General features: G+C 35.5%; 1 pseudogene; it reads right to left on the bottom strand.

The window, feature by feature from the left end:
• Positions 1–32,743: 32,743 nt before the first annotated feature.
• On the bottom strand, positions 32,744–42,624 carry LOC132418136 (vigilin-like; annotated as a pseudogene).
• Positions 42,625–72,089: the final 29,465 nt, after the last annotated feature.

Below are 72,089 nucleotides of genomic sequence, written 5' to 3'. Positions count from 1 at the left end.
ACTAAATTTTCTTTTATACACAAAGTTATAAACAAAGTCAATTTGCTATTTAAATTAAGAAAACAAAACACAATATGAGGAAGTATAACATTAAAAAATCCCATTTAACATACACTAGATATATGTTTGGGAAATTAAACCAAAGAAAAAGTCACCAAGAAATGTCTATCATTTCCTAAATTAATTGATAAATGACCCAGGCAAAATAAAGAATATTTTATATACATATATTTAAATATATATATATATATATATATATATATATATATCTAACCATAGGAAAGGATAAATTTATTTTTTCCTTATTTTAAGTATATAAGTATAAATATATATATATATATCTATGTATATATATGTACATATATAGTCAAATATTTTATTTTCCGTACAGTTAAATTGAAATTAAAATAATACAGTCAAGCTAGTATAAAGGTGTTACTAAAAATAATCCAATTAAAATATCCTTATAAGATTTATTAGTGCCTAAATAAATGTTCAAATAGATTAAATAAATGTTCAACACTAGATTAAATTATATTAAATGAAAACCATATCATAGGCATCACACTTGTCAGATTTCTCTACCCTAATTGTTGTATGGATGAAAGTTTAGAGACAAAATATTGTGATGGCAAGATATCTGTATATAGGCCCGAATTCTCAAGATGTGTGGAAAACTTCACCTAATGATTTTTACCCTGTATGAGCCCAAATTATAATCACTCTTTTGAGTTACTCATCTCTGGGTCCTCTCATTTGTGCAAGAGTTATGTGCATGTTAATATCCTTCTTTTGTTAGTCTGTCTTTTGTTAGTCCACTTACAGGACACAGCTAGAGAACCTAAGAGGGTAGTAGGATAATTTTTTTTCACCTCTACAAATACATGGTTGTTTGTTGTATTGCTATTCCTTGGAGATTGCATAAACCTTGCGGAATCAATTCTTACATTGGTGACTATAAAACATGGATTTTCAAACCCTCTCATTTCTTCTGTATTTATTAGCTGGCTTTCTTCTGAAAGAGTTGTTTTCTTCCATCTTCCTCCTTTTGTTAGTGTCAATAATGGACTTATGGATTCTTTTATTATCCCATGTCTATTCACTCCATTAACACTATTCTTTTCTTAAACTTTAAAATAATTTTTAAACTATTTGGGAATAATTTAGACTTACAAAAGAGTTGCAAAGTAGTACAAAGAATATCAATATACCCTTTACCAAGGTTCTCAAAATATTGTATAGCCAACCTCAGCAATATGTGGAATAGGAGGTCCCTTGTATATATATCCCCTTCAGCAACAATACTTTGGTAGCCATGCACAGAAAAAATTGCTTTTGTGGGAGCTTTAGTATCCAAGTAGAAGATTATGAAACTTCAATAGAGTTCAAGACTTGGCTCCAGCCCTTCCCATCCACAATCCATGAGCACTCCTGCCAACACAGAATGCAACTGGGAGGCATACGCATCAGTACCCCCAGAGGCAGGCCAGCTGAACTTGGTCTGACAGCAGATCCTGAAACAACCCTGTGACTTAGCTCTAGCACCCCTCTCCCAAGCCACAGTCTATGAATAGTCTTGACAGCCCAAGGACCTATACGGAGAAAGGACTATCAGTGCCCCCAGATATAAGTCCACCATACTAAGTCTGACTGCATACCTTGGAGTCACCCTGTAACTAGGCTCTGGCCACTACTAGCTGTGGTGAGGAAGCATTCCTGCACAGTAAGGAACCTGGTCAATGACACCCTCCAGTGTCTCCAGAGTCAGGTCTGAGTACTTCAACCTCAGCTGTGGACCCTGAAACAGCACAGGGACTCTAGTTCCTCTCAGCCATGATCTGGGGCCAGTCCTGCCTGCCCATGGACCCACCTGGTGACTGGGCAGGAGTCCACCCAGGGATCTGATGGGAGCCACACCTGCCCATGCAACTAGTAACAGGCAAGCTCTCTATAGTTCCAACTGTAGACTCTGAAGCAGATGCTTGTACTCATGCCACCCTACTGAACAAGGTCCTGAAGACAGTCCCATCCACCCAGAGACCAGATAGGATCCACACCATCTCAAGTCCTTGGTAACAAGCTCATCAACTGCAGACCGCAATGTGGATCCAGCAACAACCTCATGACCTGGCTCCAACCCAGCATGACTGATTTTGGAGGTAATCCCATTAGCCCAGGGAAAGTACAGGAGAAACACGTTACCTACCAAAGCCAGTCTAGAAAGACTAGAAGAGGTGTTTTGCTACTTCAGATGCACAGACACCAGTGCAATGTTACACAAATCAAGATGAATGAGGCAAATATGATACCACCAAAGGAAACAAATAAAGCTCCAGTGACTGACCCCAAAGAAATAGAGATCTATGAAATGCCTGGCAAAAAAATTCAAAATAGTCATCCTAAAGTAACTCAATAAAATGCAAAATAGCACAAATAGACAACTAAACAAAATCAGGAAAGCAAAAATGAACAAAATGAGAAGTTTAGTAAAGAAATAGAAACCACAGAAAAGAATCAAACAGAAATTCTGGAGCTAAAACATACAATGACAAAACTAAAAAAATAAATAGAGAGCTTCAACAGCAGAATCTATCATTCAGAAGAAAAAAAAATCAGTGAACTTAAAGAGAGGTAATATGAAATTAGCCACTCAGAGGAACAAAAATTGAAAAGAATAAAAATGAGTAAAGAAAGTCTGTGTGAATTGTGGGACACAATCATGCAAACAAACATTTTCATATTGGGAGTTCCAAAAGAAGAGTAGAGAGGGAAGGGGACAGAAAGTTTAGTTAAAGACATAATAGCTGAAAACTGCCCAAATCTTGGAAGAGATATGGACATCCAGGTCTAGGGAACTCAGAGATCCCCAAGCAAGATCAATCCAAAGAAGATTACCCTGAAACACATTAAAATCATGTTAAACATCAAAGTCAAAGAGAGAAGTTTTAAAGGACTGGAATTTTCTGCAGAAAATTTGGAAACTGGAGGGAGAGAGATGATATATTCAAAGTTCTAAAAGAAGAAAAATAACTACTGATGAAGAATACTATATCTGGTAAAACTGAAATGAAGGAGATATAAAGACATTCCCAGACAAACAAAGAGAGTTCATCACCACTAGACTTATCTTACAAGAAATGCTAATGGTAGTGTTTCAAGTTGAAATGATGGGCTACTAATAGCAATTTGAAAACATTGTTTTCAAAATAAAAGTATAAAACTCACTGGTAATGGTACAGTCATCCCTCTATATCTGCTGGTTCTGCATCCACAGATTCAACCAAATGAATATCAAAAATATTTTTTAAAACTTCCAGAAAATTCCAAAAAGCAAAACGTGAATTTCTCATGCACTGGCAATTATTTACATACTACTTACATTGCATTTACAACTATTTATATAGAATTTGCATTGTATTAGGTATGATAAAATGTCTAGAGATGATTTAAAGTATACAGGAAAATGTATGTAGGTTTTATGCATACACTATGCCATTTATACCATTTTATATAAAGGGCTTGAACATCCACAGATTTTGGTATCTGCAGGGAGTCCTGGAAACTATCCCCCACAGATACTGAGGGACAACTATAAATATATTTTCAAGTTCAGCCTATGCTAATACTGTAATAATGGTGCATAAGTCACCCTTATCTCCAATGTAAAAGGTAAAAAATAGTATTCAACATAACAATAGGCAAAAGGATTTTTTTATGGATGCACAATATAAAAAGATGTGAAGTGTGATATCAATAGCATAAAATTTGGGGAGAGAAGTAAAAGTTTAGAGTTTTTACATGTGATTGAAGATAAGTTGTTTTCAGCTTAATATAGATTGTTATAACAATAAGATTTTTTATGTAAGCCTTGTAGTAACCACAAAGAGAAAACCTCTAGTTGATAAACAATAGATAAATAAAAAAGAATTAAAGGATACCCACTACAAAAAGATAAAATACAAAGGAAACATCAAAAGAGGAATAAAGGAATGAAGGAAATACAAATCATGTAGAAAACTACTAACAAAATATCAATAATAACTCCTTTTCTACCAATAATTACTTTACCTTAAATAGAATAACTTCTCCAATCAAAACACACAGAATGACTGAATGAATTTTTAAAATCCAATAATATGCCAACTCAAGGAAAGTCACTTTATCTGTAAGGACACATATAGGATGAAACTAAGGGAAGGAAAAATATACTCCATACAAATTGTAATCAAAAGAGTAAGAGGGCTCTATATCAGATAAAAATGACATCAAACAAAATCAGTTACAAGAGAGAAAGAATGTCAATATATAAAAATAAGAGGACATAACAATTGTAAAAATATATACACCCAATTGTAAAAATGTATACACTCAGTATTGGAGGATCTAAACAATTGAAGTAAATATTAGCAGAGCTAAAGGGAGAAAGAGATACCAATATATAAGAGTATTGAACTTCAATACCTCATTTTCAATATTGGATAAAACATCCTGGCAGAAAATCAATAAGGAAACAGCTGACTTAATTAACACTGTAGACCAACTGTATCTTACTGACATATACAGAACATTCCATTGAACAGAAGCAGAATATAAATTCTTCTCAAGCTCACATGGAACATTCTCTAGGATAGCTCATATATTAGGCCACAACTCAGGTTTTAAAATTTTTTAGGGAGAGGGAGAAGTCAAGATGGCAGAATAGGAAGATGCAGAATTCATATCTCCTCACAAATACATCACAGATACATCTACAAATGGAATAATTCTCACAGAGCACCTGCTGAACATTAGTGGAAGACTTTGGACACCTAAAAGGACAAGAAAAATGCCCTTGCAACTGGGTAGGATGACAGAAAGAAAAAAGAAAAGAAGAATGAGGGAAACTGAAGGTAAGGAGAGGAAATCAGCTGGATCAGAAAGGAATCTTTGGGGTATCAAAGGGGAACACAGCAGATGGTCTGTGGAAGGGAGAACAAAGTAAGAACTGTGTGCATGGTCCATGCTGCAGCCCTGTGAAACCCAGCCTCACTCATATGTTTCCTGTTGTGGAGGGGGGCTGGGTGTTGGAAAGTGGGGTTTGGAGCAGGGACCTAGAGAGGGGAGAGCTGATGGCTGTGAAAAGACACAGCCTGAAGGGACAGGAGTGAGGAGCTCCGCAACAGGGAAAGTTTGCAGAAGAAACCCGGCACACCATAGAAGCAAGGTGCCATTGTTGAAGGGTGAGCAAGGGGTGGGGACACCATTGCAAACCCCTTCCCCAACTGCTGGCTTCTGCCTCCACTGTGGGCAGTGGGAGGGGCATCCATCTAAGCAGGCTTACTCACCCCTCAAGCCAAGGCCTCCTCTGCCCACACAGGCTCTGAGGTCCTGAGCACCACCCATGACAAATCCTCCTCGGGAATCAGTGCTGGGTGTCCCAGCCTGAGAAGGATATCTGCCAATGCTGGTGGGAGCTGAGTGTTGAAGTGTGGCATTAGGAGAAGAGATCCAGAGAAATGACCACTGTTGGTTGTGTGAATACAACAGAGGGGATGGGAGTGAGGAGTTCTGCGGCTGAGAATGTTCCAAGAGGAAGCATGGTCTGCCTAGAAAATGAGGCACCATTGTTAAGTGACTCAAACAGGGTGGGACCACCACTGCCCCCACATGCCAGCACCTGCCTCTGCAGGCGTTGGGAGGGACTCCCACCAGAGCAAGCATGCCCCAGTTGTTGCAAATTCTTGCCAGTCTCTGCTGCCACAGGCACTTCATGCATAACCTAGTTGTGGCTACTGTACCCCTCCCTGGCCTGAGTAAGTATGCCCAAATCAGCTACTGCTTTCACTCCCTCTAGCCTGGGTGGGGAACAGATGCCTGAGGGTAGCCCACATGAAGAGGTGGGGCCAAAACTAAAGCTGAGCACCGGGGGTGCTGCGACTAAGGAAAAGGAATGAGAATCTCTCCTTGCAGCAGCATAAGCCATGGATTATATCCCCACAATCAGGTTGGTATACCCCATGTCTGTGTAATATCTGAATGGACAATGAATGCTCTCACAACTGAGTCTGGTCTAATTTTAGCAGCAGTGGACTTTGGGGGAGAGTACACAAGGGAGTTGGGCCAGCTCAAAGTATGAGCTACCCACACAGTGCTCACACAGATCCAGAGACCTACCTAGAGGCATTGGAGGGCCTCCTTGGGAGATGGGGGTTGGCTGTGGCGAGAGAGCAAGGACACTGAGAGCAGAGTCCCTAGTAAAATATTATTATTACTATTATTCTTTTTTGTTTGTTTCATTTGGTTCAGTTGTTGTTGTATTTATTATTTTTTATATATTTATTATTTTTTACTTTTCTTAATATATTGTTCTATTTTTACTTTCCTTTTTTGTTATTTTGTGTTTTTTCTTGCTTTTGTTCTTTTTTGATCATTTTTGTGTGTTTTATGTTTCTTGGGGTTTTTTTTAGTTTGCTTTTTGTTTTGTTTTTATTTTTATTAGTTTATTCTTTATTGTTTGTTTACATTTTTGCGTTCTTTTGCTTAGTCGTTCTCTTGTTTTTTTAATTGGTTTTTTTGTTTGTTTGTTTCTTTGTGTATTTGTTTCTGTCTGGTTTTGTTTTTATCATTTGTCCTGGGTTTTGTTTGTGTGTTTGATTTCTTTTTTTGTGTGTTGTTGCTGTTGTTACAGTTTGGTTTTGTTTTTGCTATTTGTCCTTTTTTTTTCATTTTCTTTTCTTTTTTGTTTTATTCTTTATTCTCTGGCTGAACTGACTTGTTTGCAGGCTCTTAGTTCCTCAGCCAGGGGTCAGGCCTGGGACTCTGGGGTAGGAGTGCCGAGTCCAGGATGCTGGACCATCAGAGAATTCCCAGGCCCAAGGAAAATTAATCAGTGTGTACTCTCCCAGCAGTACCCATCTTAACACCAAGACCCAGTTCCAGCCATCTACCTACAGGATCCAGTGCTTGACATCTCATGTCAACCAACCAGCAAGACAAGAACACAGCCCTATCCATCAGTAGACAGGCTACCTAAAGTCATACTAAGCTCACAGACACACTAACTGATGCAGCCCTGCCCATCAGAGGGAAAACACTCACCTCCACCCACCAGAGGGAAGCCACCAGTCTCTCTTACAAGGAAGCCTATACAAGCCATTGGACCATCCTCACCCACCTGGGGGGAGACAACAAAAGGAACAGGAACTATGACCCTGCAGCCTGTGGAACAAAGACCACAAACACAGCAATTCAGAGAAAATGAGATGACAGAGAAATATGTGGCAGAAAAAGGAGCAAGGTAAAAACCCACAAGATGAAATAAATGAACAGGAAACAGGCAATCTACCTGAAAAGGAATTCAGAGTAATGATAGTAAAGATGATCCAAGATCTCAGAAATAGAATGGAAACACAGACTGAGAAGATACAAGAAATGTTTAACAAGGACCTAGAAGAAGTAAAGAACAAACAAACAATTATGAACAACACAATAACTGAAATGAAAAATACACTAGAAGGAAAAAATAGCAGAATAAAAGAGGCAGAAAAATGGATAAGTGAACTGGAAGATAGAATGGTGGAAATAATGGCTGAGAAGCAGATTAAAGAAAAAAATGAAAAGAGGACACTCTCAGAGACCTCTAGGACAACATTAAATGCACCAATTTGAATTAAAGTGGTCCCAGAATGAGAAGAGAAAGGGAAAGGGTCTGAGAAAATATTTGAAGAGATTATAGGCTAAAACATCACTAACATGGAAAAGGAAATAGTCACCCAAGAACAGGAAGTACAGATTATCCCATATAGGATAAACCCAAGGAGAAACACACCAAGATACAAATTAATCAAACTTACAAAAATTAAATACAAAGAAATAATATTAAAAACAGCAAGGGAGAAGCAACAAATAACACAAAAGGGAATCCTCAAAGGTTATCGGGTGATTTTTCAGCAGAAACTCTGCAGGCCAGAAGGGAGTGGCAGGATAGATTTAACCTGATGAAAGGGAAAAACCTACAACCAACATTATTGTAGCCAGCAAGGATCTCATTCAGACTTGACAGAGAAATCAAAGGATTTACAGGCAAGTAAAAGCTAAGGGAATTCAGCACCACCAGACCAGCTTTGCAACAAAAGCTAAAGGAAATTCTTTAGGTCGGAAACACTACAGAAGAAAAAGACCTACATAAACAAACCCAAGATAATTAAGAAAATGGTAATAGGAGCATACATATTGATAATTACTTTAAATGTTAATGGATTAAATACTACAACCAAAAGACACTGAATGGATACAAAAACAAGACCCAAACATATGCTGTCTACAAGAGACCCACTTCAGACCTAGGGACACATACAGACTGAAATTGAAAGAAATCAGGAATAACAATACACATATCACAAAATATAGACTTGAAAATAAAGACTATTACAAGAGAAAAGGAAGGACACTACATAATGGTGAAGGGATCAGTCCAAGAAGAAGATATAACAATTGTAAATATTTATGCACCCAACATAGCAGCACCTCAATATATAAGGCAAATACTAACAGCCATAAAAGGGGAAATCAACAGTAACACAATAATAGTGGGAAATGCTAATACTCCACTTACACCAATGGAGATTATCCAGATAGAAAATTAATAACGAACCACAAGCATTAAATGACACATTAGACTAGATAGACTTAATTGATATTTATAGGATATCCTATCTGAAAGCAACAGAACACATTTTCTTCTGAAGTGCACATTGAATATTCTCCAGGATAGATAGCATCTTGGGTGACAAATCAAACCTCAGTAACTTTAAGAAAATTGAAATCATATCAAGCATCTTTTCTGACCACAACACTGTGAGATTAGAAATCAATTATAGGAAAAAAACTATAAAAAACACAAACACGTGGAGGCTAAACAACATGCACCTAAACAACCAATGGATCACTGAAGAAATCAAAGAGGAAATCAAAAAATACCTAGAGACAAATAACAATGAAAACACAAAGATCCAAAACCTATGAGATGCAGCAAAACCAGTTCAAAGAGGGAAGTTTATAGCAATATTATCCTACCTCAAAAAACAAGAAAAATCTAAAACAAACAACTTAACTTTTCACGTAAAGCAACTAGAAAAAGAAGAACAAACAAAACCCAAAGTTAGTAGAAGGAAATAAACCATAAAGGTCAGAGCAAAAATAAATGATACAGAAGAGAATAAAATGATAGCAAATATCAATGAACCTAAAAGCTGGTTCTTTGAGAAGATAAAATTAATAAACCTTTAGCTCGACTCACCAAGGAAAAAAGGGAGAGTACTCAAATCAATAAAATTTAAAATGGAAAAGGAGAAGATACAACAGTCACCACAGAAATACAAAGGATCATAAGAGATTACTATAAGCAACTATATGCCAAAAAAAATGGACAACCTGGAAGAAATGGTCAAATTCTTAGAAAAGTATAAGTTTCCAAGACTGAACCAGGAAGAAACAGAAAATATGAACAGGGCAATCACAAGAACTGAAATTGAAACTGTAATTAAGAATCTTCCAATAGAAAAAAGTCCAGGACCAGACGGCTTCAACACATCCTCCTCAACTCTTACAAAAATTTCAGAGAAAGGAAAACTCCCAAGCTCATTCTATGAGGCCACCATCACACTGACACCAAAACCAAAGATAGCACAAAAAAAGAAAATTACAGACCAATATCACTGATGAACATAGATGCAAAAATTCTCAACAAAATACTAGCAAGCAGAATCTAACAGCACATTAAACAGATCATACACCATTACCAAGTGGGGTTTATTCCAGGAATGTAAGGATTCTTCAATTTTTGCAAATCAATCAACGTGATACACCATATTAAAAAACTGAAGGAGAAAAACCATATGATCATCTCAAAAGATGCAGAGAAAGCTTTCAACAGAATTCAACACCCATTTATGATAAAAACCCTGCAGAAAGTAGGCATAGAGGGAACTTTCCTCAACATTATAAAGGTCATATATGACAAACCCACAGCCAACATCGTCCTCAATGGTGAAAAACTGAAAACATTTCCACTAAGATCAGGAACAAGACAAGGTTGCCCACTCTCACCCCTCTTATTCAACATAGTTTTGGAAGTTTTAGCCACAGCAATCAGAGAAGAAAAGGAAATAAAAGGAATCCAAATCAGAAAAGAAGTAAAGCTGTAACTGTTTGCAGATGACATGATACTATATATAGAGAATCCTAAAGATGCTACCAGAAAACTACTAGAGCTAATCAATGAATTTGGTAAAGTAGCAGGATACAAAATTAATGCACAGAAATCTCGGGCATTCTTATACACTAATGATGATAAATCTGAAAGTGAAATCAAGAAAACACTCCCATTTACCATTGCAACAAAAAGAATAAAATATATAGGAATAAACCTACCTAAGGAGACAAAAGACTTGTAGGCAGAAAATTATAAGACACTGATGAAAGAAATTAAAGGTGATCCAAATAGATGGAGAGATATACCATGTTCTTGGACTGGAAGAATCAACATTGTGAAAATGACTCTACTACCCAAAGCAATCTACAGATTCAAGGCAATCCCTATCAAACTACCACTGGCATTTTTCACAGAACTAGAACAAAAAATTTCACAATTGGTATGGAAACACAAAAGACCCCAAATAGCCAAAGCAATATTGAGAACGAAAAATGGAGCTGGAGGAATCAGGCTCCCTGACTTCAGATTATACTACAAAGCTACAGTAATCAAGACAGTATGGTACTGGCACAAAAACAGAAAGATAAATCTATGGAACAGGAGAGAAAGCTCAGCGATAAACCCACACACATATGGTCACCTTATCTTTGATAAAGGAGGCAGGAATGTACAGTGGAGACAGCACAGCCTCTTCAATTAGTGGTCCTGGGAAAACTGGACAGGTACATGTAAAGGTATGAAATTAGGACACTCCATAGCACCATACACAAAAATAAGCTCAAAATGGATTAAAGACCTAAGTGTAAGGACAGAAACTATCAAACTCTTAGAGGAAAACATAGGCAGAACTCTCTATGACGTAAATCACAGCAAGATCCTTTTTGACCCACCTCCTAGATAAATGGAAATAAAAAAAAATAAACAAATGAGACTTAATGAAACTTAAAAGTTTTTGCACAGCAAAGGAAACCATAAACAAGACTGAAAGACAACCCTCAGAATAGGAGAAAATATTTGCAAATGAAGCAACTGACAAAGAATTAATCTCCAAAATTTATAAGCAGCTTATGCAGTCCAATAACAAAAAAACGAACAACCCAATCCAAAAAAGGGCAGAAGACCTAAATAGACATTTCTCCAAAGAAGATATGCAGACTGCCAACAAACACATGAAAGAATGCTCAACATCATTAACCATTAGAGAAATGCAAATCAAAGCTATAATGAGATATCACCTCACACCAGTCAGAATGCCCATCATCAAAAAATCTAGAAACAATAAGTGTGTGGAGTAAAGGGAACACTCTTGCACTGTTGATGGGAATGTAAATTGATACAGCCACTATGGAGAACAGTATGTAGGTTCCTTAAAATTCTACAAATAGAACTATCATATGACCCAGCAATCCCACTACTGGGCATATACCCAGAGAAAACCATAATTCAAAAAGAGTCATGTACCAAAATGTTCATTGCAGCTCTATTTACAATAGCCCGGAGATGGAAACAACCTATGTGTCCATCATTGGATGAAGGGATAAAGAAGATGTGGCACATATATACAATGGAATATTACTCAGCTATAAAAAAAACAAAATTGAGCTATTCGTAACGAGGTGGATAGACCTATGGTCTGTCATACAGAGTGAAGTAAGTCAGAAAGAGAAAGACAAATACCGTATGCTAACACATATATATGGAATTTAAGGGGAAAAAATGTCATGAAGAACCTAGGGGTAAGACAGGAATAAACATACAGACCTACTAGAGAATGGACTTGAGGATATGGGGAGTAGGAAGGGTAAGCTGTGAGAAAGCGAGAGAGCGGCATGGACATATATACACTACCAATCATAAGGTAGATAGCTAGTGGGAAGCAGCCGCATAGCACAGGGAGATTAGCTTGGTGCCTTGTGACCGCCTGGAGGTGTGGGATAGGAAGGGTGGGAGGGAGGGTGACGCAAGAGGGAAGAGATATGGGAACATATGTATATGTATAACTGATTCATTTTGTTATAAAGCAGAAACTAACACACCATTGTAAAGCAATTATACTCAAATAAAGATGTAAAAAAAAACAAATTTTAAAATAGCAATCATATCAAATATCTTTCAGACCACTATGGTAGGAAACTAAAAATCAATAGCAGGAGGAAATTTTGAAAATTCACAAATATGTATAAATTGAACAGTCCACTTTTGAACAATGAATGGGTTAAAAGGAGTTAAAGTTGAAATCAGAAATTATCTTAAGAGAAAAGAAAATGGAAACGCAATATACCAAAATTTATGGGATAGGCCAAAAGTAGTTCTAACAGGGCAGTTCATAGCAGATAATGCCTACATTAAGAAAAAAGAAAGATCTCAAGTAAACAACTCAAATTACACCTAAAAGAACTAGAAAAAAGAATAAAGTACTCATAAAATTAGCAGAAGGGAAAAAATAAAGATTAGATCAAAATAAATTAGATAGTTGAAAGACAATAGATAAAACAATAATGCTTTACAGATCACCAAACATTTGAAAAACAGTAATGTCCTTCTTAAACTCAGCCAAACATTGAAGAGGAGGGTACACTTCCAAAGTGATTTTAGGAGACAAACAATACCTTGATACCAAAGCCAGCCAAGAAGATTACGAAAAGGAAAATTACAGTCAAATATTTCTAATGGACAAAGATGAAAACATTCTTAACAAAATCATAGCAACAGGAATTCAATGCTACATTTAAAGGATTATATACATGAACAAGCAGATTTATCCCTGGAATACATGATGGTTCAACAACTGCAAATCAATGAATGTGAAGCACTGCATTAACAAAATAAATCATCTGAACATCTAAATAGATGAAGAAAAATTTTTCAACAATTCAACATCCTTTCATGATAAGAACTCTCAACACATTATGTATAGAAGGAATGTACCACAGCATAATAAAGTCCATATGTGTTAAGCCCATAGCAAACTCCATAGTCAATGGTAGAAACATGAAAGCTTTTTCCTCTAAGATCAGGGATGAGACATGTTTGCCCAGTCTTGTTACTTCTATTCAACATACTATTGGAAATCCTAGCCAGAACAATTAGGCAATAAAGATAAATGAAAGGCATCCAAATTGGAAAGGAAGAAGTTAAATTATTCTTTTAAGCAGATGACATGCCTTATACATAGGAATCCCTTGAGTGTCTTCCAGTAAACTGTTAGAACAAGTAAACAGATTCAGTAAAGTTACTGGATACAAAATCAATGTACAACAATCAGTTTTGTTTCTATATACTATGAATTATCCAAAAAGAAAAAAATAAAAACAGCTGTGGTATTGTGATTTCTAGGAAATATGTATATATTTGGTTTTCATCCACAGTTCCTGTCTCACTGCTCCTCAAACTCTTGGAATTTCCTAAGTGTTGAGAGTGATAAAGATGTCTCCTGTTATATAAATGAGGCAATTTTTGGAAACACCTAAGGATGGAGACTGGTTGCTAGGAGACCCAATCATGAGATTAGAGGTTGGAAACTTTCAGTCCCACCCCTTGATTTCTTGGGAGGGGAGAGGAGCTTGAGGTTGAATCAATCGCCATTGGCCAATAATTTAGTCAATCATGACTATGTAATGAAGCCCCCATAAGAACCCTAAAAGACAGCTTTTTGGCCCTTTTTCAGAGAACTTCCATGTTGGGGAAACAGAATGCTTCCATGTGCTATCAAACTGGGCCCCAAGTTCCATAAGGACAGAAACTCCTTTGTTCAGGATTTTGTCCTATGTAGCTCTTCATCTGACTATTGATTTGTATCCTTTAATATGGTTTGTAATAAATTGGTAATTTAGTGAGTAAACAGGTTCTCCTGTGTTCTGTGAGCCATTCTAGCAAAGTAGTTTAAGCTGAGGAGGGGGTTGTGGGAACCTCTGATTTTTTGTTTGTTTGTTTGTTTTTGTTTGTTTGTTTGTTTTGTGGTACGGGGGCCTCTCACTGTTGTGGCCTCTCCCATTGCGGAGCACAGGCTCTGGACGCGCAGGTTCAGCGACCATGGATCATGGGTCCAGCTGCTCCACAGCATGTGGGATCTTCCCGGACTGGGGCAGGAACCCGTGTCCCCTGCATTGGCAGGCAGTCTCTCAATGACTGCGCCACCAGGGAAGCCCGGAACCTCTGATTTTTAATCATTTGGTCAGAAGTACAGGTAACAACCTGGACTTGCAATTGGCATCCAGAGTTGGAGGGGGTTGTTGGAACCTCCAATTTGTACCCAGTAAGTCAGAAGAGCAGGTAACAAAGTGGGATTGGTACTGGCATCCGAAGTGGAGGGCAGGTCTTTTGTGACTGAGCTCTTTATCTGTGGAATCTGATTCTATCTCCAGGTAGATAGTGTCAGAAGTTATTTGAATTCTCAGACACACTGCTGGCATCTGAGAATTGCTTGTTGGCGTGGGAAACCTACACACACAGACGTTGGATAATTCTTGTTGGTTTAGGCCAAGGTTTATTTTTTGTTTGTTCATAGATGTTTATTAGTTCCAGTGTTTTTTTTTATTGTTATTGTTGAAAGGGCTATAATTCCTCCATTAAATTCCTTTTGCAAAAGATGCAAAAAATGCAAAGCAACTTCTGTATCCTTTGTCAAAATCAGTCGGCCCTATGTGTGTGGGTCTATTGTTTGGTTCTCTATTTTGTTCCAATGATCTATGTTTCTATCCCTCTAGCAAAGCCATACTATCTTGATTATAACAACATTATAATAAGCCTTAACATTGGGTAGAGTGATTCAGCCCTTTATTATTTTCAGGATTGTTCCAACAACTCTAAGGCCAGTAGAATAGTTTACATGCCTTTCCATATACATTATAGTAAAAATTGTCTAAGTCTAGAAAAAAACTTCTCAGTGATTTTGGTATTATTTTCATGAAACCTACAGATCACTTTTCAGAAAATTTACATTTTATTGTTTTGTTTTCCATTCTGTTGGCCTGGTATGTCTCTTCATTTATTTTGGTTTCTTTGTTTTCTTTCATCAGCATTTTGCAATTTTTAGCATACAGATTCAGTGCATGTTTTGTTGCACATATATTTAACTATTTCAATTTTTGGAGCAATTGTAAATGATATGTGCTTTTAATTTCAGTTTTCACATGTAGTTGTTGGTATTATATTAAAATGAGGTTGATTTTGTGTGTTGATCTTGTGTCTTGTCACCTTGCTGATCTCCTTCATTAGTTATAGTGAATTTTTAGTAAATTCCTCAGAATTTCCTACATAGAGAATCATGTAATTTGCAAATAGGACCAACTTATTTTCTTCCTTTCACTTCTGTATATCTTTATTTCTTTTTATTACCTTGTTGCAGTGATTAGAATTTCCAGTACCATATTGAATAAGAGAGGTGAAAGCAGACATCCTCACCTTGTTCCCAATCTTAAGGGTAGCACACTCATTCTTTCATCATTAAACAAGATGGTAACTGTCTTTTTTTTGTAGAAATACTTTATCAAGTTAAAGTAATTCCCCTCTATTTCTAAATTACCAACAGTTATTTTCATGAATAAATGTATTTTTTTCAAAAATGTTTTCTACATCAATGGATATAATCACGATATTTTTAAGCTTTAGCCTGTTATAATGGATTACACTGATGTTCAAATGTTGGAACATTGTTGCAAATCTTGTATAAATCTCACTTAGTCATAGTGTATAATTCTTTTTAAGCATTGTTGGATTAGATTTGCTAATATTCTGTTGGAGACATTTTTGTGTCTGAATTGATGAGATATTGGCCTGTAGTTTTCATTTTCTATACAGTTTTTGTCAGTTTTGATATCAGGGTAATTACAAGTTGCATAAAATGTGTGGGGTAGTGTTCTTTATGCTTCCATTTTCTTGTAGAGACTATAAAACTTTTTAATTATTTTATAAATTGTTGGTGGAATTCTCCCAGTGAAACCATCTTGGCAAAGATATTTAATTTCGGAGAGTTTTTTAAACTGCAAATTAAAGTTATTTAATGGTTATAAGACTGTTCAAATTTTTTTATTTCATCTTAGTTGAGTTTTGATCATTTGTTATTGTGATGGTAATTTCATATGTCAACTTGGCTGGGCTATAGTTCCCAATTATTTAACCAAACACTAATCTAGGTATTGCTGTTAGGGTATTTTGTAGATCTGGTTAACATATAAAATACGTTAATATTAAGAAAGGACATTTCTCTCAGTGATGTAGGATGGACTTCATGCAATCAGTTGAAGGCTTAAAGAAGAAAAACTAAGATTTCCTGGAGAAGGAGAAATTCTATTTCAGGACTAGAGAATCAACTCCTGTATGAGTTTTCAAACTGCCGTACGTATTTCAGACTTAGCACCCCCCACAATCAGAAGACTATTTCTTAAAATAAGTCTCTGTCTATCTCTCTCAATCTGGGTAACCCTTGTTGATACAGATTTTGGTCTTGAGAATAGTTCTAGAAGGTCAGATACTTAAGGATCAATTTTTCAAATTGGTTCTGGTGTTTCTGGTAATGGTTCTCTAATGTAACTGCATTTAAAGGGACTAATAACTCTATTTCCAGTGGTAAAGAGGACACTGATAGTCCACGGTGTGATGTGGCAATAGAGACATGAAAAATATCACCACTGGATATTCGAATCAAATACTTATAAAGGCAAAGTTCTAAATGACTATGGATTTCATAAGTTAGAAAAATTCTTGTCAGTCTTATGAGAGGAATGAGATTTACTGCTTGCTCCTAACTGTGCTGGAAAAAATATAGAATGAAAAGAATAAGCTCAGGGCTTCAAATTCCCAGCTCAAGCTCTGCATAAATGATCTTAAATTTTCTATGTCTTCCCTGAAAGAAGTCCTTATCTCCTGCAGCCAGAGCTAAAATTTCAGAAAATTAAATACAGAATATCATCCTGCAAGCATATTAAATTACAATACAGATTAAATTCCCAACCTCCCAGAATGTCTTCTTTAAACTGATCAGGGAGGAATGGTATCCTTAAAATTGGAATAGGGACATATTGGGAGATTTTAATGAAACTGGGAATATTGAACCCCTAAATTCTGCTGTGTCTTCTTTGCCAATAGAAATAGCCCTTCTACCTCTCTCTGATGAGGTTAACCATACTTTGCTTGAAGAAAGCAGAATGACCTACTCTGAGGTGGATGCCTTGCAAGACACAACTGATTCCCCTCGAGACTTACCTCCACCACCCCTCTCTGCTTCAAGACAGATACCTAGATTCAGTCTCAGCAGGCTCTGAGAGATGAGATATAAGTTGTGACCCAGGAGGAGGAATGCTATGCTCAAAAACAACTGCGTGATTTTTTACCATGTATACAGACAGAGATATGAGGAATACACGTGGAAATGAATACTAAGAGTGTAGAATAATGGTGAAAATAACATAAAATTATATCAAATCAAATTTATTGGTATGGACCTGCTAAGCAGAGATTCTGGATTCTAGGGGTGCTCAAGGAGTTATAAAGGGCTTAAAAGTTTATTTTCTTGATTGAATGAAACATGGACCAAATGGTGGCCTAGAGTGTATGAAGTTAAAATTCCAGACCTGCCTTGCCATACTGTAAAGGAAGTCATCCAAAGGCTAGGGAGACTGAGATATTGGAGTGGATTTATTATGTAATACCTGCTCATGCACACTGGTAGGGTCAAGAGAACACATCTTTCACCATGACTGAGAGAACAAAGCATTCTTTAAGAGTACTGTGGTTGCTCTTTTCTGTAGTTCAGAAATTACAGTGGGAACTGCTGTCACTGAGCAGTCTACTGAATTTTTACCTGATCTGTATAAGTGATTGAGTTCTAAATGAATCAACAGAAGTCTAACTTGAATCACCAAAATAGAGAAGCAACTCCCATGGAGAAAGAATCCTACACACTGGCAAAAATGTACACTATTTCTCCCAGCCTTCTCCAAAATAAGTTAAAACATTTTACCACTCTGACAGTGCAGTGGAGAAAGGGAAATACTGACTTTGGATGATCACTGGACACTGGCTCTAAGTTGACACTAATTCCAGTCTGGTGGTCCACCAGTCAGAGTAGGGTCTTATGGAAATGAGCAATGGAGTTTCGGCTCAAGTCCATTTCAAAGTGGTCCAGTGACTCCATGAACCCATAATGTGTTTATTTTCCTAGTTCTGGACTGCATAATTGGAATAGACATACTTAGAAATTAGAAGAATCCCCACAATGGCTCCATGACCAGTGGAGTAAAGACTATTATGGTAGAAAAGGCCAAGAAGAAGCCCCTAGAACTGCCTGCCTTACCTAGGAAAATAGTAAAATGTAAACAATGCCTGAAGGGATTGCAGACATTAGTGCCACTAACAAGGACTTGAAGGACACAGGAGTGGTAATTCCCACCTCATCCTCTTTCAACTCATTTATTTGGCTTGTGAAGTAAACAGATGGATCTTAGATAATGAAAGTGGGTTATGGTAAAGCTAATAAGGCAGTGACTCCAACTGCTGCTGCTGTTCCAGATGTGGTTTTATGCTTGAGTAAATTAACAAATCCTCTGGTACCTGGTATGCAGCCATTGTTCTGGAATTTATTTTTATGGCCTCAATATCTGTTAGTAAAGACTACTAGAAGCAGTGTAGTTTCAGTTAGCAAGGCCAGAAAAATATCTTCATTGTCCTACCTCAAGGATTTGTCATCTCTCCCCAGTGCTATGCCATAATTTGGTCTGTTGATCTCTCTTTTTTTTTTGAAGTATAGTTGATTTACATTATTGTGTTAGCTTCAGGTGTATGGCAAAGTATTCATATATATATATATATATATATATATATATATATAAAATAAGATAATGAATATAGTTCCCTGTGTTGTACAGTAAATTCTTGTTGTTTGTCCATTTTATATAGTAGTGTATATCTGTTAATCCCATACTCCTAATTTATCCCTCCTCCACTTTGGTAAACAGAAGTTTGTTTTCTATGTCTGTGAGTCTGTTTCTGTTTTTTTTTTTTTTGCCGTACGCGGGCCTCTCACTGTTGTGGCCTCTCCCGCTGCGGAGCGCAGGCTCCAGATGTGCAGGCTCAGCGGCCACGGCTCACAGGCCCAGCCTCTCTGCGGCATGTGGGATCCTCCCAGACTGGGACACGAACCCGTGTCCCCTGCATCAGCAGGCAGACTCTCAACCACTGCGCCACCAGGGAAGCCCTCTGTTTTGTATATAGATTCATTTGTATTATTTTTTAGATTCCACGTATAAGTGATATCATATAATATTTGTCTTTCTCTGTCTGACTTACTTCACTTAGTATGATATTCTCTGTGTCCATCCATGTTGCTGAAAATGGCAATATTTCATTCTTTTTTTATGGATGAGTAATATCCCATTTTATATATATATATGTGTGTGTGTGTGTGTATACATACACACACATATATAACACATTTTCTTTATCCATTCACCTGTTGATGGACACTTTGATTTGCTTCCATGTCTTGGCCGTTATAAGTAGTGCTGCTATGAATATTGGGGCATTGGAGTGCATGTGCCTTTTCAAATTACAGTTTTTGTCTTTTCCAGATATATGCCTAGGAATGAGATTGCTGGATCATATAGTAACTTTATGTTTAGTTTTTTAAGGAGCTTCAATACTGTTTTCCATAGTGGCTCTACCAATTTACATTTCCATCAACAGTATAGGAGGGTCCCCTTTCCCCACACCCTCTCCAGCATTTATTATTTGTAGACATTTTGATGATAGCCATCCTGACTGATGTGAGGTGATATCTCATTGTAGCTTTGACTTGCAATTTTCTAATAAATAGCAATGTTGAGCATCTTTTCATGTGTCTGTTGGCCATCTGTATGTCTTCTTTGAAGAAATGTCTATTTAAGTCTTCTGTCCATTTTTGAGAGGATTGTTTGTTGTTTTGATATTGAGTTGTATGAGCTGTTTGTATATTTTGGAAATTAGCCCATTGTTGGTTGCATTGTTTGCAAATATTTTCTCCCAGTCCATAGATTGTCTTTTTGTTTTGTTTACGGTTTCCTTTGCTGTGCAAAAGCTTTTAAGTTTGATTAGGTCCTATTTTTAAATTTTTGTTTTATTTCTTTTGCCTGAGATTGGTCTAAGAAAATATTGCTATGATTTATTTCAGAAAATGTTCTCTTCTAGGGGTTTTATGGTGTCATGTCTTATATTTAGGTCTTAAACCATTTTGAATTCATTTTTGCATATGATGTTTAAGATTGTTCTAATTTCACTGATTTACATGAGGCTCTCCAGCTTTCCCAACACCACTTGCTGAAGAGACTCTCTTTTCTTCTTTGTATATTTTTGCCTGCTTTGTTAAAGATTAATTGACCATAGCTGTATGGGGTTATTTCTGGGCTTTCTATTCTGTTCCATTGATCTATATGTCTATTTTTGTGCCAGTGCCATGCTGTTTTGATTACTGTAGATCTGAGTATTGTCTGAGGTCTGGGAGGGGTCTGGTGACATCTTGATTACCTTTTCCTTCCATAAGAAATCACATTGACCTACTACATTAATGATATTAAGCTGATTGGATCTCATGGGGAAGAAATAGCAACTACCCAGGACTTACTGATAAGACATTTGCATGTCAGATGATAAGACATTAATCTGACAAAAACTCAGACCCTTCTGCATCAGTAAAATTTCTAGTGGTCTAGAAGTATGGGGCATGTTGAGATATCCCTTCTAAGGTAAAGGATAAGGTGTTGCATCTGGTTCTTGTTACAATCAAAAAAAGGTACAATGACATATGGGTCTTTCTGGATTTGGGGACAATATATTCCTAATTATGGTGTGCTTTCTGAGAAGTTATTAATTTCGAGTGGGGCCCCAAAATAAGAGAAAGCTCTGCAACTGGTACAGGATGCTGTGCAAGCTGCTGTGCCACTTGTGCCATATGATTTATGAGACTTAAAGTTGCTTGATATTTCGGTAGCAGATAGATATGCTCTTTTTAGCCTTTGGCAGGTCCCTACTGGCGTCACACAACAGGTCCTTGGGATTTTGAAGAAAAGTCCTCCAATCCTCTCCAAGTAACTACTCTACTTTTGAGAATCAGCCTTCGGTTTTCTACTGGGCCTTAGTAGAGACTAAATGCTTAACAATGGGACATCGATTTACTGTGCAATCTGAGCTTCCATCTTGTAGTAGGTGTTATCCATCTCACCAAGCCATAAATTTTGGTATGCAGAGCAATGTTTCATGCTATAGACTTAATATTTGTTCCTCCACCACCCAAATTCATATGTTGAAACCTAGTGATGGTATTAGGAGGCAAGGCCTTTGGGAGGTGCTTAGGTCATGAAGGTAGAGTTCTAATAAATGGGATTAGTAATCTTATAAAAGAAATCCCACAGAGCTCCCTATCCTTCCACCATGGGAGGTTACAGTGAGAAGATGGCCATCTATGAGGTAGCAGACCCTCATCAAATCCCAAATCTGCCAGCACCCTGATATTGGATTTCTCAGCCTTCAGAACTTTGAGAAATAAATTTCTGTTGTTTATAAGCTACCTAATTTATGGTATTTTTGTTATAGCAGCCCAAATGTATTAAAACAGAAATTGGTACCAAGAAGTATGGTACTATTGTAACAAACACCTAAAATGGGGAAGTGGCTTTGGAACTGGGTAATGGGTAGAGGCTGGAAGAATTTTGAGGTGAATGCTAGAAAAGGCCTACTTCGCTGTGAATGGCCTGTAAGGGCAATTTTGATGAGAGCTGAGAAAGTAAAGAGGAGAGCTATAGAGAAAGCCTCAAGCTTCTTTGAGAATACATGTTGTTTATTGCTCTGATATGATTTCAGATCCATTTGTTATGACTTAAGTGAAGTTGTTTTAATTTACTTGTTTATGACAAAGACAAAAAAATGGTCATTTTTAGAAGTAAAGTTGTACTGATATAAGAATGAAGTAAGTTGTGTCAGGATGTCAGCATCTCATGTCTTCTCGATAAAAACTTAGTAGCTCAGTTGCTGAGGGGCCCAGCTAGGGGCTTATTGATAAGAATATGTGAAGAAGCAATAGTTATTGCAAGGAGACATTAGAATAAATACTGAGAATTTGTTAGTAATATCTGAGAGTATTGGTCTGGGCAAAAGATACCCTTTGCTGATCTAGCTCTCTGAAGCTCTTGAGGAACTTGCTCCAGCCATGGCCAGGCTACACTTGGTTGGTAGTGGTGATAAACCATGCAGCAGTCTCAGGAAGAGAAGGAACATCTATTCCTGTCTTGGATAGGCACTCCATGCAGGCAGTGGAGAAAGCCAGGCAATGGTCCCTGGAGCGATAACCCTCAGAATAAGTGGCTTTTATTTTTGCTCTGGCAGGTAAATGTCAGCTGTCGTTGGCAAAGCTGTCTTTCCTGAGAATCTAAAGCTTGTGAAAAAGGTATACCTTGAACTTAATTTGGACCTTATTTCCGTCATCTCCTGTTGCCTGGAAAAATAGTGTAGTCAATTTGTCATTTGTTTGGAGTATGTTTATTTGTTTATTGGTTCATTAAAATACATTACCCTGTATGTTATTGGCTTGTGAAATTTCCACAGTGAACCTATGTTAAATAAACTATTGGCAAAGACAATCTCAGTGTCTGAGCATATTCGCCATCCCCAAAACAAAACAATACCTAAGTTGTTGTGAATACAATGTTGGTAAGAATATGAATGGCAAAGGCCATTCTGATGAGGTCTCAGATGGAGATAAGAAACATGTTATTGGAAACATGAGAAAACGTAATCCCTGTTTTAAAGTGGCAAAGAACTTGGCTAAACTGTGTTCATGTTTTGAAGAGCCAGGCTTTGTTTCATTAACTTTCTCTATCATTTTCCTGTTTTTATTTTCATTTATATTTATTCTTAGCATTATTTTTTAATTTATCATCTTGCTTTCATTTATCTTGCTCTTATGTTTATAGTTTCTTGATGAAGGAATTTAGATGATTGATTTCAGAACATTCCTCTTCCTAAAGCAAGTATTTTGGACTACAAATTTCCTTCTCAATACGTGTTGTCATCCTCCATATTTTGATATGTTGCATTTCCATTTCATTTCATTCTATATTCTTGTTTTTCTCCTCTGAAACATTCTCTTTGACCCATATATTGTTTAGAAGTGCACTGTTTAATTTCCAATTGTTTGTAGACTTGCTTGTTATCCTTCTGTTATTTATTTCTATATTGATTCCAATGTGGTCAGAAAATATGTGCTGTATGACATCATTTTCAAAAAAATTATTGAGCTATGTTTTCTGGCCCAAGATAAGTTAGATCTTAATGAATGTTCCATGGGCAACTGAAAAATATATTCTACTCTGATTGGGTGCGGTATTCTATGTATGCTACTTACCTCATATTGCTTGATTTTGTTCTGTTGTTTTACATTCTTGTTCATTTTCTGTCTAGGAATTCTACAAGTTACTTTTGAATTCAACAAGTATAATTGTGTATTTTTCTCTTTTTTTCTGAGGTCTACTGTATCTATTATTAACAGAGACATTTCTGATAAGTTTCAGTTAATGTTTGTATAACACATCTGTTTTCATCTTTTTACTTTCAACCTACCTATACCATTGTATTTGAAGTGAGTTTTTTGTAGACAGCTTTTTGAGGGATCATTTTTTAAATATTTATTCTGTCAATGTTTGTCTTTAATTGGTGTATTGAGACTATTACATTTAAGGTCATTATTGCTATATTATGGCTTAAATATGCCATCTTATTATTTCTTTTCTATTTCGGTCTTCCCCTTCTCTTTCCTCTGTTTCTCATTTCTTGCCTTCCTGTGGATTGCTTGTACTGTTTTTGTGATTCCATCTTGATTTATATGTAGTATTTTGATAATATGTAGTATTTGTGAGTACATCATGTTATTTATATTTTTCTTAGTGGTTGTTCTAGTTATTACAGCATCAATATATAACATCACAGTTTACTGGTATCAACATTTTATCACTTTGAACCAAATCTAAATACTTTGCTTTAATTAATTACCTTTGTTCTTACCACATTTTAAATATAATTGTCTTATTTCCTGTGTGTACATTAAGCACTACATCACATGGTGTTATTATTTTTACCTCAACCATCAAATATGATTTAATGAACTCATGAGAAGGATACTCTATTATATTGCTCCTGTTTTTAAACATCCCAGCATTCTTCTTTCCTTTCTAAAGTTCCAAGCCTTCTTAAGTTTCATTTTGTCAATACTTTTTGTTTAGATAACTTTACCTATTAGTTATTGTTGTCTTTTTTTTTCTTTTTTCTTGGCCTTGTGGTATGTGATATCTTAGCTCCCCAGCCAGGCATCAAATCCGTGCCCCCTGCAATGGAAGTGCAGAGTCCTAACCACTGGACCGCCAGGGAATTCCTTTTAGTTTTTCTTTAAGATTAAGTTTACCAGTAGTAAATTTTCTCAATTTTCCTTTGTCTGAGAATGTCCTTTATGCTTTCTGGTGAAAACGATTGTATTAGGAAATTAGAAAGCCACTACCTTTTTCTGCTGTGCTGGAGTCAGGTGATGAGGAAAATATGCTAACCTCTCTGAATCTTGGAAAACGTAAGGAGCTATTTAGGGAACAGATTTTCAATTGGTGTTCAGCTGGAGTATGATGGGTATCATTTAAAAGCTTTTATGTTCTGTTAGACCACACTTTCCCCTATCTTTTGGTTAGGGAGAGTAGGCTTTTCTCTTAGTGTTTCTTGTCTGTGGTTATTGATGGTTTGGGTTACAGATTTCTGCAGTATGCAGTCCAAGATACATGATATGTTTATATATGATATAGTTTATATGATGAAACATGAAGTATGCATAAAATAATTCTGCTGCACACTGAAGTACAATGCTTATTTCAAGGAACAGCACTTGTGTGACTGTTTTAGTTGCAACCTGAATAAGCCATTTTTTTCATGGCTACAAATTTTACTTGAAAAAATGAGTGACAAGCTACATTTATTGATACTTTGGTATGTAGTATAAAATTTCTTAAAAATTAATGAAGGGAGCCTGCCAATCAAAGAAAACAACATGCCTCATTTGTTACTAATAATAAAAGATTTCAGCTTTTAAGTAAAAATTGGAATTTTGGAAAATGTATACCTGCCAGTAGGAGCTTGACATCTCTCTATTACTAAAGTTGTTTTAATGATGAGATCAATGGTGATATCAATAAATACAATGTTAAAAATATACACTGAAATGTGTCAATAAATGGAAATCCTTCATGACTTAGAGGAATATTTTCCAAATTACTAATGAATGATGTTATGAATTCTTGCATGGTAAAAATTTTATTCAAAGTGCAAGAGGGTCCAATATACTTTAATTTGACAAAGTAAGAAGAGTTTATTGATAGTCTCACATTGCAACTAACTTTTAAGAAATGATCACTTGTTGAGTTGTGATATTGCATCTAAGATTATCCACAATTAGACAATTGAAATATTCTTCTCCGTTTCCACTATATTTCTGTATGAGGCCAAGTTTTCTTCATATCAGTGCATTGTAATAGCATATCAGAATAGATTACAGAATACAGAATCAGGTATGAAAATCCACCTGTCTTTTATTAAGCTAAATATTCAAAAGACTTACCAAAAATGTCTTAGACAAAATGTTTGTCAATCAGAAGTTTATGTTAAATAACTGTGGCAAGTACAAGTTCAGAATCAACTTCAGTTTTCAACAAAGATCATGATTTGCTTTGGGGAGATGCAACGGCAGCAAATCAAAGCTGTAAGCCTACTTTTCCAATGGCTCAGAAACTCCCAGGATAAATATCCACTTTCCCTTCTTTTTGGGGGGGAGGGTGATTTTACATCTCATGCCTGGGGATTCTTTACTTGCTTGCCTATCGAATCTACTCCCAGCTCCCACCTGTTGAAGCACCTGAGTACAGCAACAAATCACCCAAGGTGGATATCCTTTGTCCACAAGTTACCCACATATTTCCACCTACTGACATCTCCTTATTTATTTTCTACAAATAAACCACTGAAAGGCTAGGCTTGACCTTATAATTTCAAAATCTTTAGAATTCTGTGATTAAGTAGGTCTTTTGGGGGACAGATGGTCTTAGCCCATAGTCTCAAACATATTTGTGTACATACCCCAACCTCCAATTTCAAGCTGCATCCACATTTCTATCCATATCGCCTCTATAGTCAAGAAGAATTAACACCAACTACACAATCCATATTTGGGAACATAGACCCTATGAAGTGGACAAATGAACTCTGAGGTGTTGGGTAACCAGAGTATAATCTAGTATATGAAGTAGTGTGTGTGTGTTGCTGTGTGTGCGTATATGAGCAGTCTCTTTGTCTTGAAAGATCCTTGCCAAGTGAAAAGAGCTGTCTATGGATGAGTCACAAAACAGGGTCTTTAGGACAGTGCTTCTCAAATTATCTATAGTTAAGGATAAGTTTCTTTCTGTTCCCCAATATGTCACAAACCAATAATTTTGGAAAATACAATAAAACTGAATTAGTAAAAAAGCCTAAAAAGACATAGAGAGTTTACATCCATAATGAGAGCATAAGGAGCTCAGTAGACCCACTCACCAATTAAATAAGCATAACTGCTGAAAATTAGCAAAAATAAAATAAAAACAAAACAAACTAAAACAAAAGTATAAACACTTAAAGCATCTTGAAATTATTGTAAACACATACAGAAAATAAAAGAAAACATTTATTCAAGAAAATCACTTAATCTCAGTAAGATCAGGAGGAATCTATGGCACTTGAGCCACAAAACACTCCCTCCTCTTCTATCAGCTTGATGGAAGCGAACTCCAGGTTGCTGAGGCTAAGAAGATAGGGCTTCCTTTACCCTCAGCTCTCAACAAAGGTAGTTGGTATCTCACCAGGAGAAGCAGGCCACAGGCATTACTTATTCCCTCCAAATGTGAGTTGAAGCAGTTAAATTCCTGGTGAGTGCAGCCAAGAGGTTTGAGGTTCCCTCCTCCTACTCCTTTCTTACTAGCAAGATAAAAGTTATATCCCAGGAATCATGTATAACATTATTTTTTATGGCTGAATAATATACAGTTCTCAAATTTTCTTTATCCATTTATACACTGATAGGCACTTAGGTTGTTTCCATATCTTGGCTATTGTAAATAATGCTTCAATAAACTTAGTGGTACATATATCATTTCATGTTTGTGTTTTTGTTTTCTTGGGATAAATACCCATAAGTGGAATCACTGGATGATATGGTAGTTCTAATTTTAGTTTTTTGAGGAATCTCCATACTGTTTTCCATAGTAGCTGTACCAAATGGCATTCTCACCAATGGTGCACAAGTGTTCCTTTTTCTCCACATCTTTGCTAGTAAGTTCAACATCTGTGTTTCCTCAGAGTCACCTTATATTAATTACTTTATTTTCTGTGTATGGGCCATACTTTCCTATTTCTTTTCTTGTCTTATCATTTTGTAAAAACTAGATGTTTTAAGTAATAGAGTTCCAACTATGGAAATCAGATTCTATTCCTTCTGGAGTTTGTTGTTGTTACTGCTGTTGTTGTTGTTGTTGCTCTTATGAGTGGTTATTTGAAGACACAATCTTATAGAAGAAAATGAATAAAAGCTATGAGGTTATCATTTATTTTTCTGCCCATCAGTGTATAAAATAATATCCTATCTCTAAATGAAAAATAGTCAATTCCTCTGTACTATGGCATACTAGTGATATTCTAGCATTAAACTGTTAGTACTCACTTCTAGGTAGACATCTTTAGATGTACTCCCTAACCATTCTTAATTTAAGGTTAGAAGAGGATCTAAAAAATCTACTATGATCCATTTCTCTCCTGTATCAAGGAAAGGTCCAAGAAGCAAAGGAATCTAGTCATTAGAACTCACTTTTAAACATGTTGGTCAATGGATTGATACCAGTAGAGAGGCATGTCCTTATCAATGAAATGTTATTAGCAGGATGTCCTTGGTTTGAAAAACAATTAATGGTAAATAATCCCAGAATGTATGAATTTTTGAGGAATTAATCCTTGTAAAATAATATATAATCTCTCTAACTCTCTGAGTATAAAATGCAGATGGTTCATAACCTAAAATGCTCTGGGTTGTGTGAGGTCACTGATAACCTTACTTATAGTACTTTCCTTTGAACTCAGACCCAAAACACATCTGTTGTGAGAAGCAAATATCTCAGGAATTTATCTCAATGTTCCAGACTATTTTCCTCTTTTTATGGGCCTGTTGATTGCTGGGATCCTTGAAATTATTTGTAAAGCTTCATATTACATAAGTGTGCTTATTCAAGTAAGGCTGAGTTGATAATCTTATCCTGTGAGTTATTTCAAGGACCAAGAAGGGAACAAAGGGGACAAGTTTTGAATTCATTTTGCTTGTCCACTATCTCTTGGATCGAAAATAATCAAGTAATTAGAATATGAACTTCAAAGATATGTCACAATGTGGGCTTGCTGATCTTGTCTGGCTCTTGGTGAAACGTCAAAAATGTTCAAAAAATAAAGAAAAGGAAGAATTATTAGTTTTCATAAAGTCCTTTGGGGCTCAAGATACAGAAACATCATTATCTCCAGTTCAGGAAACTGTTAATTTTGATTCTCCAGATGAAACAAATTTGAAATAGGGGGAATGCTTCCTAGTGATTTCACAGACTTATGATTTTCCTTAGCACGTGGCAATGGACTAAAACATAAAACTGAAAATATCTGCTCAGAGGAGATAGTGAAGGCTATGTCACTAAGCTGAGACTATATTCCTATAGTACTGGAGTAGCAGATATGTTGGGCTCAAAAGGAACAAGAAAGTTTGTATAAGGAAACTTGTTCAAATTAGACTTGGGCTACAACCACTGCAACTATATGAACTGCACCTGAAGTAAAAAATGTCTCAAATGACAAAATCTGGGGTGTACACAATTTGCTAAGATAAATATATTTCCCAAGATATGGTGATTTTATAATGTCAAAGCTTTCCTCACACTTACTTATGGAGAGGCTACAACCAAGATTTTTCTCTCTCTACTTTCTATTACTCAAGTATTACTGAGCATTTGTTATAGAATTTGACTTTATTAACTACTAATCTTGTGAAATTATATGATTTCATCCATGCTTTCTTCTGGAAATTTCACGTTTGATTTTATGATCCACTTAAAGTTTCTACAATTGTTTGGAATGAGGAAAAGATAATTTTATTGTTTTCTATATGACTTTCCAGACATCCAAGCTGTAGTGGGTTGAATGGTGACCACCACCCCCTATAAGGCATCCTTTCATTCTCACCCTTGGAGTTTGTGAATATAACCTTATTTGGGAAAAGGATCTTTGCAGATATAACAGAGGTTCTCAAGATAAGATTATCCTCAATTACCTTGGTGTGCTTAAATCCAATGACTAGTGTCCTTATAATAAAAAAAGGGGGAAGACAGACACATACAATAGAAAAAAGATGTGAAGATGGAGTCAGAGATTGGAATGATGGGTCTAAAAGCCGAAGAACATTAAGGATTGCCAACCATTACCAAAATCTAGAAAAGGCAAGGAACAAAGTATCCCCTAGAGCATTTTGAGAGAATATAGGCCTGCCAAGACATTGATTCCAGACTTCTAGCATCTAGAACTGTGAGAGAATAAATTTATGTTATTTCAGACCACGAAGTTTGTAGTACTTTTTTTACAGAAGCCCTGGGAAAATATAAAACTACAAATAAATGAGATAATTTCCAGAAACATAAAACATCAAATTTGACCCAAGTAGGAAAAAATATCTCAATAGACCAAATGACCATGATAGAAAATACAGAACTTTCCCTTAAGAATCTATGAGGCCTAGATGGTTTCAGAGAGTTCATTCTATGAACGTCTAGAGTGTAAATAATCCAATTCTACTTAAAATATTTCAGAACATAGAAAAAGAGGGAAAACGTCCAAATTTAACTTTCAAGTATATTTAATCTTTGGAGTTTTATTTCTTTTTGGAAATTTTATGAGTAGTTTATTTTTGAATTTGTGTTTATTTCTATAATGCTGGTTTTGTTTTTTATTGTTATTGCTATTGTCTTTACATAACTTATTTAAATTTTTCCCCCTTAAAACTCACTGGCCTTTTTTTTTGAACATCTTTATTGGAGTATAATTGCTTTACAATGATGTGTTAGTTTCTGCTTTATAACAAAGTGAATCATCTATACATATACATATATCCCCATATCTCTTCCCTCTCTTAATATTCCATCTAATCTCATTGCAGATACTCTGATCGTTTTGTTGAATAACATGGCTAAACATATTTAAAAATAAAATATAGAAGAGGAAATTATTTATTTAACCTTGGGGTAAATTTAATTAATGCATCAATCTGACTCATTTCAGTGCCCAATAGTGGCAAAATCTAAAATAACATCCAGCGGTTCTAGTGAGCAATTGTTGATATTGGAGATGGAGCTCATGAGGGTAAAACATAAATATCTGGTATGTTGCTAGTAATGTTTTCCAAAGATGGATAACCATAACTCAGATTCACCTGAAGAATAATGGTTAAGTTTAATGTGTTAGGACAAAAAGCTAGGGTACATGTCTATCTATAATCATAAAAGACATTGACTCAGTGGCATAAAATCAATATTATGCTAAAATAATGTCTATCAGGTCAGGCTAGTAACACCAGTTGTTGATGAAGATGTGGACCACCAGGAACTCATATACTTCTTGTACAAAGAAAATTTGGTAAAGCTTAGTTGAATTGCATATACATATATCCTAACCTAGGTGTGTATGTCCGTTACCTTGACCCAAGCATCCTTCCTCCCCAACCTGCCATCCAGGCCCACCTTTGTAAGAAGAGCAGCTTGGCATGATGAAGCAAGTGATGGTATCAGAATTTTCACATTGTCATGTAAAGCCTTTAATTCTAAATGCCAAAGCAAAAACAAAACAAAACAAAATTAAGAGATATCAAATATTCAGTAACACTAGACATTTGCGGTGTTTTGGAAAGGCTATATGCATGTATACAGAAGCTTGAGACTATTTAAAAGAAAGTGAGCCACTCCTTAAAATTTGGTCATCATCATTAATATTAAGGTCTGTCTCCATTTCCCCTCCTTTGACAAACCCTCATATCCCATATAAGGGTGTTTTTCAGATTAATTCATCTAACTATAGCTTCATCAGACCCAGAGAGCATTTGGATATAGAAAGTTTACTGGAAAATCATCTTAGATGAACACCTGTTGGGGAATGAACAAAGCAGAATTGGGCAGAAAGTTTAATGTTGATGTAGTCCCAACAATGGAGACATCTGAGCTCACAGTGAGCGCTACACTTAAGATGGCCAAGCAGAGTTGTCCTAAAATGAGGAAACAGGGCTGGGTTGACTACTCATTGGATTGATGCTACCCCTGGGAAGGAGACATGCCTTGGGCAAGGTGACTCACTTCAGATGAGGAAAATGCTGGTGGTGAGTAGATGTAAACACTAGACATCAGCTGTTTACAGCAGCATCTGAATGAGTAGTAAGTGCTTCTATCATACAGGGAGGATCTTATTGGTGACCCACAGAATTCACTAAAATAACACTTGTTACCATTACCCTAAGGTTTTACCAGACTTAATAGATCACTGGAAAATAGATGAAAATACAGTCTCTTGGGTTTGACATTTTTTCCCAAGGAAGCCTTTTGTAAAGTATGTCTGGGGAATGAAAAAAAAAAATCATGGAAATCTTAATTTACCAAATTGCAATTAGAAACATCATCTGAAAAACCAAAGCAATTCTAAGTAACCTGATAATATTTTTTACATTCCTTGGCCTTTCATATCCCTTCTAACATCACTGCTATGTTAATTTTGATATGCAATCACTCCAACGCCACAGCCAGCACCTAATCATGATATCCAAAGTTTATTTTTCTTTCTATTCTATAAGCCACATTAAATGAACATTTTGGTTGTTGGCAAAGAATCTGTTTGCACTCTACAAAAGAGAAGATCAGGAGTAATGCAAATAAGAATACATGGAAAAAGGGTAAAAATAGCATAATCAGTGCTATTTTTTTAGCACTAATCAGTGCTAAAAACTAAAACAATCAGTTTTAGCTTTTGTGAAGTCAAACTTCATGCCTTGGGACGATGACACAGATGTAATCTCCTTGCCACATTATTGAGTTCTCATAATGAAAGTTAAGTGAACAATGACATGCTAAGCAGATCATGAAATTCAGGAAGCATGTGGTAGTTGTTTAAAATTTTAATGAAATACTTTTAAAACTTTAAAACAATGGAAAGTTTGTCCCATAAATGAAATTTCAAAGGCAGGTCCTGAGTGGAAATTAGACACTACATTGGTAATTACTGGACTCACACAGAATTGAGCACTTCACTTTCACTATAACGTATTTTGGAGGATTTTAGGAGAGATGTATTGGAGTCAAAGTATAAGAAATGTACAAATGATCCAGAAGTTGGGTCTGTTTAGAGATAATTTTTGACATCTTTCAGTAAGCTTGCTGGAAAAAAATTTCTGGGTTTTGGTCATTATTTGCATCTCCAAGGGTGAGTCTTAGAGTCCACTTGAGGATCCAAGCTTGGAAAATATTCAGAGCTGTTCATGTCAGGGATCTTTTGAATGGTGTTTGCAGTACAGGGAACATCTTTTTCTGCAAAACTCTTGGATGGAATATAGACTAAATCACACAGAGTGACCTTCTTCATATGCTCCTTCTGTAACTCATGCTTTGGAACAACAGCCAGAAAATATTCCTCAAGACTGAGGATGTGATTAATTGCTTTTGTGACTTTATTAGGGAGTCCAGTCACAGTGACGATGTTTGCATCTTGGACTCCTCTAGGAGGGAAAGAGATGCCAAACTGAAATTGATACATGATTTTATGAATGGCTTTTCCACGGGATCAAATAATGTGGCCATGAACACGATAGTTTAGTGAAATTTGCTTAGTAACTGTTTTTTCAAACTTTTGCACCATTTCCATTATTGTATCCCGAGCGGCTATGGTGTTATTTTTATATCCAATGTTTGTGATTTCGTCTTGTATCTCATTGCTCCCTTTACTTGGAAAATGGATAGTAACTTTATGCTCTAAACCAATTTGAGCAATAACTAACCCCTTCTGACCAATGATCTTGGGGTACTATTTGGGGTCTAATGTGAACTTGAGTCTGAAATTTCTTAATGATCGATCATCTATTTCAGTTTGTAAAGCTTTGACTTGTTCTTGTAATCTAGCCTTGGCTTGTTCTACATTTGCAGCAAGGCCAGTGATGGAAATGATATCAGACTCTAATTCAAATGCTGATACCTGTATATTAACTTCAAACTCATCCATTATCTTGTGTATCCTACTTCCTTTCTGACCAATGATGTAATGATGTAGATCAAAGGGCACATCTACTTCAGCAGTGACAGGAATTAAAGCCTTAAGGGCTTCCATGGCTGCTTCACACTTTTCCTTTTGGCCTGAGATAAATATGGTGTCACATTTTGTTGGGGAAATAGAAGCAGCTCCTGTAGTGCTCTCTTCCCTTTCCTTATTTTCTAGAACAGCTGGCTGTTTATTGGTAAGTGAAATCTCCTCTTTCTCTGGGAATTTGATTTGAACGCTATAATCTCTAGTGATTTGTCTGATCCAAGAACATATTGGTCCCATGAAAAACTGAGGGAACTTCTGGGGAATAACACATTCTGTTGCTACTTCATTGTCCAAATCCCCATTAACCTCTTGAATATGTTTATTGACTGCTTCTACACAGGCTCTGCTCCTTTGATTGTGACTTTGTTACTCTGTTTTCCTGAACATGAAAAGTTAATAATCACACCACCATACTCCTCAGTCATCTCCTGTAACACCTGGCCCCTTTGCATAAAAAAGTGCTGGTCATACATGGGATTTATCAGTATGTTGTCCTCTACCACATTATCTAGATTTGTAATTAAACCGTCTAGTTTCTTTTGTGCATCTTTGACAGACTTCTCTGTCCCTATAATAGTTAACAAGTCTTGATCCTTGTCCTCAGGGATAGGGAAAATGATACATGCTCTAGTCTCTTCACAGACTTTGGGAACATTGCCTCCATTTTTACTCATGAGGAATTTATGATACTCTGGCTTGAAATGGAGGACCACAGAATAACTCTTGGTTTGCTCTTCTACTAGTTGCAGCAGCTTTTTCTTGGCCACCTCCACATTTTGGTCAGGTCCCCTAATAACGACTCTTTGAAGTCCCGAGTTGTTTTTTGGAAAGTGGATATGGATACTTCCACATTCTTCCGTGACTGCACCAATCAAACCGTCTTTAGAGTCAATAAAGGATTTGTGTAGATTGGAAGGAATAGAAATTTCTAGTTCTGAAATATTGGCTATATCTTTCTGAATTGAAAGAATCAAATCACGAGCCACTTCACAGTTTGCTGGCTTTCCACTGATGACAATATTTTCTGAGTCGCTATTTGCTAATGAAAGATTAATTTTGGTGTTGCTTGCTGCACAGATTTCTTTGATGTTTGCACCTCCTTTTCCAATGATATTTTTGTGAAGCCTTTTGAAGATGAGAATAGTTATGGAATAGGTACTTTCTACAATGTCTGTCACCACATTCTCCAAATATTACGTGCATTTTTCTAATTCATTTCTTGGTCCTCTAATTTGGACAATGTCACTTTTTTTTTTGTGCTGGGTCAGGAAAAGTAATTAGAACCTCTGGAAACTTCTTACGGATGTCATGTATCCATTCACCTTTCTGCCCAATGATTGCGTGGTGAAATCTTTGCTCAATGATTAAGTCATTGTGCTCATTTTCTAAATGAGAAGCAAGTTCAAGAAGTTCTTTCTTGGCTTGTTGGGCACCATGAGATTCCCTCTCAATGCTGATCTAGTTATTCTTTGCATTTTCAGGTGAGATTAGCACAGAAACTTTATTCCTTTCTTTAATCCCATTTATGATAACACCTTTCTTCCTTGTCAGGAGTTTGTGAAACTTATAGTCAACATTAATCTCTGCATAATCCATCCTGTTAATAAGATCTTTTACTATGACCTCAATTTGTTCTTTAGCATAATTAACATCTTCTGTCAGCGCTTCTATTGTAATTTTATCTTCTCCAGTAAAATGTATGTGAACTTTTGGCATGTTCTAAGTAATTGTAGATATATTATAACCTTTCTTACCAATAACAAATCTGTGAAGCCAGGAAGGTACAGAGATAGAGGAAAGAGTGTAAACTTTGGTATTTGAGTAGGCTTCAGTAAATGCCTTCCTTAAACTTTCAGGCTTACAATGATATGTCACAGAATCTGACATGCTCTGTGAGGGTGAGATCTCTATTGAAACTCCAGTTCTTTCCAGGATCTCCTGGACGGAATTATTTTGGGGACCTATGTACATTTGTGCTGCAACTTCCTCTCCACATCTATGGATGTGGTTTTCTCTGTAGTATTGTCAAAAATCTTCTTTACACAAGCCTGATCCTGATCTAGTTGTTGCTTTTTTCCAGGAAAGCTTATTTGTATCTGATTGGCACTAGATGGTGAGATGTGGATGTGGTCCTCCATTTCCTGTAGGATTCTGTCAAAAGTTTTATTGGATGGTCCAGCAATGAAAGGATGAAATGCTTTTCCCACATCTAACCTTTCTTCAGCACACTTGTCTTGTTCAGTAGACATAAGTAAGACTTCATGTGGAGCCTTTTTCATGATCTCTTTGGTGCCAATAGTATTGATCCAGGTGCTGTGGTTAACTGGGCATAAGGTCTGAATGTTGGTTGCAGCTTTTTGTTCTAGGTCTTGCAGTTTTTCACCAGTCTTGCCTAGCAAGACTAGCAAAGCAAAGATGTTCTTTGGGAATGGAAGCTGTAGTTAAAACTTGTTTCTTAAAACATGCAAAAATCTCCTTCTGAGCTTTCGTGACAGATTCTGGCTTACCAGAGACTATAATGTAGAGGCATTGGTTTTTGACAAAAGTTATTTCTAGGTTGGCACCAGTTCTTTGCATGAAGTCTAGATAGAATTTTGCTTGTGTACCTTCCTCAAACAGATTCACATAGTGTTTCTCCTCCAGAGGCACATAAAACCTTGAGTGATGACTGATGTCATGATAAGTTGACTATTATTGTTTGAGGATGCAGCAGGCTCCTGAGCATTTTCCAACCAACTTGTTTTCTCTAGAAGTTCAGCGAATTTATCTTTGGAGTTTGGCGTGTCAAGATCCTCTTCTGAATTTAAAGCAGTAAAATCATTATCTTTTTGAATGTATCTACTTGGGTGCTGTTAAATTTTCTTTGTAATTCATAGTTGATTTTTAATTATTTAGAGGTATTGCAGCTACATGGTCAGTAGCCAGAAAATTCATCCTGTAGCTGCCTTTTTGCATATTACTGTGTGGGAAAAATAAATATTTTAAAGACATAATTCCTTTCCAAATTAATCTATAAACTCAAATCAATAAAAATTGAAATCCTAATATTTATAGAACTCATAAAAATGTCCAAGGTTCATCTATTCTACTGTTATGAGAGTACCAAGATAAGGTTCAAATTATAGGGACTGTGAGGAAACAGCCACCATTTTGTTAAAGAAGAGAAATATATCTTTTGATTATTCTTATCAGAGTCATCTCAAACCTCATTTTGCCTTACCCAGTGCCATCATTTTTTGACCTTTGGCACTATTGACTGCAAATTATTTTTGGAAAAATATAATTCTCTAGTCTTCAATAATACCATATTTACAGGGTTTCCTTATTTTCTTAATAGCTTTTTGAAGAATAATTTATATACTATAAAATTCACATAGTCTATGCATACAATTTAATGATTTTTAGTTAATTTACAGTGCTGTACAGCCATCACAACAACCCAGGCTAAGAACATTTCCATCACCCGAAAGAGCTTCCTCATGCTCATTTGCAGGTAATCCTGTTTCCACACCCAGGCAAAACTAATTTATTTATTTTTCCTCTATAAACTTGCATTTCCTGGACATTAAATAAAAATATTATCAAACAGTATAAGAGGGTCTTTTGTACCTTGTGTCTTTGCCTTTACAATCCGGTTTTTGGATTCAACCATATTATAGCATATATCAGTAGTATAATCCTTTTAATTGCTCAAAAATGCTTCAATTCTATTTACTTTTACCTTAATGACTGTTGTAACTCAATCTTCTTTCCTGGCTCCAAGACCTCCACTGGGACTCTATATACCCAAGTGTTACAGGATGCTCTTTTGGACTCCTTTCTTTGTCTATATTTTTTCCATATGTGATGTAGTTTACACTCATAACATTGAATATCATTGACAGACTGATGATCCTCAAATCTACTACTCCAACCCTGAAATGCAATGTGTATATGCATAAACCTTCTTCATATCATCACTTGAATGTCTAATAGTCCTTTCAAATGTAATATATCAAGTGAACGCTTGATTTTGTCCCCAGAATTTCTCTTCTTGGAATATTCTGAAACTCAGAAAATGTCCCCAGGGTTTTCTCCTATTTCTCAGGCCAAGTACTTGGCATCATCTTTGACTTCTCACTTTCTTTCACATAACACATGTAAAGTAAGAACATTCTTGTTAATCTAAGTCTGACCTATTCTCATCATTTCCATTCTACATTCTTAGTTTAAGCCAGCATGTCAATACTGTAACAAGTATTGAATTGCTATACCACTCCTACTCTTGGCTTCTTATGACCTATTTTCTACAAAACATTCAAATAAGAGGTGATGTCAGCATCATTGTTGTATAAAACATTCTTCCTTTTTGTCTCCCTTTTTAAACAATGAATTAAACATCCATCCACGGACAAAAACACCTTTGTGGGAGTTGTGGGATCCAGCACAGTATACCAAGGGATATGGAAGGAGTCTCACCCACCTGTGCATCTGGTAGGAGGTAGACAGATATCGGTATGGGCTGTGGAACTAGAAGAGCCAGCAAACCTGCCTCAACCCCTCTCACCACAGTCAATAAAAACAAACAAACAAACAAACCATGGAGAGTGCTGACCTGGTCAGATACCTACAGATGAGAGAGATTTTGCAAAAGTCCAGGCTTCCTGGGGTGGAAATTCCAACATGTCACTGGAGCAAAAAACAAAAAAAATCCTGTTTGGTCACAGTGGAGATGGTATCAGGAATTTTCCCAGTGTCACCATCCCCCAAGGCAACACTGCACAGGGCTGAAATATCTGGCAACTTTAACCTCTTCTGTGAGAAGAAAGGAGAGCACACATTGCTCAGCTATCCCACTAGTGCAGGATGCTGCTGGAGAAACACATTTCTTTCCAGCAGAACTCAGAGTACTAAGGCAGAAGCTCCATGGTTGGGAGGAGGAAGAAGATTGGGAAAAAGTCAGTGAATATCAAAGTGCATTAAAGTGACATAGTTCCTGCTGACTGTGCTCAGGACTTTAACAGGAGGTCCACCCAGGAGACTCTGGGAGTACCTGTCCTGAAGATCTCCTCAACAGGTTTGCAGGCATCCCTAATAGTGCAAATGCTAAACTCACACCTCTTCCCACTCTGGCCACATGCTCCCAAGTGCAATGGTGAAAGCAAGTCTGGTAAAAAGTGCTATCAGAAAAACAGACCAGGATTGTGGGCAAGGGAGAAACCACAAACTTGAGCTATAACACCACCTTCTGGGAAATAAGAGAGGTTTCTCAGGAACAAGAAAATAAAGGACACATATCATCACCGAAAGATAACAATAAATCTCCAATAACTGATCTCAATGGCAGATTTTTGCAATTTAGCTTATAAAGAATTCAAAATAGCTGTTTTGAAGAAACCTGGTAAGCTACAAGAAAACTCAGAGAAACAATTCAATGAAATCAGGAAAAAAATACATAAACAAAATATTTACTGAAGACATAGAAAATGTAATAAGAACCAAACAGAAATTGTGGAGCTGAAGAATTCAATGAATTAAATGAGAAATGTAATAGAGAGCATCTGTATCAGAGTAAAGCAAATGGAAGAAAGAATTGAAAGAATGGAAGTAAGCTAAAGGACAGGAATTTTGAAACAACCCAGTCAAAGTTGAGCAACAACAGAAATGAATGGGGAAAGAACAACAATAAAAGACTAAGTGATTTATGTGATTCCATCAAGAGACAATCATTAGAGTAATCAGGATCCCAAAAGGAGAAGAGAGGGAGAAAGGGGCAGAAACTTTATTTAAAGAAATAATAGCTGAGAACTTCCCAAACCCGGAGTGAGACTTGAAAGTCCAAGTTGACAAAGTCAATAGATAATTCTATTATCTCAGTGCAATAGTACATTCTCCAAGACACATTAGATGAAACTGTGAAAAATCAAAGATAGAGAATCCTAAAAGGAGCCAAGTGGGGGGAAATTGTAACTCTTTAAAAAGAAACCTCCATTAGACAATCAGCAGATTTCTCAGCAGAAACACTACAGGCCAGGGGAGAGTGTAATAACATATTTAAAGTGTTGAATGAAAAATTTGAAAACCAAGAATATTCTATCTAGTAAAGTTATCCTTCAGATCTGAAGGAAAAATGAAGACTTTTCTTGCCAAAAATCTGACAGCATTTATTACTACAAGACCTGCCTTTGAAGAAATGCTAAAAGGATTTCTATAAGCTTAAACAAAATGGCACTACTCAGTGACATGAAAACACTTGAAAGTATATAAAACATTGGTAAAGTTAAATATACAGTCACACTTAGAAAACTGCAACTTTTAATAGGATTGTGTGTTAACCACTTAACTATAATATAAAAGTTAAAGGAGAAGACTATTAAAAATAATTATAGCTACTATAATTTGTTAACAAATATACAATATAAAAGGAGGTAAATTGTGACATCAAAAATAAAAGACAGGGAGTGAAAGAACGAAGTTTGTGTAAGTGATCAAGATTAAGTTGCTATCACCTTGAAATTGACTGTTTTCTCTATGAAATATTTTATGTAAGCCTCATGGTAACTACAAAGCAAGATTTTAGAGTAAATGAACAAATGATAAAGAAAAGGGAAACAGAGCATACTAATATGAAAATCACCATTTTACAGAGGTGGGCAGAAACAGAAGGAAAAAGAAACAATGGATACAAAACATCCAGAAAGCAATTGATGGCATTGGTAAGTCCTTACATATCAATAATTTCTCTTAGTGTAAATGGGTATAATTTAACAATCAAAAGCCACAGAATGGCTGGCTGGATTTATTTTTTAAAGCAAGAGCACATTGTATGCTGCTTACCAGATACTCACTTTGACTCTAAAGATGCTATGTGAGACAAGTCAGACAGAGAAAGACAAATACTATATGGTCTTACTTATATGTGGAAACTTAAGCTGAACTTGTAAAAACAGAGTACAATATTTGTTACCAGAGGCTGGGGGTGGAGGAATTGGGGAGCTGTTGTTTAAGGGTACAAACTTGGAACTACTAGATAAATAAACCCTGGAGTCTAATGCACAGCATAGTGATATAGGCAATACTGTATTATAAACTCCATAGTTCCTAAGAGACTATATCTTACTTGTTCCCACCACAAAAAAATGATAATTACATGACATGTTAGAGGTGTTAGCTAACATCACTGTGGCAATTATATTGCAATATACAAATGTATCAAATCAACATGTTGATCACCCAAATGATACATAATGTTATATATCAATTATATCTCAATAAAAATGTTTAAAAAATGATAAATAACAGTCAAAAAGTTGATAAAGCATCAATAAACTCATACTCTTGTCCTTAATACTGTTGAGTGGGTTCCCACTGCAATTAGAATAAAATAAAACTATTAAGTAAAACTGTATGAAATTACCAATGCTTGATTATTTTTATCTATGAAAAGACATTTTATCTAATTCTTTTTGACCTTTTAAATCCTTTAGGACACAATCCCTTTCAACCTCAATTGTCTCATCTACCAGTCATGTTTCTATTATGTTACTGCTACATTGGTCCATCTGTTGTTTGGCCATGTCTTGTGCAATTATTCTTCAAAGCCTTACCATTTGCTAGTTCATCCATTTGCAAATCTCCTATTTCCAAGTCTCCTGTACTTTCCTCCTCTTATCATTCACTTCAAACATCATCTTAACTCAAATATCTCCTAAAAGATGACTTCTCTGCCTGACCTAACTAAATAAACTCTTCACTCTATCACTTTGCTCTTTTCTTTACTATTTTATTTACTTCAGTGACACAGTTAGGGTCTATCGCTATGCTTCCTAATACATACACACACACACACACACACACACACACACACACACACACACACACATTAGGATGTAAGTTCCTTGATTTCAAGAATTTGTTTGTTCATTGCTGTATTTTCATTGCCTAGTAGGGTGTGTCATGCTCCAAGAACTAAAAAATATGTTTTATGGTTAATAATTCAAATGACAAGCAGAAAAAATAAAACAATAAAATACAGCAAAAGCATATTCTATTGAACATAAAAAGGCACTTAAAAATCAATACAGGAGTGCCTTCAAGATGACAGAGGAGTAAGACATGGAGATCACTTCCTCCCAACAAATACATCAAAAATATATCTACATGTGGAACAACTCCTACAGAACACTTACTGAATGCTGGCAGAAGACCTCAGACTTCCCAAAAGGCACGAAACGCCCCACATACCTGGGTAAGGCAAAAGAAAAAGGGAAAAACAGAAATAAAATAATAGGGATGGGACCTGCACCTCTGGAAGGGAGCTGTGAAGGATGAAAAGTTTCCACACACTAGGAAACCTTTTCACTGGGGGGTGGGTGAGTGGGAAGCTTCAGAGCCACAGAGGAAAGCCCAGCAACTGGGGTGCAGAGAGCAAAGTGGAGAGATTCTCGCACAGAAGATCAGTGCCAACCAGCACTCACCAGTCTGAGAGGCTTGTCTGCTCACCTGGTGGGGCGGGGGATGGGGGTGGGGGCAGTTGGGAGTTGAGACTTGGGCTTTGGAGGTCAGATCCCAGGGAGAAGACTGGGGTTGGCTGCATGAACACAACCTGAAAGGGGGCTAGTGCACCACAGCTAACCAGAAGGAAGTCCAGGGAAAGCATTTGGAACTGCCTAAGAGGCAAGAGACCAATGTTTTAGGGTGTGTGAGGAGAGGAGATTCAGAGCACCACCAAAATGAGCTTCAGAGACAGGCACGAGTCACGGTTATCAGCACGAACACCAGAGACAGGCGTCAAATGTTAACACTGCTGCTGCAGCCACGAAGAATCCTGTGTGCAAGCGCAGATCACTATCCACACTTACCCTCCTGGGAGCCTGTGCAGCCTGCCACTGCCAGCATACTGCGATCCAGGGACAACTTCTCCAGAACACACAGCACACCTCAGGCTGTTGCAACATCGTGGGAGCATCTGCCGCCACAGGCTGGCCCAGCATTCCGTACCTCTCCATCCCCCCAGTCTGAGTGAGCCAGAGCCCCTTAATCAGTCGCTCCTTTAACCTCCTCCTGTCTGGGCAAAGAACAGACACCAGAGGGTGACCTTCATGCAGAGACAGGACCAAATTCAAAGCTGAACCCTAGGAGCTGTGCGAAAAAAGAAGAGAAAGGGAAATTTCTCCATGAAGCCTCAGGAGCAGTGGATTAAATCCCCACAATCAGCTTGATGTACCCTGCATCTGTGGAACACCTGAATAGACAACGAATCATGCCAAAACTGAGTCCGTGCACTTTGGGAACCACTGTAGAATTTGGGTTTGCTGTATGCGACTGACTAGTTTCTGATTTTTATGTTTATCTTAGTATAGTTTTCAGCACATGTTATCATTGGTGGATTTGTTTAGTGGTTTGGTTGCTCTCTTTTTATTACATTTATTTTTTAATTGAATAATATTTTTTAAATTTTTTATTTTAATAACTATTTTATTTATTTTCTTTCTTTCTGTTCTTTCTCCCTTTTCTACCGAGCCATGTGGCTGACAGGGTCTTGGTGCTCTGGCCAGGTGTCAGGCCTGAGTCTCTAAGGTGGGAGAGCTGAGTTCAGGGCATTGGTCCACCAGAGACCTCCCAGCCCTTCATAATACCAATCGACGAGAGCTCTTCCAGAGATCTCCATCTCAATGCTAAGACCCAGCTCCACTCAACAGCCAGCAAGCTACAGTGCTGGACACCCTATGCCAAACAACTAGCAAGACAGGAACACAACACCACCCATTAGCAGAGAGGCTGCCTAAAATCATAATAAGGTCACAGACACCTGAAAACACACTAACAGATGCGGTCCTGCCCACCAGAAAGAAAAGATCCAGCCTCATGCACTAGAACACAGGCACCAGCCCCCTCTACCAGGAAGCCTACACAACCCACTGAACCAATCTAACCTACTGGAGGCAGACACCATAAACAACAGGAACTACAAACCTGCAGCCTGCAAAAAGAAGACCCCAAGCACAGTAAGTTAAGCAAAACGAGTAGACAGAGAAATACACAGCAGATGAAGGAGCAAGGTAAAAACCCAACAGACAAAATAAATGAAGAGGAAATAAGCAGTCTACCTGAAAAAGAATTCAGAGTAATGAGAGTAAAGATGATCCAAAATCTTGGAAATAGAATGGAGAAAATACAAGAAATGTTTAACAAGGACCTAGAAGAAATAAAAAGCAAACAAACAATGATGAAATTAAACATTAAATAAACAAATGATAAATGGAATTAAAAATTCTCTAGAAGGAATCAATAACAGAATAACTGAGGCAGAAGAATGGATAAGTGACCTGGAAGATAAAATAGTGGAAATAACTACTGCAGAGCAGAATAAAGAAAAAAGAATGAAAAGAATTGAGGACAGTCTCAGAGATTTCTAGGACAACATTAAATGAACCAACATTCGAATTATAGGGGTCCCAGAAGAAGAAGAGAAAAAGAAAGGGACTGGGAAAATATCTAAAGAGATTACAGTTGAAAACTTCCCTAATATGGATAAGGAAATAGTCAATCAAGTCTGTGGAGCCCCATACAGGATAAATCCAAGGAGAAACACGCCAAGATACATATTACTCGAACTATCAAAAATTAAATACAAAGAAAAAATATTAAAAGCAGCAAGGGAAAAACAACAAATAACATACAAGGGAATGCCCATAAGGTTAGCAGCTGATCTTTCAGCAGAAACTCTGCAAGGCAGAAGGGAGTGGCAGGGCATATTTAAAGTGATGAAAGGGAAAAACCTACAACCAAGATTACTCTAGCCAGCAAGCATCTCAATCAGATTTGATGGAGAAATTAAAACCTTTACAGACAAGCAAAAGGTAAGAGAATTCAACACCACCAAACCAGTGGTGGTTTGAATGGATAAAGAATATGTAGCCCATATATACAATGGAATATTACTCAGCCATAAAAAGAAACAAATTTGAGCTATTTGTAGTGAGGTGGATGGACCTAGAGTCTGTCATACAGAGTGAAGTAAGTCAGAAAGAGATAAACAAATAACATATGCTAACACATATATATAGAATCTAAAAAAAAAAAAAGGTTATGAAGAACCTAGGGGCAGGACAGGAATGAAAATGCAGACGTAGAGAATGCAGTTGAGGACATGGTGGGGGGAAGGGTAAGATGGGACGAAGTGAGAGAATGGCATGGACTTATATATACTACCCAATGTAAAATAGATAGCTGGTGGGAAGCAGCCACATAGCACAGGGAGATCAGTTCGGTGCTTTGTGACAACCTAGAGGGCTGGGATAGGGAGGGTGGGAGGGAGATGCAAGAGGAAGGGGATATGAGGATATATGTATACATATAGCTGATCCACTTTTTTACACAGCCCAAACTAACACACCATTGTAAAGCAACTATACTCCAATAAAGATGTTAAAAAAAATAGAGGGATTGGGTTTCTCAGACAGAAGTGAATCATATTTACGAGTGCTGGTGAAATTAGATGAGTGGTTGAAAATGTAAGAAATCTCAATAGAGGCAAATACGCACTACTATATATATAATAGATATCTAATAAGGACCTACTGTAGACAACAGGGAACTCTTCTCAATACTCCGTAATGACCTACATGGGAAAAGAATCTAAACAAGTGGATATATATATATAACCAATTCACTTTGCTGTACAGGAGAAACTAACAAAACATTGTAAATCAACTATACTCCAATAAAAATTAAAAAAAAAAGAAAACCTGAAATTATGACCTCATGTTATGCTTTATCCTGGCATCTTGGACAATAAATAAAGAATGATATAGATAAAAAAAGAAATCAATACAACAATGCAGCAGGAAAATAAGTGCCTTATGTAAACAAAAGAGAAAATGTGAATGACCAAGAGAAAAAATTAATTCAGTTTCTCTAATACTTATGAAAACACAAATAAACTATCCATAATATTACCATTTTCATAATATTAGCAAATATTAAAAAGTTTAACCACAATAAGTTTGGACTAGGACAATTCTTACTCTCAATTAGTGTATTTATTTTGCTGCTGACCTGTACCAAACAATTCTTGGAATTGTACTGGTCAATGAACCACACTTTAATTAGCATTGGACTAGGATGTGGGGGATGGGCATGCTACTACTGCAAATGTCAATTGTTAGAAGCAGCTTTTGGAGCATTTGTCAATATATATCATTGATAAATTGTACACACCCTTTACTCCAGAGTCAAATTTCTAAGAGAAACACATGCCTATATCTATCAGGGAACATTTTTCAGGATCCTCATAACAGAACTGTCCCATTAATAAACAATTTAAGACCAAAACCATAACCATAAATTAAAAAGATGCTTACATATTTGTGATATATTCATCCATTCAATGGAATATTGAATATGTGATTATATAAAAGAAATTAACATGTACTCATATATATAGACATCAATAACAAAAATAAGTTAAATATATTTAATATTTTTATAGCATCATACTGTCTCTATATTTAAAAATCACATCTAAATCTTTAATGATGTTATATATTGTGAATATTAGGTATGTGTATTTTGCATGTGCATAGTAAAGTCTTTAGAATATATGTATAAGGATACGTTTAACTAATGGATTTAGGCTCAGGGATAGGATTCAATGGTACTACACTTTTAATATATCAAATTGTGCTTTAATCAATTGAAGTTTCTGTCTATATCAATACTTTATTAGGAGTTTTTGCACTCAGAACTTATGAAGCAGATGTAAATATTGATAATAAATGACTGGGGTTCATACCTTTTTAAAATAAGTCTCTTACATTTCATTATATATGTTCATAAAAAGTGAGCTATAACTAATGGACTTACCCAGGATTGTAAAATGTTATTCATTAAAAATTTTCAGTTAGAAGAATAATCTCTCTGTTAGTGTGACTTTCCTGATATGTGTCTCAGGCTGCCTTCCTCTCTACAGAGTCTCGAAAATCCCATATCAAAAAATGTACAGTTTAGGTTTTAATATAAATATAAATGTTTTGAAATGAATGAAATGATAGGATATCAAAATATGCTGGATGTAGTTAAAAACATAAAAGTAAATTTATACCCATAAATGCCTAAAATAGAAAAGAAAATCCAAATCAGTGATATGGCTTCCATCTTAAGAAACTAAAAAAGAAAAAAAAACATAAACTATAGGGAAAAAAGCAAACAATAAAGGGTACAAATACTTTAAAGAGAAAACAGAAAAACAATACTGAAAATCAACAAAATCAAGAGTTTGTAAAAAAATCAACAAAACTTATTAACCTCTAGTCATACTGATCATTCTTAAAAAAGATACAAATTACTAATATCAACCATGAAAAAGGGGGCATCACAAGAGAATCTTCATTAGTTAAAAAAGTAACAAGATAATATTTTAAAACTCTCCTTTTTAAGGCAATGATATTTAAAATATACCTGGAAGAAGAATACTTCCACAAGATGTTCCTAGTAATACCAGAAAACAAATCATTGACTAGATAAATTTAGAAAATAAATAGGTTAACAAAATTAAACAAGTAGTGTTTTCTTCAGATTTTTTCAAACATACAAGAAAAATATATAGTGAACACAATTTCCCAACTTATTGGACACATTATACTGTAAGTTATCTAAAATCACATTGAAAACAGTTGGAAAATAATTATTTTAAGAAATTACCATGAATGAAAATATATGTGAGTGGAGGGGAGGAGGCTACTCCAAGTTCTGTATTTTCCTTAACAGAAAATATACCTCCAAATAATAAATATTTTCTCATAGTTAAAGCACTGACTATAAACATGATATAGTTTTTTAGAAAGCCATTAAGTGGAGAGAGGTATTTCTATTCAATTTTGTAAACATTACCCATGTTTAAGTCATTCTCCCAAGAGTAATCAAGATTTTTCTAAACATGCTTTCATGCAAAAATAAGTTTTGAGAAGAATAACAAAAACATATCTTTAAAAAATGTTTAATATATTCTCTTATCTTATGTTCTTTACAAATCCAGTAATCTTCACTATCTCTTTGGTTGGTAAATTTCTAAAATTAGAAACTTACCTTACAAGTTGCCTAAATAATATTTTTAACATCTTTATTGGAGTATAATTGCTTCACAATGGTGTGGTAGTTTCTGCTTTATGACAAAGTGAATCAGCTATACATATACATATATCTCCATATCTCCTCTCTCTTGCATCTCCCTCTCACCCTCCCTATCCCACCCCTCTAGGTGGTCACAAAGCACTGAGCTGATCTCCCTGTGCTATGCGGCTGCTTCCCACCAGCTATCTATTTTACATTTGGTAGTGTATATATGTCCATGCCACTCTCTCACTTCGTCCCAGCTTACCCTTCCCCCCCCCCCCCCCGTATCCTCAAGTCCATTCTCTACATCTGCGTCTTAATTCCTGTCCTGCTCCTAGGTTCTTCAGAAGCTTTTTTTTTCTTTTTTAAAATTCTATATATATATATATGTGTTAGCATACAGTATTTTTCTCTTTCTGACTTACTTCACTCTGTATGACAGTATCTAGGCCCATCCACCTCACAACAAATAACTCAATTTCGTTTCTTTTTATGGTGAAGTAATATTCCATTGTATATATGTGCCACATCTTCTTTATCCATTCATCTGTCGATGGACACTTAGGTTGCTTCCATATCCTGGCTATTGTAAATAGTGCTGCAATGAACATTGTGGTACATGACTTTTTTTGAATTATGGTTTTCTCAGGGTATATGCCCAGGAGTGGGGTTGCTGGGTCATATGGTAGTTTGTCTAAGTAATTTGAGATGACAATTTCTTGTAACTGCTAATTTGCCTGGTTATGAATGAAAAAGCTGAGGACAAAAATTTTAGACTTCCATTTCTCAAAACCTGCAATGATCTGTACTTAAAATACAGCATTCCCTATTAAAAGCCATAACTGACTGGACATTGGAATGTAGTTTATTTATATGAGATTTTAAGACCAAAGAAAAGATCTTAGATACTCAGACTCTTTCATGCAATAATATTGTCAGAAAAGTTCAAAAGGATTTTCTTTGATATGTTCTCAAAATAAATGGATCAACTGTTACTAAGAATTAATAAATACCTTAATAAAAAATTACAGTACAAAAGAAATTATAGTACAATATGTGTCCAAGCAGAGACTAATGTATATTATCATTAGTATTTCTAAATAGAATTTGAATTGTTTAATGAAAGGTTTATTTACTCCCAAATTCAGCAGCCTTTTTTTTTTTAATATTCTGCTTTGACCATAAACCTGTTGAAATGTAAAAATAAGAGCTTTTTAGTTTTTATTGATGGGTTTTGGCACTAAGAATAAAAGATACACACACTCATACCACACACACAATACCCTCAGAAAGCCTCACAAATATTTTAAAACGTGGCAATCTGACAGTTACAAAAATGGCTTAATGATTGCATCAGAAAGTGCTGAATAAATATGGATTGTTGTTTTAAGTGATTTTATAATGAAAAGACATTGGTCTATCTGTTGAATTTTAAATTTCACCATCAATATATTGCTGTACATTACTACAAACACCCTCATGTGTGCATGTGTGTGTGAGAGTGTGTGTATTTGTATATCTTTTACCTGTAAATGGTGAATTATTAGACTGCTGTAAGTTATTGCTAAAGCACTATGCATCTACACGCTATTCAGGCAATCTGTGCAAAATGTTGGGTAACTATGTGACAGAAAATATTAAACCCAACCAAGTTAACTTAAGATATACTCTACTCAACTTGTAAATAAAACTTGTAACTCTAAAAAAAAGAGAAAATAGGTTCTAAAATGCTTGTGGGAAAATAGACCATATAAAAGATGAATTATGAGGAGAGATAAAAAAAGGTTGGCATAAACAGAAGTGGCTAAAAAAAATATTGTCATCCATCATCATCAGACAAATATTAAAACACAATCCAGTAGAAGTTTCCTGCAAAAATCCAAAAAGGAACAAATATAACTGCAGAAGGTGAATTAGCAGACTGGTCTGAGCAGGCATTAAACCACTATACATGCAAGGGATGCCAAGGCAACTTAGACAGAATTTTGATGGACTTTGTGATCTAACATAAAGTTCAACCAAGGTGGAAACATGTCCATAGTGGTGATAATGTCCATACTAGCATATTAAAGTTACACTGCACTCAAGTAATAGATGAAAGTTAAATAACTATATATGTAGACATATAATTTATATTTATATACATTGATATATACATGATATTAAAATTTAAAAATACATAATATTAGTATAATTAGTAATTATAAGTTTAAAGGTATGGTGATCCTAAATTCATAAATAAGTATAAGTTGTGAGAATAGATTATAAATATGTACCAGAAGAAGGCTAGTTAGAACATGGCAATATATAGATGCATCTGACACACTTTCAAAAATCAGGAATGAAGAAAAAAGTGTGACCTGCCAAGGCTGAATTGTCAGACTTATGTGAGATAGCACTCTCATTTTGCATCAGAAATTTACCTGGGAGGCTTTGAATTTTGAGGGACTCTATGACCTTACATTGAAAAATTCAACCAGTTTGGCCATACACCTAGAGTACTAGATATCATGAGTATTATTGTGAGGCTAATATATTAAATATATATACAAGTGATAGATATAAATTCAATGACATAACCAAAGAGAGGATAAAGTATACAGACATTATGGTTCAAAATATATGGTGATTAAAGGGATAAGAAGAGAATAATTTGCAAAGAGTGATAATAGAGTGACAATGGCTAATAACAGAGGGTGCTGAAAAATAGATCATTACAATTAGAATTTTAAAGATAGAAAAATAAAACATCCAGAACTAAAAATATAAACCAAACAAATATCACATGATATATCAGAATAATATTAAAGGAAAGAAACCAATATTTACAAATAATTTTGTAGAACTTTCAAAGGACAAGAATAAAGTTAGAAATCAAAAAAAAAAAATCCAGGAAAGGTAAAACTATTACCTGGAAAGGGTGAATAATCAGACTGATCTATGTTGGCTCTATAACACTGTCCACAAGAAGGCTGCCAAAGCAATCTAGAACTTTAAGGGACTGACATCACAATGAAAATACTAACCAAGATATCCACATGCTCACAGTACTAGGATTGGCCTAGGCTAGGATATTAAATATATATAAATATGGTACATGTATGGTATAAGTAAAAATATAAAAAGAGAAAAGAGAAAGCAAGGCACAGAAACATTATGGTATAAAATATATGATTAAAGAGATAAAAAAATGAATGATTTAGAAGGAGCAATAATAGAATGACAAACAGATATAAAGAAGGTTGCTGAAAAATAGACCATTACAACTACATTTTTAAAAATTCCAGAACTGAAAATGTAAATCAAACAATTATCACACTATATAATAATAAAGGAAGCCAATATCTAGACATAATCTAGTAGAACTTGAAAAGATCAAAGGTAAAGTTAGAAACACACAAAATCCAAAAAGATAAAAAATAAATTACCTGGAAAAGGTAAAATATCAGACTAGTCTAATTTGGCTCTGAAATATTATGTACACAAGTGTTGCCATGATGACTTAGAATTTTGAGGGAGTTTCTTATCTCACAATAAAAAAGCCAGTCAAGATAGCCACATGTTCACAGTGCTAGGTTTGACCTAGGCTAGGATATCAAAGGTATACATAAGTGATAGATATAAATTCAAGGACAAAATCTAAAAAGAAAAAAAAAGTACTCAGACATTGTGCTATAAAATATATGGTGATTAAAGAGATACAAAATTAATAATTTGGAAGGAGTGACAACAGAATAACAAACACATACATGGGAGGGAGATATCTGAGGAAGACCAGTACAATTTCACATTTTTAAAATAAGAAAAAAAAATTCCAGAAAATGTAAGTCAAACAAAAATTACAACCACATGTCAGAGTAATCATAAAGGAAAGATGTCAATATCTATGTATAATCTGATTGAACTTTTGAAAGTCAAAGATAAAGTAAGATCCAAAAACTCTAGAGAAGGTAAAATATATATTACTTGAGAAGTCTGAATTATCAGACTGCTCTATGATGGCTCTGAAACACTCTGTACATGAAGGTTACCAGGACAGCACAGACAGCATTATGAGGGACTTTGTGACATCACAGTTTTAAAAAACAACCAACTTGGCCACATCCACACAGTGTTGGATGGGCCTAAACTAGGACATTAAAGGTACACTCCACTCAACTGCAGGTTGAAAATTGAACATTAAAAAAATGCAGGTTTATGGCATAAAAGTTTTGATGGTGAAGGATATCAGAAAATATTAACAGGACTGATAATATAGTCAAAATTCACAGTGATGTTGTTAAAAATTGGATTATTACAAATAGATTAGGAAAATACTCAGAAAATCATTTTTGTCAAAGCTGAACACATGAAACAACTTAAAATTTTACCATATAAAAAATTGATAATTACCATTATGAGTAATAATGAAAGCAGGGCAACATCTACAGAAAGTCAGGCAAAATATTCGGAGGCAAAGATAAAAAGAGAGACACACCCATACCCAGAAAAGGAAAAAATACTACCTGTAGAGGATGAATTGTCAGACGGGTTGGCAATTTCTCTGAAAGTGTAATCCCAAAACTATCTGGGAATTTATGGAGAATTTTGAACAATTCTGTGACATAAAAGTGTAATACCCAACCAAGTTATGTTAGCATACTGAAAGATATACTCCACTCACCTAATAAATGAACATTTTTAAAATTAAAAATATGAGAATTATTTTTATAAAAGGATTGATGGTGAAAGAGATGAAAAAATATAAATTATATGAACATATAATATAGTCACCATACAGATAAGTGTGATAAAAAAGAAAAATTTTTCATAGCTGAAAGAATATCTGAATTTTAAAATAATCTCTCAATTTAAATGAATAATATTAAAGACTCCAAGACTGAGAGTGTTTATGGTGAAAGTTTCAAATATCAACAGTGTCTTTTTGTCTTTGGCTTTTGGCAATTTGATTACAATGTATCTCAGTGTAGATTACCTTACATTCATCTTATTGGTCTTTTGAAATTCATGGCACTGGATTTCATTTCCCAAGCTATATTTATGAACTATCAGCCAGTATTCCTTTTCTTAATTTCATTATTTGGTAATTAATTAATTTTTATTGAAATATAGTTGATTTACATAATATTATATTAGTTTCATGTGTATAACAAAGTGATTAACATTTTATACATTGTACTCCATTTAAAGTTATTATAAAATATTGCTTATATTCCCTGTTCTGTATAATATATAACTTATTTATTTTAAACATAGTAGTTTGTACCTCTTAATCCCCTAGTCCTATCTTGCCTCTCCTTCCTTCCTTCACCCCACTGGTAACCACTAGTTTGTTCTCTCTCTGTGTGAATCTGTTTCTGTTTTTCTGTATTCATTCATTTGTTTTACATTTTAGATTTTATATTCCTTTATATTTAGATATAAAGGACAATATGCAGTGTGTGTCTTTATCTATCTAAATTACTTTGCTAAGCATAATACCCTCAAGGTGCATCATGTTGTTGCAAATGGCAAAATTTTATTCTTTTTATGGCTGAGTAGTATTCCATATATATGTGTATAGTATTCCACATATATATGTATATGTGTATGTATATATATGTGTGTATATATATATAGTATTACATGTATATCCATCATATCTTCTTCATCCATTTATCTGTTGATGGACAGTTAGGTTGCCTCCACTATCTTGACTATTGTAAATAATGCTGCTATGGATATTAGGGTACATGTATCTTTTTGAATTAGTGTTTTCATTTTCTTTGCATATATTCCCAGGAGTGGAATTTCTGGATCATATACTAGTTCTATTTTCAGTTTTTTGAAGAACCGCCTTACTATTTTCCATAATGCCTGCACCAATTTACACTCCTTCCAATAGTGTACAAGTGTTCCTTTTTCTCCACATCATTGCCAACATTTGCTATTTGTGGTCTTTTTGATGATAGCCATTCTGACAAGTATGAGGTGATATCTCACTGTGATTCTGATTTGTATTTCCCTCATGATTAGTGTTGTTGAGCAACTTTCATGTGCCTGTTGGCCATCTGTATGTCTTCTTTGGAAAAATGTCTATTCAGGGCTTCTGCTCATTTTTAACTGGGTTGTTTGTTATTTTGATACTGAGTTGTACAAGCTGTTTATATATTTTGGATAGTAACCCCTATTCATCATATGATTTGCAAATATTTTCTCCCATTCAGTAGGTTGGTTTTTCATTTTGTCAATAGTTTCCTTTGTTGCGCAAAAACTTTTAAGTTTAATTAACTCCATTCTGTTTACTTTTGCTTTTGTTTACTTTGCCTTAAGAGATATATCAAAAAATATTGTTACAATTTATGTATTCTGCATATATTTTCTTTTACAAATTTTATTGTTTCTGGTATTACATTAAGGCCTTTAATCCATTTTGAGTTTATTTTTGTGTATTGCGTGAGAAAATGTTCTAATTTCATTTTTTAACTTGTGGCTGTCCAGCTTTCCCTGCACCACTTATTGAAGAGACTGGTTTTCCTCATTTTATTTTATATTTTTGCTTCTTTTGTCATAGATTGATTGATCATAAGTGCGTGGGTTTATTTCTGGGCTTTCTATGCTAAATTTGTGATAATATGTTAGACTGCACCAAAAAACTGATATAATGTCATATTAATGTCATAATAAATATTTACAAGATTGAATCTTATACATATATAGATATATATAGATATATAATTTACAAAATACAAAGTATAATTATATATGCCTTCTTTTCTTTTAAATAAGTCTACATTTTATTTTATTGTTTTATTTTATCTTTTGCTGGGCACCTCCCTGCCATTCCTCTCTATTAATCTATAGTAACTCCACCCAATGCAACAGGTGGAATTCTAATTCATTATTTTTAAAGTATAATATTGCACAATATAGATATAAAATAATATATTCAGTTATTCATTTGTTCTTGAGCACTTGTTTTCTTTTGTTTTTTTTTGCCACCATAAACAATACTGCAATAAATATATTTATACATACATCCATACATGCTATTATTTTATTTTTATTTTATTATTTTTATATTATTATTTTATATTATATTTTTTATATTATTATTTTTATTTTATTTCCATTTGCTGGTTTCCAAAACATGGGATTGTTGGGTCTATTTGCCACTGTTGTATATATTCTACATTCAAAAATAAAATATAATTACAGGCTTTTAAACTATCTTAATGTTTTTGTTATTTTAATGTTATTCAGGCTTCTTACACTGAATGGGAGAGCTTTCTGTCACATTTTTTGTCCTTTTGCCAGAACACTGTTAATAACATTGGGGTTATTTTATCTTTAAAGATTAGGTAACACTATACATGGAACTCATTTGATTTTCATGTATTTTTCAGTGGCAGATATTAAAATTCCTTTTAAATTTATTTTATGGTAATGTTTGTAAGCAAATGTTTCACAATACTATAATGTATACTTGAAAGTTGCTAAGACAGTAAATCTTAAATGTTCTCACTACACATACCCACAGACACTCACAAATGTTAACTATGTCAGGTAATTTATGTATTAACTAACCTTATTGTAGTAATCACTTTTTAATATATATGTATATCAAATCATCACACTGTACACCTTAAATTTACACAATGTTATATGTTAAATATATCTCAATAAAGCTGGGAAAAAATTAAAATATAAAACAGAGAAAGAAATGTTTCATATCTCCTTGGCTAAATTTTGGAAATTTATATTCAGCTAGGAAATATTCTGTTTTCTCTAGATTTCCTAGTTTATTTATACATCATAGTAGCATGTAGTATTTTCTTGTCATTGTTTCTGTCTTTCCAGGTAAATGTGTTATGGATTTTTTTTATTGCTCACTCTTATATGTTTTGCTCTCTTTTTCCCTCAATCAGGATCATAAGGTATTCAACTGTATTTTTAAATGGATGAATGAGTATTCCCTCTCATCTAGAAGATATCTCATCACAATTGACACCCAGAAAAGTAATAATTCCAGTTGTCAAAGCTGCCAAATTAGCTCCAATGTGTAATAACTGGGAATATAATAAGAAGGAAAATAAAATGTCTGACTCCATACTTAGAACTACATAGTTTTCATGAGAAGTTCTTATTGGAAGCCTTTTTTTCCCACTTTCTCTTAACTTTATATGAGTACCTATTAGAAATTGAAGGTATTGTCTTCTTCTCCTTCGAAATTATAACAGGTTTACAAAAAGAAACTGGGCATATCAGGAATCAACGGATTATGTAGTATGCAGTTATTACTAAACAATTTGTCACACACAAAGAAATAATAGTGATAAATAAATGGAAAGCAAAGAATTAACCAATCTTTTGTCAGTTCACATAATATTTTAAACCATTTCAAATTCTAAAGGAAAATTTTTGATTTCTAAATTTTGTTCTTTTAAAATAGTTTCAAGAAAAATATTACTAAAAAATTCAATTAAATGAAGTCCCATGTATAGCAATTGTAGTTATCAGAAGAGAAGTTTGCTTATTTCTTCATAAGGGAGTGCTTAGTATATCTAGGATTTAGAAACTTGGATAAGACCTAACAACCAAAAACTCTTTCAAAGATGTGATAATTTCCTTTTTCTTAACATGTCTCTTAGAGAATCCTAAGATTAATCGACTTTTTCGCTTTGACTGCTATTTTGTAAGATTGATAAATTTCAAGTTTAGGGTCAAATAATACCACTAAGTCATTTTTGTATTACAAGTAAAGGAATGTAATATATTGGAATCAGACTCAGACAAACTTGTTATATAATCTTGGCTCAGTTACTAACTTGTTAAGAGACCTTAGACAAGATTTCATATAGATAGATAGATAGATAGATAGATACAATTTAATCAAAAAACTTCAGAAGGTTGCTCTGAGGATTACATGTGAAACATATAACAAAATACCTGGCACATATTATAGACTAAAATACTCTTTTTAAAAAATTTCCTCCTTTTCACAGTTGCTTTCCAAGAATGATGAGGATATGACCATTGGTAATTTTTGCATGATTTCCATTAGTTCTTGAAACTCTGTGGTACTACTACATGTATCAGTCTTCTTGGATCTGCTGATTCAGGTCAGTCACTTTGAACAAAATTAAAATATAAATTAAAATCTTATCATTCCTACTTCCTATATCATATGTTAAGGAATGAAGAGATCATAACTCACTATCTGAAAATGAAACAAAGCTGAATTTATTGCTTACTGTGGCAAGGGAGAGATATGCTCATCATATCTCTCCAAACAGAGCAGATATTTGATATTATATAGAGCTTTTGGAAAGCATGGAGTACAAAAATTGATGGAAAATCAGAGATGTGATTAGCTTGTCATCATCTGTAGAAATGTGCTTACTCGGGTGAAACTGTTATTGATTGGTTGACATTCCAAGACGTATTTATCAAAATGAAGCTGTCCCTGATTTACTGACTTTCAGAAGAAAAAAACACACTGATTAGTTGCCTTAGAGAAGTGTGTCCACTCTAAGCACAGATACAAATTAAAAATAAGAGGCTTAATTCTCCCTGTTGAAAGTAGAGAAAGACTTCAGCCCCCTTCCTTTTTTTTCAGAAGTTATTTCTCCATCCTTTTCAAATGTATGTAAATCTTCATAATGATTAAATAAGCCTCATGCCTGTCTCTCATCTCAGGAATATTTCCTCAAGGACCTGGGAATCATCTTTTTAAAATGCAAGCATCAAGGGAATAGTGCACCTATCTCTCAGTTCCTGGGGAAGACTAAGAGCCTGTCTTTAGTGGGTGCCTTCCTCCAATTTGCAATGGTAAGTTTGTTTCTCCTCTGGATAAATCCAGCACAGGGGATCTCCCCATTTACCATGATAAAGTTAAGCAAAACTATGTGTGCCACAAGATGTCGTCAAGTCCTCTTACTTGAGAACTAGTTACTGTCTACAGTATTTTGAAAACATGTATGTAATAGGTTGTACACGCTTGGCTGTATAAACAAGCACTGAGGTTCATTTCTGTCTTTGCAATCCCTTAGGGATTGCCTGTGTTGCACATCACATTCTGGTTCAATGCTTATCCAATAATAAAACTGTTGGGAGAAGGTTTTGTTTGTAATTATATTGCCCTGACACCACTGAGGTAGAGTTTATGTTAACTTTTGAACATATGTAAAACCAACTCTGTTACTTACTTGTTTACATGACTACAGAATAATCTGACTTTTCCTAAATTTGTGGAAATTCTAAACTTCTCACGTGTTTTCTATTAGCCCTATATAGCATAGTAGGCATTACAGTTTAATCAGCACTCTGGGTAGAAATATAATCCCACCAATTAAGCACACAATTATTAATCCAAACTTCATGGGTTTGACTTCCAGCCAGCCACTTACTGTCTATGTGACTGTGGGCAAATTACTTTCCTCTCTATGTACCAGTTTCTTTATGTGTAAAATATAGATACAAATAGTACATTCTGTATAGGGTTATTCTGGGGAATTAATATGTTACCAAATTTAACATAGTTATGTTAATTAATTTTTATAATTAAATTATTTTTAAAATATATAATTTATAAAATTATTTATAATTTAATTATAATAATATTTTATTTTTAAAAGTCTCTGACACATATAAGGAGTATATATTGTGTTTATTAAATTAAGACTATTCTTACACTATACATTTCTTAAAATCAGAATGTATAATTGATTATTTTTATACCCCAGTAGCATCTAATACTAATAAAACTTTACTTTATTTATAGTGCAAGTATACTTTAAGCTTGGTCCTTCCTGATTTTCCATCTAGTATGACATGGAGTACAGAGTATAGATAACATGAAGTGTAATCACTCAAAATTGTTTACTATAAATGAATAAGTATTTATTTACAAATAACATAATAATTCAGAAGCAATAAAATGATGACAGGACCAGGTAGACACTGATGATATATTAATATATCCAAAGAAGTTCTCTATCAGACTCCATGGGGGTGTAAAAATCTATTGCAAAGGGAAAGTTTTATGAAAATCATATGTAGTTTTGGCATTGGGAATAATGAACAGTTCTATAAGAGGCAATGTTGCAAAATGGAAAGAGCTATGATTTCAGTTTTAAGCTGAACCTGTGTTCAAGTGTAAGCTATACTGTGAATTAGCTGTTACCTAGAGCAATTCATTGACCCTTTCTGAGTTCCCCATTTTGAAATGAGAATAATAACATTTACAACTTATAGAATTATTAAACTTGAATTTTATAATTTTTTGAAGTGCTTTGTACATGGAAAACACATGGCAGCTTATAGCCATTATTATTATGAGCATTAGTTGTAGTAACTAGAAATTGTAGTAATAGTAGTAGTTGTAGAAGTAGTAGTACTAGTAATAGTAGTAGTTGTAATAGCACTTTGTCTGCTATTTTGGCCTCCTTTGCCCCTCTTTCAGGGGCTACCATTGCACTTCAGGCAGTTGGTGCCCTTCAGTCTGTATGAGAAAAAGCTATTTGCATTTTAGAGGCATTTCCAATTAAACTCTTTCTGTTTAGGTGGCAGACCGCAAAAGGTGGGTGGAAAGATTTTTTTTGTTTAAGTGTGTGTGTGTACGCAGATTTTAGTTCCTGAAATAATATTACATTAGCAGCTCCCTATTAGCAAGGCTAACGTTGCCTACATAGAGTTTATTTGCAGCTTACCACATTCATCTTCTAACTAACCCAATGATCTGATGCAATTAGACATTGCAAGTTTAATTGGTAAATAGCACCATTATGCTACTCTCAGAATGAATCAGTATGTTCATTTTTAAAAAAATTGTATTCATTCAAACATGTTTTTCAAAATTACAGAATTAATGCATATTCAGTACGGAAAAATTAGAAAATGCACATATTTATAAGGAAGAAAATACTAAAAATACACAAATTTCATGACTCAAAGAAATTCACCATTAAAATTTGAATACATATCATTTCAGACTATTTTTCATGCATGTACTTATATACTTTTTCTTATAATGGGCTATATATTTTTAATTACTTAATGCTTTTTATGAGAAGAATTATACTTTCCTAGCAGCTTTCTTAGTAGCTAAGTATTTCTTTTCATAAATGTGTCACAATTTACTTAGGCAATCTCATATTATTAACCATTGCCTCACTTGATCCAAAATATTGAGTATTATGTGGATGTGTGTGTTTGTGCTATAACTTGCATCTGATTGAATAATTGTCAATTTTAAATACATGGATTAAGTCACATAAAAAGTTAAAAAGTTACCAGTTACTTTTTAAAAAACAGTACTTTTGTTTCATGTAGCAGAAAAATAAAAGGAAAAGGTCTTTAAGTAGTGGTAAAACCTATATTTTTGTAGGTTAAGTTCATGAAATTTAGGGCTAGAGAGTGTGTGAAAGAAATTTGGATAATTTATATATATGTGCATCTTTCAATTTTTCATCTTAGATCTCAGCATCAAATGGCAGGTGCTTTTTTCATTGAAATGAAAAGAAAGTACTTTCTGTAACAGTGACAAATCTATTTAATTCTCATAGGAAGGAAGAATCATGTTTTATTGCCATCATGAATATTAAAAGTGCTGAATAATCTACCACCTAGGAAAACTGAAGTGGGTACATGCTCCCATCACTTATAATTGTTATTCCTTTTAACCAAAATGAAAGAAAAGAAGCAGTTTTACTAAAATAAAAATAACAAACCCAAATAGCTTTTAGAAATGAATATCAGTATGCTAACTTCGAAATTTTTGAACTTTCCTCACAAAGCATTAATTTTGTTTTAGTTTAAATTACTGACTAATGAAATCTGGTTGGGCTTTCTTGACATGTATAAACTGTATCTCTTTGAAATTTATTTATACTTTAAATTGAATTATTTTTAGTAGTCAGTAATTGGTTAGCATTTATTTTCCCAAATAACAGGCTCTATTATAACTGGTCCCTTCTCATCTTCCATCCCTCAAACATTCCTTATTCTAAAGCTGCTCAGGCTGCTTTAGCCTTTGTGCCTTTCTTTTTAAGATACCAAAACATTTGGATGACAGTTGCTAATATTCAGTCAAAAACCCAGATGCTCTGATTATATTTTTGCAGATGTTTATTGAGAGGAAAACAAAAGTGTCTACTTCTCCATAAGAAGAAAGGATACACATTTGATTGCATCATTATTAGAATGTACTTACAAATGGGCAGAGGCATTGTACTGAAACAAACCCAGGCAGGGTTTTCTGTTAAGAGGATCTATAATCAATCAGTCTCTCTCTCTCTCTCTCTCTCTCTCTCTCTCACTCTTTCCCTCTCTCTCTCACTCTTTCCCTCTCTCTCTCTCTGACCGCTTAAGTGTGCTCACCATTATTTTGTGCTCCTGTATAATATGGCTCACCAGAAGACAACAAGAGTCCAAGCTTCTGATTTACACTTAAACAGAATAGAATTCCTACTGCAATCTTAAGCCTAAACTGCTTTGGGTTGGGTGATGGGTGATACTGTGGACTGCCCCAGGTAAGAATGACAATGTACCCTATTTCTCATTGGCCCTATGCCACATTTTAACATATATATTCAGAGATCTCTCAGAGAAGCAGGATTATTTGAGCACAGTTTTTCACATGACTGTCATCACATTTTAATACTCTCACAACATTACCCTAAATTGTCACAGCTAGCAAGATGTAGATATAATATACAGATCACTGATTTTAATTTTACCCATTACCACGATAATATAATATCATATGACTGTAGACTAAAATTTGTATGAGAAAATTTTCAGTTTATAAAATGTATATATTTTAAAATATAAATTCAACAGAAAAATCACTTTGTATTTTTTAAAATAAAGCAGATCTTATTATGAAGTAGTGTTTAATAATATATGATTATCACCATATAAATATCTTTTAATCAAGATGTTAATAATAAATAACTTCATTCTGGGCTGAATGAGTCAGAAATGATGGATCCTTATTTTAAAAGCAGATTTAGAAAGAAAAAGTAAATATGAGACATTTAAAATGAGAAATTATTGTCATATAAAGTTCAAAATCCATTAGAATCAGGTGATTTTACCCTCATACATGTGTGCATATATGAAGAGATACATAACTAAAGAGATATGATAAGCATGGAAATGGTAGAATGGTTACCTGAAGCTTGTTAATTTCCTTTTAGTTAAAATGCTGAGGCTTCTTTGAATAAGAAATATTTTCTTAGTTAAATTCAAATGCTTCTGGTTTTGGCTTGAACTATGAGTGCCTCAGAACCAGTTTATTTAGTTCTAGCTTTATTCAATTGTGATAGAAGCCTATAATAAGCAGCACAATATAACACTATTTATTCTTGTTTGTTTTCAGCCCTTTACATTATTAACATAAAATATTTTCCTCAAAATTTATTTTCTGCAATGTGTTCTTTCTTTGATGCATTACTCACCTCAAACAATAATAAATTATTTTTGTCAGTACGAATTCTACTTGCAGATGATCACCTACTAGCTCAGTATATTCATAACAATTCTTTCCTCAATAATGCCTCTGATCTCCTTTTTTTCTCATTTACACTCTCTATTCACTAAATCAGACATTCACAACCACTCACTTAAGACTATAGAAGAGTATCTTAAGTAATCTTGTTGTTTATAGGATTTCCTCAGTCCAATAACTCTATACAGTGCCACCAATGTATGCTTCCAAAACAACAATCAAATCATATTGCTCAAAAATATTCAGTAGCTTTCTCCTTACCTTCCTGTGTGTGCATGTGTGTATATACACATGCATACATGTCCGTTTTATATTTTGGAGGGAAGGAAAAGATTGAATATTTTTAGGAATTTTTATCATGCTTTGGTTGAAAATACTTATTCTCTGAAAAAAACTTCCAAGCACAAAACTGCAGTTAAGGTCCTTCTTTGTCCACTGTACAGTGGGGAATAAACTAAGGAAATATTCACAGTATTGTTCTTAATGTAACCTGTTCCAGAATGTCAATCTTTTTAAGAAGTTTCAAGATGATTAATATAAAATCAGCCTTGAATGTTTAGATAACTGCTCATAATTTGCCTATATTTTTTCTAATGTTTTTCTTCCTTATTTAGGTACAAGTTTTGTCTGCTTTATCTAATAATCAGTTTACCAGAGATCATGCTATGCCCCAAATGTACGCTTCTGCCTTTGAAATATGATTACTCAGGGGTGTGTTTTTGTCTCATTAAAATTATGGCATTTTCCCTTGAATATTCTTTTAAACTAAGAAATTTAAACAGATAACTTTATACTAACATTTTCTATTGTTTATAAAACCTTCAGAATTTTATCAGCACTGAAACTGACTTGAGTGTGTACCAAACAGCACTGTGAGTTGGTTTCAATTTAAATTAAGTTTCTTTAGAGTTTAGTGAGAACTTGAGCAGGTTTAAAGTGAGTTTTTATTATATTCTCTTTTAGGCATGCTAAATGTTTTTAAAAAATCCATTTTTGTGCTATGGCATTATTTAAGCTATTCCTACTTTTCTGATCTGTCAAATAAAATATGTGTCTGTGTAGTGATTTCTAAGGAGAAACAGCTCCATCTAAAGGCTATTTTGAGTCATCTCAACTTTCTTTTTCATTTCCAAGTTTTCAGAAATCTATTGCAAAAAATTACTGGTAGAAATGAAAACCCTTATAACTTTAATATAAAACAATATTTAGCATATATACTTAAAATCATATATATATATATGATTAATTAAACAAGGAGGCCATTAGACTGTGGTCCTGATGCTGTGTCAGCCTATGTAAGCAAACCAAAATCTAAGCCTGTAAACAATTAAAGGTTAAAAATTGAAACTTAGGGACAACCAATTAGGCTTTAAACTATAGCCAAACAATAATTTCCTTACCTTGCTTCCACCTTTTCTCTGTAAAAGTATTTCCCTGAGTTCCTGTCCAGGGACACTCCTAATCAATTCCGGTTTGGTGCTGCCCAACTCAAATAGATTTTTGCTCAACTAAGCTCTTAAAGTTTTTAATATGCCTCAGTTTATCTTTCAACAGTCTTGGTGTCAGAAGAGAGAACTGAAGGAGACCCCCTGTGATCCCAAGGAGCAACAAGCAACCAGGCAAAGGTAACCCACTGAGCCCCTTGATCTCACTGCTTTCTTGCTGCCTCTGGAGGTCACTGGTAAGTCCCTCTAGGAAGCTAGTTCTGCAGCTTTTGTGTTATGGGCTTTATTTGAGCATTTCTTCTTCTGGACTGGCTCCAGATACCAGCCGGAGTTGGACTGGATTCCACTTAGAAACTGTGCTGGGTCCAGGGTTGGACTGGGTCTGTCTCAAACTGGACCAGGTTCAGTGTGAAGCTTCAAATGAATAAAACTTTGTTTTAAGGCTGAACAAATAGCTTAAACTTACAAAAGGAAATCTTGAATTACAGTAGCTGCAGTGGAGAACTTTTCACCTAGATAAGCTTATCCACTTACAAGGTGCCCTAGAGAAAAAGGGGTTTCAGCCAACCACTCACCCATGTAAAGGGTAGATGAAAAATTATTTTTTCTCCTCTACAGTTTCTGATGATCAGGATGAGACCTGCTGGGATGCCCCACTTTCTCCAGAGCCTGCAGATGGTATACTGAGAAAACTGGCAGAAGCCAGCCAAGAGTGAGAATTCTTATCAGAGTCAGCTATCCTTGATCTCTATCTGTGGTGCACAGTCTAGAGACGAAGGTAAAGTTTCATTTTGTCCCTTCCTTTCCAAATTAAGATTGGCAGGGGAAAAAAAATTTGTAAGAATTAGAACTTTGATTGTGACTCCTGAGTTTGCTTTTGTGTATTCATTGGTTATTGATCCTTTCTCTCCCAGAAACAGCTATTGCCTTCTTGTCTATCTCATTTTGTGTTCTAAGAATTTGTCTTGGCAACTGTCAGTTTGGGAGCCCCCAAAATATGGTTAGAGAGAAATATGGGTTGCACTCCATTTGCAGCTAGGGTCCTGCTGATCTCAGGTGGCGTTGGCCTGCAGTGGCTTGAAGCAGGATTTTGATTCCCCAGCCAGAGATCGAAGTCAGGTCACAGCAGTGAGAGCACTGAATCTTAACCACTAGACCACGAGAGCTAGTAGCCTGTGGCAAGGCCCTTGCCCATCATCTTTGTAGAAATGAATTTCCACAAAGAGATGGAAAGTAGTGAAACAAGTAAAGTGTTTATTAGGAGAAAAAAGAGTACGTGTGAATAGGCACACAGGGCAGGCTCAGAGAGAGAGTCGTACCCTCGTGGTAGTTTGAATCAATGGTATGGGGCAGTTCTTCTGGGTTTCCTCTGCCAATTATCTTGCTTTGCCTGGCTCTGAGTCTATATTTGGTTAATCTCAGGGTCCTCCCCTATGTGTGTACGCATCTCTTAATCAAGATGGATTCTAGTGCAGAGACCTATGGGTAGGTTGACATCACTTACTATGGGGTGGCGCACCCTCCCTTTTTGGCCCGTGAAGAGCCTTTCTGTGCATGTATAGTCAGGAAGGTCTCCTTGACCTCGAGAATGAGAAATACGTGGTATCTTTGTTGTTTTGTTGTTGAGGTATAGTTGTTTTACAATGTTGTGTTAGTTTCTACTGTACAGCGAAGTGGACTTCCCTGTGCTATACAGCAGGTTCTTATTAGTTATCTATTTTATACATATTAGTGTCTATATGTCAATCCCAATCTCCCAATTCATCCCACCACCACCACCCCCACTTTCCCCCCTTAGTGTCCATACGTTTGTTCTCTATATCTGTGTCTCTATTTTTGCCTTTCAAGCCAGTTCATCTGTACCATTTTTCTAGATTCCACATATATGTGTTAATATACAATATTTGTTTTTCTCTTTCTGACTTACTTCACTCTGTATAACAGTCTCTAGGTCCATCCACGTCTCTACAAATGACCCAGTTTTGTTCCTTTTTATGGCTGAGTAATATTCCATTGTATATATGTACCACTTCTTCTTTATTCAATCATCTGTCAATAGACATTTAGGTTGCTTCAATGGACATTTAGGTTGCTTCCATGACCTGGCTAAATAGTACTGCAGTGAATATTGGGGTGCCTGTGTCTTTTGAATTATGGTTTTCTTTGGGTATATGCCCAGTAGTGGGATTGCTAGGTCATATGGTAATTCTATTTTTAGATTTTTAAGGAACATCCATGCTGTTCTCCATAGTGGCTGTATCAATTTACATTCCATGTGGTCTCTTTATCTTTTATCTGGGCAGGGCTCAGCTCCTCCTAGCTCCTGCTATTATCTTCATCTTGGAGTATCTATCCACAGGGGACAAACTCCAACTGCTCAGCCTGGGGCTCATCTATCTCCTGCCTCACCACCAATTATTGCCAGCTCTCTTTCATTCTTTTGGTTATTTCTGAGAGTAGCCCTGGATTCTGGGAGGGTAGTATCCTTTTGGTACACTTCTTGTGGTTGTTAAATATTGCCAGGAAAATTTACTGTTTGTCCCAGCCGAAACTTGACAAGACACTTTAAAGGATTTTTTTTTTTTAAGTCAGATATTGCCCCAATTGGAAGCTGATATTAAGAGTCTGGAAAACAAACAAAAAAGAGTCAGAGGAATTTTTTTAAGGTCTTCTCTCTTAAACTAAAATGAAACTATGTACCGAGAGGGAAAGAAAAACATTCTGAAGCTGTTGTGGAAGGATTTGCTAAAACATTCCGAAGACACACAGATCCAAATCTAGAACTTAGGAATTTTTTGTTTTTCAGTTTAGTTGAACATCTTCTCCCTCTCATAAAGAAGTAACCTGAAGGTAATATAAGTAAATGTGTAGGTCAGCCTCATGATATCATTCAGGTTGCAACCCAATTCTATGAGGAATTAAAAACAACTGTACTTGTCTTACAAATCAAGTATTTTCAAGAAAAGAAATGCAGCTCTAGAGACAATTCAACATCCATCTATCATTTTTAATCAATCCCTAAACTTCCTCTATTCATCTCAAAAAACTCACAGATATTGTAAAATATCTGGATTTAGGAAACAAAAGCACTTTTTTGGAGAAACTTACATTCTTACTCTGTGCTTTTGAGAGGTATATATCTGACCTGGTCTTCTTTCATAACTCAGAGCCAAATCTTAAAATGAAAACTTCACAGAGGGAATTCTTAGAAAATAGGAAGCATTTGGAAATTAGTCAAATAAAAACTCAACACTCTTTTCCACAAATAGTAGTAAAAAGTTTGGCATCTGAGGAAGTAAACTTAACTTATTCCATCTACCAAAAATGTGATTTGGACCTAACTGTTCTTTTACAAACTAGTGAGATTTGCATTGATGTACATGTCTCATGGCTAAAATTTAAAAATGAAAGCTGTAAGATCTATGTTTGCATTTGTATGCATGTTTATGTATGCTATAGATGTGTGACATTTTTTACCTTCGGATGGTATGCCAAAATTAATTCGTGAAGAGCTTTATTTAATTGGTTTAAAGAAAAATAAGCACTTAGATAAATTAAGTATACTTTCAGAAATATAGAAACTAACCCAAACGTTTTTCAAGTTCACATGATCTAGGATAATCTTTGCTACATAAAAGCTAGCTTGTCTGTTGTCTAATTAAAATAGGCATATCTTCAGAATTATTAATAACAAATATAAGGCAGACATACAACTTTATTCTATCTGGGTGTGCTAGTCATAAGTTTGTGCTATCTCTTACAAAATGTGACAGGAAGAAAAGCTAAAACATTAAAACTTAAGGACAACCAATCACAAACAGCCAAGTAGGCTTTATGCTATAGCCAATCAATAATTTTCTTACTTCACTTCTGCCTTTTTTCTATAAAAGTCTTTCCCTGAGCTCCTGTTTGGTGAGTTCTCCTAACCACTTCTGGTTTTTCATTGCCTGGTCCAAATCAAATTTTGCTCAAATAAACTTAAAATTTTTAATATGCTCCAGTTTGTCTTTTAATACTATATCTCCTGAATATGTTTGCTATCTAATATTTGACTAGACGGAAACTAGACTGCATTTTCTAAAGTTTCATGTGTCTCGAGCAAAAATTGATACGGATTAAATTTTGTGCTGACTTTGAGATAGTTTTTGGCTTTTGAGAAAAATTCAAGTCTCTTATAATTTAAATTAATTTTGGCATTAGTGAAGGGATTATCACACTAGAATTGGATGTACATTAGTGATGTTTTATATAAAAGTGGTGATAGTACTAATATCATTTGTATTTCTAGGAGCAAAGATTTCAAGTCATCCAATACAGTTAGTAATTAAGTCAACCACAATAACTGAACTACAGAATGATCAGACCAGATATTTACTGATTAACAGATAATTCAGATTAAACTACTCAAATGTCAGGTGTTTGAAATCCCTACCAGTTTATTTTGTTTTGGTCCTATCTAAAGTAAAGGCTTAGGCAAAGCCACAACTCCTGGCCTTTAGCTATTTTCATAGAGAGCAACCCACAATGAAATAAAATATATAATAAGTCCATGTTCAAAAGAAAAACTATTCCACTAATATGGTATTCACAATTTATATGATATATGCAGGCAATCAAAAATACATCAGTGGCCCCCACTTCCAATTTCCTTCTACCTAAAGAGTTAAGTAGAGGGACAAGGGGAAGATGGCGGAAGAGTAAGACACAGAGACAATCTTCCTCCCCACAGATATACCAGAAATGCATCTACACATGGAACAACTCTTACAGAACACCTACTGAACGCTGGCAGAAGACCTCAGACCTCCCAAAAGGCAAGAAACTCCCCACATACATGGGTAGCACAAAAGAAAAAAAGAAAAAACAGAGACAAAAGAATAGGGACGGGATCTGCACCAGTGGGAGGGAGCTGTGAAGGAGGAAAGGTTTCCACACACTAGGAAGCGCCTTCGCGGGTGGAGACTGCGGGTGGCGGAGGGGGGAGCTTCGGAGCTGCGGAAGAGAGCACAGCAACAGGGGTGCGGAGGGCAAAGCGGGGAGATTCCCGCACAGAGGATAGGTGCCGCACTCACCAGCCTGAGAGGCTTGTCTGCTCACCCGCCGGGGCGGGCGGGGCTGGGAGCTGAGGCTCAGGCTTTGGTAGGAGCGCAGGGAGAGGACTGGGGTTGGTGGCGTGAACACAGCCTGAAGGGGTTAGTGCACCACGGCTACCTGGGAGAGAGTCCAGGAAAAGGTCTGGAGCTGCCAAAGAGGCAAGAGACTTTTTCTTCCCTCTTTGTTTCCTGGTGTGCGAGGAGAAGGGATTAAGAGCGTTGCTTAAAGGAGCTCCAGAGATGGTCACGAGCTGCAGCTAAAAGTGCGGACCCCAGAGACGGGCACGAGACACTAAGGCTGCTGCTGCCGCCACCAAGAAGCCTGTCTGCGAGCACAGGTCACTATTCACACCTCCCTTCCGGGGTGTCTGTGCAGCCCACCACTGGCAGGTTCCTGGGATCCAGGGACAACTTCCCCGGGAGAATGCACGGCAAGCCTCAGGCTGGTGAAACGTCACGCCGGCCTCTGCCGCCGCAGGCTCACCCCACACTCCGTGCCCCTCCATCCCCCCCAGCCTGAGTGAGCCAGAGCCCCCGAATCAGCGGTTCCTTTAACCCCGTCCTGTCTGAGCGAAAAACAGACGCCCTTCGGTGACCTACATGCAGAGGCAGAGCCAAATCTGGGAGCTGTGAGAACAAAGAAGAGAAAGAGAAATCTCTTCCCAGCAGCCTCAGAAGCAGCGGATTAAAGCTCCACAATCAACTTGATGTACCCTGCATCTGTGGAATACATGAATAGACAACGAATCATCCCAAATTGAGGAGGTGGACTTTGAGAGCAAGATTTAGGATTTTCTCCACTTTTCCTCGTTTTGTGAGTGTGTATGTGTATGCTTCTGTGTCAGATTTTATCTGTATAACTTTGCTTCCACCATTTGTCCTATGGTTCTATTCGTCCATTTTTTTTAAAAAAAAATATTTTTTTAATAATTATTTTTGATTTTAATAACTTTGTTTTATTTTATTTTATCTTCTTTCTTTCTTTCCTTCCTTCCCTCCTTTAGACAATGAATCATCCCAAATTGAGGAGGTGGACTTTGAGAACAAGATTTATGACTTTTTTCCCTTTTCCTCTTTTCGTGAGTGTGTATGTGTATGCTTCTATATGAGATTTTGTTTGTATAGCTTTGCTTCCACCATTTGTCCTAAGGTTCTATCTGTCCATTTTTTGATTGTATTTTTTTAGTTTGTTTTCTTAATAATTATTTTTTAATTTAATAACTTTATTATATTTTATTTTACTTTATCTTCTTTCTTTTTTCCTTCCTTCCTTTCTTCCTTCCTTCCTTACTTTCTTTCTTCCTATTTCTACTAATTCTTTCTCTCTACTTTTTCTCCCTTTTATTCTGAGCCATGTGGATGAAAGGCTCTTGATGCTCCAGCCAGGTGTCAATGCTGTGCCTCTGAGGTGGGAGAGCCAAATTCAGGACACTAGTCAACAAGAGACCTCCCAGCTCCACATAATATCAAATGGCGAAAATCTCCCAGAGATCTCCATCTCAACGTCAGCACCGAGCTTCACTCAATGAACAGCAAGCTACAGTGCTGGACACGCTATGCCAAACAACTAGCAAAACAGTAGCACAACCCCACCCATTAGCACAGAGGCTGCCTAAAACCATAATAAGTCCACAGAAACCCCAAAACACACCACCAGACGTGGACCTGCCCACCAGAGAGACAAGATACAGCCTCATCCACCAGAACACAGGCACTAGTCCCCTCCACCAGGAAGCCTACACAACCCACTGAACCAACCTTAGACACTGGGGACAGACACCAAAAACAACGGGAACTACGAACCTGCAGCCTGCAAAAAGGAGACCCCAAACACAGTAAGATAAGCAAGATGAGAAGAAAGAAAAACACACCGCAGATGAAGGACCAAGATAAAAACCCACCAGACCTAACAAATGAAGAGGAAATAGGCAATCAACATGAAAAAGAATTCAGAATGATGATAGTAAAGATGATCCAAAATCTTGGAAATAGAATGGGCAAAATGCAAGAAACATTTAACAAGGACCTAGAAGAACTAAAGGTGAAACAAACTACGATGAACAACACAATAAATGAAATGAAAAATACTCTAGATTGGATCAATAGCAGAATAACTGAGGCAGAAGAATGGATAAGTGACCTGGAAGATAAAATAGTGGAAATAACTACTGCAGAGCAGAATAAAGAAAAAAGAATGAAAAGAATTGAGGACAGTCTCAGAGACCTCTGGGACAACATTAAACTCACCAACATTCAAATTATAGGGGTCCCAGAAGAAGAAGGGAAAAGAAAGGGACTGAGAAAATATTTGAAGAGCTTATGGTTGAAAACTTCCCTATTATGGGAAAGAAAATAGTTAATCAAGTCCAGGAAGCACAGAGAGTCCCATACAGGATAAATCCAAGGAGAAATATACCAAGACACATATTAATCAAAATGTCAAAAATTAAATACAAAGGAAACATATTAAAAGCAGCAAGGGAAAAAAAACAAATAACACACAGGGGAATCCCCATAAGGTTAACAGCTGATCTTTCAGCAGAAACTCTGCAAGCCAGAAGGGGGTGGCAGGACATACTTAAAGTGATGAAGGAGAAAAACCTACAATCAAGATTACTCTACCCAGCAAGGATCTCATTCAGATTTGATGGAGAAATTAAAACCTTTACAGACAAGCAAAAGCTGAGAGAGTTCAGCACCACCAAACCAGCTTTACAACAAATGCTAAAGGAATTTCTCTAGGCAAGAAACACAAGAGAAGGAAAAGACCTACAATAACGACCCCAAAACAATTTAGAAAATGGGAATAGGAACATACATATCGATAATTACCTTAAATGTAAATGGACTAAATGCTCCCACGAAAAGACACAGACTGGCTGAATGGATACAAAACAAGACCCATATATATGCTGTCTACAAGAGACCCACTTCAGACCTAGAGACACATACAGACTGAAAGCAAGGGGATGGAAAAACATATTCCATGCAAATGGAAACCAAAAGAAAGCTGGAGTAACAATTCTCATATCAGACAAAATAGACTTTAAAATAAAGACTATTAGAAGAGAAAAAGAAGGACACTATGTAATGATCAACTGATTGATCCAAGAAGAAGATATAACAATTGTAAATATTTATGCATACAACATAGGAGCAACTCAATACATAAGCAAATACTAACAGCCATAAAAGGGGAAATCGACAGTAACACATTCATAGTAAGGGAATTTAACACCCCACTTTCACCCATGGACAGATCATCCAAAATGAAAATAAATAAGGAAACAAAAGCTTTAAATGATACATTAAAAAAGATGGACTTAGTT

The sequence above is a fragment of the Delphinus delphis genome, chromosome X (assembly GCF_949987515.2).
Source record: "Delphinus delphis chromosome X, mDelDel1.2, whole genome shotgun sequence".
Classification (NCBI taxonomy): Eukaryota; Metazoa; Chordata; class Mammalia; order Artiodactyla; family Delphinidae; genus Delphinus; species Delphinus delphis.
This window is presented reverse-complemented; position numbering and strand designations above follow the sequence as displayed.